The sequence below is a fragment of the Zingiber officinale genome, unplaced genomic scaffold, assembly GCF_018446385.1.
Source record: "Zingiber officinale cultivar Zhangliang unplaced genomic scaffold, Zo_v1.1 ctg134, whole genome shotgun sequence".
Taxonomy (NCBI): domain Eukaryota; kingdom Viridiplantae; phylum Streptophyta; class Magnoliopsida; order Zingiberales; family Zingiberaceae; genus Zingiber; species Zingiber officinale.
Window position 1 is genome coordinate 293,388 of NW_024589830.1, and position 70,808 is coordinate 364,195.

General features: G+C 36.7%; 6 protein-coding genes across 11 annotated transcripts; 3 read left to right on the top strand and 3 right to left on the bottom strand.

Moving 5' to 3' along the window:
• Window positions 1-1,186: 1,186 nt before the first annotated feature.
• Window positions 1,187-5,578, bottom strand: LOC122036171 (beta-1,4-xylosyltransferase IRX9-like). Of its 2 annotated transcripts, XM_042595417.1 has the most exons (4): window positions 4,806-5,578; window positions 3,062-3,153; window positions 2,895-2,955; window positions 1,187-1,642 (listed from the first exon to the last, which is right to left on the bottom strand). In XM_042595417.1, exons 1-4 carry the CDS (start codon window positions 5,516-5,518, stop codon window positions 1,618-1,620), a joined length of 891 nt encoding a protein of 296 aa, XP_042451351.1. In that variant the 5' UTR covers window positions 5,519-5,578; the 3' UTR covers window positions 1,187-1,617. The 2 variants fall into 2 exon arrangements, with proteins under 2 accessions (XP_042451351.1, XP_042451350.1); XM_042595416.1 differs by having other exon boundaries at window positions 2,895-3,153; window positions 4,806-5,575.
• Window positions 5,579-6,241: 663 nt separating this feature from the next.
• LOC122036170 (interactor of constitutive active ROPs 2, chloroplastic) lies at window positions 6,242-11,645 on the bottom strand. Its single transcript, XM_042595415.1, has 4 exons — window positions 11,442-11,645; window positions 10,436-10,495; window positions 9,487-9,676; window positions 6,242-8,066 (listed from the first exon to the last, which is right to left on the bottom strand). The coding sequence occupies exons 2-4, from the start codon at window positions 10,456-10,458 to the stop codon at window positions 6,504-6,506; spliced, it is 1,776 nt and encodes a 591-aa protein (XP_042451349.1). The 5' UTR covers window positions 10,459-10,495; window positions 11,442-11,645; the 3' UTR covers window positions 6,242-6,503.
• Window positions 11,646-25,326: 13,681 nt separating this feature from the next.
• Window positions 25,327-28,441, top strand: LOC122036150 (probable serine/threonine-protein kinase PBL7). 3 transcript variants are annotated; one of them, XM_042595374.1, is made up of 5 exons: window positions 25,327-25,516; window positions 26,235-26,446; window positions 26,679-26,868; window positions 26,956-27,347; window positions 27,856-28,441. In XM_042595374.1, the coding sequence occupies exons 1-5, from the start codon at window positions 25,447-25,449 to the stop codon at window positions 28,174-28,176; spliced, it is 1,185 nt and encodes a 394-aa protein (XP_042451308.1). In that variant the 5' UTR covers window positions 25,327-25,446; the 3' UTR covers window positions 28,177-28,441. The 3 variants fall into 3 exon arrangements, with proteins under 3 accessions (XP_042451308.1, XP_042451307.1, XP_042451310.1); XM_042595376.1 differs by lacking the exon at window positions 25,327-25,516 and adding an exon at window positions 25,554-25,759; XM_042595373.1 differs by having other exon boundaries at window positions 26,679-27,347.
• A 3,890-nt stretch (window positions 28,442-32,331) lies between these two features.
• Window positions 32,332-49,093, top strand: LOC122036149. 3 transcript variants are annotated; one of them, XM_042595370.1, is made up of 18 exons: window positions 32,332-32,880; window positions 33,517-33,596; window positions 35,141-35,191; window positions 35,303-35,833; window positions 35,919-36,191; window positions 36,937-37,002; window positions 39,090-39,266; window positions 41,350-41,401; window positions 41,478-41,765; window positions 43,311-43,421; window positions 43,507-43,698; window positions 44,420-44,695; window positions 46,359-46,979; window positions 47,316-47,827; window positions 47,913-47,973; window positions 48,053-48,121; window positions 48,217-48,430; window positions 48,528-49,093. In XM_042595370.1, the coding sequence occupies exons 1-17, from the start codon at window positions 32,641-32,643 to the stop codon at window positions 48,301-48,303; spliced, it is 3,687 nt and encodes a 1,228-aa protein (XP_042451304.1). In that variant the 5' UTR covers window positions 32,332-32,640; the 3' UTR covers window positions 48,304-48,430; window positions 48,528-49,093. The 3 variants fall into 3 exon arrangements, with proteins under 3 accessions (XP_042451304.1, XP_042451306.1, XP_042451305.1); XM_042595371.1 differs by having other exon boundaries at window positions 32,339-32,880; window positions 35,937-36,191; XM_042595372.1 differs by lacking the exons at window positions 47,913-47,973; window positions 48,053-48,121; window positions 48,217-48,430; window positions 48,528-49,093 and having other exon boundaries at window positions 32,336-32,880; window positions 47,434-47,603.
• Window positions 49,094-49,814: 721 nt separating this feature from the next.
• Window positions 49,815-50,422, top strand: LOC122036184 (probable histone H2A.5). Its single transcript, XM_042595434.1, has one exon. The coding sequence runs from the start codon at window positions 49,848-49,850 to the stop codon at window positions 50,307-50,309; it is 462 nt and encodes a 153-aa protein (XP_042451368.1). The 5' UTR covers window positions 49,815-49,847; the 3' UTR covers window positions 50,310-50,422.
• A 7,916-nt stretch (window positions 50,423-58,338) lies between these two features.
• LOC122036199 (histone H1-like) lies at window positions 58,339-59,342 on the bottom strand. Its single transcript, XM_042595456.1, has 2 exons — window positions 59,223-59,342; window positions 58,339-59,142 (listed from the first exon to the last, which is right to left on the bottom strand). Exons 1-2 carry the CDS (start codon window positions 59,277-59,279, stop codon window positions 58,519-58,521), a joined length of 681 nt encoding a protein of 226 aa, XP_042451390.1. The 5' UTR covers window positions 59,280-59,342; the 3' UTR covers window positions 58,339-58,518.
• Between the last annotated feature and the right edge of the window lie 11,466 nt (window positions 59,343-70,808).

Consider the following 70,808-nt stretch of genomic DNA (forward strand, 5'->3'; position numbering starts at 1 on the left):
CCTCGAATCGTAAATTGCGGATTAAAGGATGATTTATTTTTTTTATATCCTTGATTTGAATAAATGAGATAGGATTCTCTGATCCCCTTGTCCTGATCTACTCCTGGACCAAGACAAGGAAATTTGTGGGAGGCAATGACCCCCATCTGTTAACAGGTGAGGGGTCATTGTCCCCCACCAATATAAAGGCTGGGCCAAGGACTAGTCTAGTCTTTGCAGACCAGAGGATCTCATCCTTGGATAGACCCCATCTATTTAAAGGTGGAGTCTATCCAAATCAAGAGTCATCTGGACCGTAATCCTTAATCTATTCATGGACCAAAGGTTGCTAATAGGTGGGATCTTATGAACCATATCTGTATAACAAGTGGGGTCCATGAGATCCCACCTATGAATAAAATAGTCCATCCTCTGAATCGCACTTTACGATCTAGAGGATCCGACCTCATCATGCAAGATCCTTTGCAGAATAGTGGATGGAGAATAAAAAATTATTAATTAATTTAAATGGATCATATCTGTTTAGTAGATGGGATCTATATAAATCAATTAATTAGTGTAGTGATCCATCCTTTGGATCGTAAAATTCTCATTTTATATAGGTTTCCATGTAGTCGTACTTTTTCCCTGGATTATGATACAGTAAAAGGGTATTAAATTATCATTCAAATATTTATATGCAATCCCTGTATTTATAGAGATTTTTTTTAAAATAGAATACGTAATTATGGGATGTTAAATTTCTTGACCATCCATCACAAACATTTCTCAATTTATCTTGACAACTAACGAAAATTTTCTATGGGACCATATTAATCATCCCAAATTCGAGACTAGAAAGTAGCTTGTGACCGGATGTTACGTATCCATTAACCCACAATTGTAGTCAAATGATTGAGCAGCCCGATTACATAGCTTACACAGTATGAAATCGAGATATTGTTCGAGTTGCTTCATATTGTCAACTTCACATTTTACCACATGCTTCTTCTTAATAGATGATGCATATTCTAACCCTACTTATTTAAATCCCTAAGAATAATCATTTTATTTTAAATTTACTTCCCATTAATCAAGAATGGAAAACAAAGTAATTGCACGCATTGAATGTAAATATGGAAAATAACTTGAATGTAAATAGGGAATGTCTTTCTCCGACCAGATTGAGAACCTTAACAATGAACAATACAGCAAATGCTTGTATAATAAATTTGATTCAGTTATAGATAATCATGTCACTGTCGTGTTTCCTCGACTTACAAAATTAATAGAGAGCAGTCAAACCTGCTCTGTTATTTGGTGAGTAATAGAGACTTGATAATCAATGCTCTTCATTGTAAAGCACCGATAATTTAAAAGAATATCGAGTAATGATCAATAATACTAACGAGGGGAGCTAAATTAGCATTCCCCCAAAAGAAAACAACTAAAATCAAAACTACAAATGACATTTTTCTCTCGTATACACAACCATTATGCCAGGCATTTTATTTTATCTACCTTTGTCTTAATGGTGAAAGGGTAGAGGAATTGCTCTTGACCTGCAGAGATGCCACACCATGATTCTGGAGCAGTCTGCAGGTATGCCCTTTATCTTGCTCTCGTTTTCCAGGATCACTACGTGTAAAAACTTGATTGAATCCTGAAATGAACGACATCATACATAGATATCAGCCAGTAAATTTTGAGTCAGTTAATATCATGTTTCTTGACAATTTGTCCGAGTGTACAGGAATACATTAGGTGAATTTTGGCAAAAAAAATTATTAACATAGCCTTTATTGAGTTGTTTAGTAAAATAAATTGATGATAAATAAAAAAGCATTCTAGTAGAAAGCGGGCTAGATCCTCTAGACCGCTTTTTGCGGTCCAGGGGATGGTCCCTTTGCATGCATTGGTGGGGATGAATGATCCCTACCTATTTTATAAGTGGGGACCATCCATCCTACCAATGCATGCAAAGGGACCATCCCCTGGACCGTAAAAGCAGTCCAGAGGATCTGCTCTTAGTAGAAAGGAGCAGGAAACTTGATTTGGCAAACAAGAGGTTCATAGATAAATTTTCAATTTCATGAATCCAAGTTTCATTTCTGCCCAAATCACACACGCCCATAAGAACGCACTTTTTCTCACCTTCTCTTTTTTCATACCTAGAATGGCTCCATTAATTCAAAAAGCCTTGACGGAACAAATAGTTCTAAATCATAAAATAAGACCCAGATTTGTATTTTTGAGAGTGTGCATAGTTCAAATTTGGTATTAGTATATCAAGGTATTGTGGATCAAAACACTTGAGTATTATAGGTACGAAAAAAGGAAAAAAAAAAAAAAAAGAGAATATGCTTCTTCTGGACATTTGCAAACTGGAGTGAGTGAGATGGAAAACATGGAAATCGGAGGCTTGGTATAGAAAATTTGCCTGCCATCATTTTTAGCAACACTATAGTTGAGAGATTGATTGGACAAGGCACTAAGCTAACGGACAGTGATGTTCCTAGTCATGATCAAACATCTCATATGTCAGACTGCCTTAGTTGGTCAGAGATTGATGATAAGTGATAAATTCATTGCTGAACGATCGATAGAGTAAATGATTGGTGTAGACTTGCTACATCACTCGTGGAAAACCAGCCTACAAACTCATGATTTGAATGCGTTGCTAAAAATTTCTAAAACTCGTGTCATTGTTGATTTTGATTTCCCAAGTTCATAGTTTATTTGTTCATGTAGTGCATACACAACAGACGTGTAATCTCGCCCATAATCCTAAATAAAATAGCAGTTAAACAATTGCTAATGGGAGATAAGCAATTTTTGTGAAGGATTCAGATAATTGTTTCTAATAAGCAAACTTGTGGTTTTTAGATTTTACTCGGATATTGCTCAAAACTAACCTGCGATGTGTCAGGCAATGAGGTAGGGCGCCCCCATCTCTCTGGATCCCATAAAATTGAACTGTTGAAGACAAAACCAGAAATGTTTATCTTTAAAGGTTTAGTGCTCACATCTGCACTAGACAGAGACAATCTTTTGTCATTGCTCAAGTCCTTCAAAATCCAACCTTCAATCCTTGATGAATGACAGATAGGGCCATCAACCACCACTTTCTTTCTGTTTTCTGACACCATTGCTACTGGCCAAGCCCCCCGAACTCTGAAATTGTAATTTAGGAGGTAGTACATGAATTAGGAAAAATTATGGAAAAATAAATAAATTGGAAACTAATTTAACAAATACGAATTATAGAGTAAGATAGAGTGAGTGAACATTTAGAATAAAATACTAAGATAAAGCAGTAAGTGCTGGGCCAGTGTTCACCATCTAGAACCAACTCTCCTATAAAATTGAATAATCAGTATAATTAGATTCCCAAAACCAGTGGCATAGATTCAAGAGTAACATGAAAAGAAAGGTATACAAGGGAAAATAAATTTCTCAATCCAGCATATTTGATTGGATTTAGAATGCCTCCTAACTAGATAACAAAATGATTTCTTGAAACTATAACAAATAGAAGGTTGCTTGGTTTTATATATAAAGCTTGAAAGGAAGTATATGAATTTCTAAAGATAAATGCAAGTAATCTACTATTGCCTCTCCCAGTCAAATGGACAAGAAAACTGGTTTTTTTGTGCAGCCTAAACCTAGTGTACTTATATCTGATTGTAAAGTACCCATATTAATGTAACTCAAATCACGAGTTCATTGATTAATAAGATTCACTCCATAGCTTATCTGTGTTTAGTCATTCCAAGGTATCTTTTTTATGATACAAAACACGAAACAGGGAAAAAAGGATAATGTTGAGCAATCAATTGGTTCTACAGCGTAAGGTTTATGAATATCTATATCTTAGTCTCCCCATGGTGCCAAGTTGACTAGATGGTAACATATATGTTATAATGGGACAAGAAATCAATTTTCGACAGACGCATGCACTCAAGGAAAAAACCCATCCCACCCCTTTGCCACTTGACGATCGGCTAGAAGCTGACCCGTCATTTATCTCCCTACACATAATTTGAAGAGGAGCTGTGAGGGGCGTCTAAAATAAATGTAATCACCTTTTGCTACCATGAATATCTATATCTTAAGCTATTTTCACTGTTTTTCCTCCGACGACAACAAAGAAATTTTTAGGAAGACCGGCTGAATTTCAGATACTGCAATGAAGAACAAGCAAAATCAGATATGGTGTTTAAGCAAATCAAAATATCCCTTTCTTCTAAGTGTAGCCAACTTTAAATTAATCATATTGTGGGCATCTAGTAATTGGGCATCTTTCCTAGGATAAAATGCTGGCACTAACACACTGCAAGAAATAGATAAATGATGACTACAATACTCCTGAAAGGAAGTTTCCTCGAAGACAAAGCAATGAAGCACAGAAGGAATAATTGAGGAAGAACATCGAAATTATATTTAACCCTTAAAACTTCATGCTTGAATTTTTAAGTGATTTCATAAAATTGCAAACCAAGGACAAGAAAAGAACAAATTAGAAGAAAGAATTTAGTTAGAATATCGTGATTGATCGTCACATGTCAATCGAAATGGAAGAATGACTTCAAAAAGAGAGATTTGAACATCTGTGTGAAGTTTGTCCAATTGTTTGCAGTGTAAAATGGTCAAGTGTCGTGGAAAGATGTAGTCTTTATTTCCATAATAAGATGAAAATCGAATAGAAATCTGTACTTATTATTACTTCTAGATCCCTCTGATATTGTCGACTGTAAAATTGATTATAGAAATATAAACGAGAAAAAAAAGACTATGGAAGAAGAAGAAAGGGAAAAGGGTCATACTCGATCTCTCTCATTTGAACGAAGAATTGGAGATCATAAACATTGGATGCATCCGCAAAATGAACTATCCCTGTGAGCCGGTGGTACTCAACGTGGTTTAGCGCGACGTTGCGCTGGTGGTGGACCTCTGCCTCCGGGTATGTGAAATTCTCCTTGAAGGTCAGGTGCCTGTACATGACCCCGGTATCCCGAAGCATCGCACCTGTAGCAGGAGCATCAGCGTAAGCCTGGACCACGATCCACAGCAGCGGCGGCGGGACCAAGCGAAGGGTGTGCGCCAATCGCCGCAGGAACGCGCCTTGAAATCGATCGTTGGACTCTGTCGTCGTCACGACTATAATCAGCCTCCGAGACGGCGCCAAAGAATCTCGCTCTCCCGCCCCCTTCGAAGGCGGAGGCGGATCATCGCCACTGTCGGCGCCGATGGTGTCGGCGGGGATGGATCTCGGGATCTCGGCTATGTTACCATTAGCAGGGGCTTTCGGCTCGACGACACGCTCCACCAGGTAGGAGGGGGCGGCGGGGACGATACTGTTCATACTGATGCCGATGCTCCGACCCCGAGGTCGGTCGGCGGCGCGGCCGGAGAAGATGGCGGTGGTACTGGGCGGCGCGAAGCCAGTGAAGAAGCCCATAACGAAGCAGAGGGAGAAGTGGCCGATCGCCTTCTTCCAGAGCGGATTCCTCTTCCTCGTTCGCTCGATCGAGCCCATTTCCAAGAGCACTGGGCAACGTAGAGTCGACAAACCAAAGGAAATTCATATAATAAATTAAAGAAAAAAAAAAAGGAACATAAATAAGAGAAAATCACAAAACATCTTTTTTTAAAAAAAAATCCCGGGAAATTAACATTTTAAATATTTTAAAATCATAAAGCATGGTTTATATTAAAAATCCCGGGAAATTTCCATGACATACATTAATTTTTAAAACAATTTTGTGGTCATCACAAATTTAGAATTTTTAACATTTCTTTAGTGAGAAGCTCATATTGTGAACTATATTAAAATAAAAAATATACAATTTTATTTTCTGTAAATTATAAATTCTCAAGCGCAAATTGTAAGTTCGTTGGTATCCGATTCAAAAAAAAAAAAAAAATAGAAAACCTTGAAAAGAAAATCCAAAAATTTGAAGGGTCAAGCAACTTCACTAACGCATAAATACCATCCTAATCATCGTTGGTATAGTGTCAAATAAATATAACAGACTGGTGATTAAGATCCATTTAGACACAACTATGATAATGATGATCAATGTTTCCAAAGATGAACTGGCCGAGCAGATGATCTGATTCTACAAAAGCATTGATCATAATGAAGTAGCATTTCAAACAAGAATATCAGGTTCAAGCTGCATCTCTTAGGTTCAGTAAGACTCGAGAATTATCTCAGGCAAATCGATTGAAGCTTTTCAATGAAAAACTAACTACAGGCTAAAGGGAAAAGCATTATCGTTCAATAGCATTGAAGCCGGTAGTGATGGAACCCAGACATGTTCCTAACTGTTCCATGGAAGTAGAAATTTCATGCAGTATTCCCCAAGTACCATAAACAAAACTAGAGTATCGGAAGTAAATAGAGAGTCTATACGAGAAATAGATATATTTTGTCTGGTGAAATTTTGCTCAGCGAGAGCAAAAGTATTTAGTGCCTCAGAAATTAGATAGATGGATTTGTAAGACATCTTGAGCAATGGTCACTTGGGGCTCTTTTTCCAAAAGCCACCAATCTTCCTGAGCACATTACTATTCTTCTTCTTGGGTGATTCTTCTTCCAGCTCGTCGGAGAACGGTGAGCTCATCAATTTCCCAGCGATTGAACCATAGTCTCCCTCCAGTGAGCCAGTCCTTTCCATATGGCTTCCATTGTTTTCAGAAGCAAGAATGCTTGTGGCGGCTTCAGCTGCCTTCCTCCATTGATCGCACTGTATCCTCAGCCTCTTCAACTCAGATTCCATTTCGGAATTCACAGTTTGAGCTGCATTGAGTTGCTCAGCAACTCTTGCAGCTCTCCTACTGTTCTTGTCAGATTCTTCAGTAACACATCCCAGTCTTATGAGTGCATCCTGCTCTGCAGCTTTTGCCAACTCCAGTTCAGCAATAGTTGCTTCGTAGTTATTACGATTCTCCGCCTCTCTGTTCGATAGATCAGACCTCAGTATCTCATTCTCCTCCAGAATATTCTGCAGCTCAGTCTCTTTGTCAATGAGATTGACCTTCAAATCGGCAATTTCATTAGATGATTTCAGAAGTTTCAACTCCAATTCATGTAGCACTTGTGCTTTCTGAGCTTCTCCATTGGCAATATTCATTTCCTTCTGATCTGCTAACTTTTGGTACTCTGCCTCTTTCTCCATCAATTTTGACTTAAGTTCAGTAATCTCTGCTTTCGCTTTTTTCAATGATTGTTCTAGCTCAGCTTCTTTGAGTTCAAACTCACTCCTGCCTCGCTCTATTACCTCATAAACAGTCTGAATCTGTATTGTGCTTTTGATTTGTTCAGCTTGATACTTGATCTCAATTGATTCAAGGGCAGACTTTAGCTGTTCTACTTCTGATTCTAAAGAGGTGTCCTTGTACAAAGTCTTCAGAACATTTTGCATTGAATCTTCAACCCTAGATTCTTCTAAATCTTCAACCTTGGACCTAAAGGATGTCTGGAGCTTCAGTCTTTCACAGCGTAGAGTCTCAATGGTGGTCTTAGCCATCTCTAACTGCCCTCGAGTCTCATCAACCAAAGCCCATGCCTCAGCCTCTAACTTTTTACTATCTTTTAGCTGAATCTTCAAATTTTCAACAATCAAAAGTGTTTCTTCCATATCTTGCTTCAAAGTTTGAAGCTCAGAGCATGCCAATTCAGATTGCTTTAACTGGGAAGCCTCAGATTTAAGAACCATTTCAAGCTGCCCTTTCAATTTCTGTATCTCAATCATGGCTGAGCCCAGAGCGGTTGAATCGATGGAGTGCTGTTTCTGGATTGCTTCTAACTCTGACTGCCATGCCCGGTCGCGCTCCTGTGAAATTTTGCGGAGTTCATGCAGGCGTGCTTCTTCTGCTGCTGAAAACTCAACAAGCTGCCGCTGAGAATTGTCTAGCTTTCCGGTCATTTCCTGAAGTTGTTTCTTGGCCTCTTCCACTTCCTGCTGCGCCTGTTTCTTACATATTTCAGATGAATTGAGTTGCTCCCTTGTCTTCTTAAGATCCAGTTGGATCTGACAAAACTGAGATTCCAACTCAGACAACCTGGTAGGGTGTTTCCTCTGGTACTCGTATAAGAACCATGTGTTAAAATATGGAACGATTAGAAAACATAATTAGAGTACTTACTGTGAATGGACAACTGAATTTTCACATCCTTATCAAAGCATTCCATCATAATACATGTGCTGACGAATTTGCACTTTAGATAAGTCGGAGATAATGAACTATGCAAATGTAGGATTGACGAAGTTGCACTAGAATGGACTGTTTTATCCTCTAGTCGTGAATCAGTTATTGAACACTACAGATACATAAGCAAAAAAGAACAATTTTGACAAGAAGCAAAAAAGAACATCTGTGACACTATTGATTATGTAATGGAGCAAGCCAAAAAAGTCCATACAATGGCACTTCCTGGGAGGACTTTTAAAAAAGTAAAGTTGTTTTAAAGGCAGCCCGGTGCACGAAGCTCCCGCCATGCGGGGTCCTGGGGAAGGATCCATTGTACGCAGTTTTACCCTACTTTTTGCAAGAGGTTGTTTCCAGGATTCGAACCCGTGACCATTTAGTCACATGGCAACAAGTTTACCGTTGTGGCAAGGCTCCCCTTCTTAAATAAGTTGTTTTCATGAAAAAAAAAAAAAAAATCTTCCTTGGCGCTTTCTTTTTACCTCCTCATTTCTTTTGAGTGTGCGTATAAATCCTTATCTATGTTAACATTGTACAATTTAAAACAACAATTACAATCCTGCAATTTCTATTACTAGAATTTCACAAATTATCTGAATAGCATACAGACCAAGATCCTAGCTTGCATAATTTATTTCGCACGTTTGTGTTACTTCACCTAGTGTTTGTGACGTTCTTCTAAACATTACATACAAATTGGCCACTACCCAACAGCTTGAGCATCCAGCCTAACGGTATCTTGTTATAATACGGAATTTTCTCAGTATTCACTCAACTTGTGGAAAACTAGGAAACAGGATAGCCCTCCCAATCTATAAGGTTGTACAGAGGCTAAATGACAAACATTAGATAATACATCTGGAATAATTAGCCTTCAAGCCTTCTAAATGAAATCAAGATTCCAACTCTAGCTTTGCCGTTTCTTCCCCTCTTACACACATATAAGGGAATCATCTTCCACAGATATCTGATCAAGTAAGCATTTGCAATGTCTTATTACTTACATTTTCCTACATCAAATGCCCAAAAATGAAGGCTAAAGAATACCAAGTATCTTAATATTATACTCTACAGGCAGAATGACAATTTAAACTTAAATTAATCTCAAGCCCAGAAGGCCAAATAAGTACACCGAACAGTCATAAGTTGAAACACTTCCTTTTCAATACCTTGCAAGTAATTAAATACTGGATGAATGAATATATAATCTGAAGGGTAGACAAGCATGAGTAAATGATTATGGAAAGATTTAACTAGTGAAATAAATTTGCATTCAGTATATGCTGATACCTCAGATACTGGGCTTCTAGGAGATCTACGCACTAGAACTTTAGGACTCCTATCAGTTGGAGTCCTTGTTGATGTTGCTGAAGTAGCAGTAGAAGAAGTAGAATTGCATTCCCTGTCTCCACTCTTGCTTACACGAGTCCTAGGCGTGATTGGAGACGTTTTATTATGAGGCACTTCTAATGACCCGGGCCTGCATCAGGTAAAGCATCTGATTTAACATTTTTATGCCTAATTCCATAGAGAATGAGGGTGAAAAAACCTCCAATTATCAAGCCTTTATTCATTCATTTACTCATTCTTGTTGCCACCTCCACCTATGACTCAGTTAAGTTTTTAATAATAATGCACATATTAACCATTCTCTACATACAAGATCACCACTCACCATTTAACATAGATTTAGGCATCTATTATCAAAGAGATATCAACCACATATGCATACTTTTGTGGGACGTTTTCATGAGAAAATAACTAAATAAGCATGGAAAAATTCATGCCAAATCCCATTATTACACCCTCAAAACATTGAGCATCATGGATGCACACAGAATTTTAAATCCTTGCAAATTTGGTTATGCTTTTTTTTAATTAAAATAACAACTTATGTTAGTTAACATTTTTTTAGTAAAAAGACCTTCCCCAAGGGCAAAATGGAAGTTACACTCGCAAGAAAGATGCTTCGATTCCCAACCCATCCAGGATTAAACCCAGGGCAAAGAAGAAGCATTAATTGTAGGAGGAGATTGTAGAGATTTATAGCATAAAAGTATTTATTTGACAAGCAAAAGCAACTAAATTTACACATTTATCCCCCCACTATGCCCATATGATACATATACCAGAAGAAGTATCTTGGATTCCATCGCTGAAGTAGTAGCCTGATCTATGCAAGAATAACACGATCACTGTGATCATTTAATGCCAAAAGATTAAATAGAGGAAAATGGACCTGCTTGGTTTGCCTGTCTGCATTTTATGTCCCCTAAACAATCCTTGTCCACAAGCAACCCTGCAGTCGTAAAAGGACCGATCAAACGAATTTATATCTTGTACATTAGCTAGAACATGAACACAATAAACGCAACAAGTAGTCCCCATGATGATGTCCATGACAACTACAGTAACCACTATTACGAACCAGCAATTTGGAATCATTAAAATAAAAGGAGTACAGTGAGTAAATAATTCTTCCCTCCGGTTAAATGAAAAGGAGAGGGGGACAGATGATGGTGCAGTGACCAAAATAACCTTTTTCACATCGGAGAATCATCAGGCATTTGGACCGTTTATAGACATTAACAATGATATTTTACAGAGGAAGAACCAGTGTAGAGTGTGGAAAGGTAAAGAAGTGAGATCCCTCGCTTAGTTAATGGGAAGTCATCCTCATCGTCGCCAAGAAACATGTGAAAACCCCAGCACGCTCAAATAAATGAAAGCTAAAGTAATAAATTTCTGAAGTACACAAAAAATCGTAATTTAAGTAGCTCAATCTTTAATGATTATTACTATCAAATGGAACTAAAAGAAGAAGAAGGGGAACCTACGATCTATTTGAAGTGAGATGATTGGGAGAAGACACGAATAGCATTAGCAGGTACTTTAAGAGGGGAATCAAAATGGGGAAACAAAGTGTGGGCATTCACAAGGGGAAAAAAAATTAGAAGTTCGAATGGCACGACAAAGTGTGGGCATTTACAACATAGACAACTCGTCAAAGAATCATTATTTTCTATCAGAAATATTCGGAAAGCATGCGAAGAAGTGAACAGATAGATTTCTCACGGAAGACGAAAAATCAAAACTTTCCCCAAAAATAAACGAAACGGATGCACATAAAAGATGGAAAGGGCGGAATGAACCTGTTGCTTCCCTCTCTTCGATACAAAAAAACGCAAAGAAAAAAAAAAAGAAACAAACAAACACAGATTCTACCAACTCGTCAAGTTTTCTACCTCCTTCTTCTTCAGCTGTTTGTCGCCCTAACACTCCTTCCTCCGCCGTTCCCCAGGCCTCACCACTCACCGTCCGCTGCGTTTCCCGGAGCAACCCATGGATCGCAAGACATCGCCAGGGGATCGAGCGCTTGGATTTGAGTTGGCTGCGCAAACATGGAGATTGAAGCCCAAAGCGAGCACGAGCAGAGCCGGATAAATACAATCTCGTTGGCTAAATTGCCGAGTGAGATCCTCTCCGCCACCGGCGGTGCGCAGACCCCTTGCCTGCCGTACGATTCGCCTTGTCGGGTTCTGCACTGCTGCAGCGTAGAAGTCTGACAAGTGAATCAGCACACCGCCCCGTGGTCACCTACCCGTTCCAAACCCAATTATTTAAAAAAATTTAAATTTCAAATCAGATTCCTCCAAAATAACAAGTGTTTAAGACGCGGATAAGACATTAATTACTAATAAAAACATAAATTTTAATTATTTTAAAAAATATATATATTTTTTTTCAATGTTAAAGGGTAAATGCCATCCTTCCGTTGCAAAGAAGCAACATCCATGATCCATCCCATTACTCATGCTTCATGCCCTTCCTTCCTTTGATATCAATTAAAGAGATGGCAACTAATTAAAAATAAAGTTAATCCCATGATGATGGGAAACAAACTTTCCACTAAAGCTTTGTTAGTGGAATCTCCACTATCTCGTCTTTTGAAATGCATATAACAATTTTTCAAATCCCATGGAAAAAAATAATATAGAGAGTGCTTTTTTTGTTTTGCTTTGATTTGTTGTGTTTAATTTCTACCTCATTTAGGGTTTGTGAAGTTGATTGAGGAGCGTAGGTTTAGTGTGAAAGGGAAATAGCTTTTGGGGCATGAGGAGATGTATGTGTGTGCTCTTGTAGTTGCCCTTATAATGACTTGAAGGATAAGTTTATTTATGACTTGGAGGCATCATTTCATTTGTTTATTTATTTAGATAAGAAGCTAAACAAAAGTTTAGTTCCCTTGGAGGTAATTGAGAAAATGAGCAAAAAATATTAATAAGCACCTTGTTTTATTGATTCATATTACATTTCATGTAGCTCCGGGATAAGGTTGAGTTGGTTAGTACGAGGTAGAGTTGTTATAATAGGATAAGAGTTCGAATCTCGATAAAATCGAGAAAAAAAAATCCTCTCTGCGCTAACCAACTACATCTTTCCGATTTATCTCTCAACAGATGGTCGTGGGACCGCCAACCATGTAAAAGCATCCACATCAGTTTCTTTATTATTATATCTAAAATTTAGGGTAAATGACCCACTTTATTAAATATAGATAATCACTTTTCACTACACACTACATCAAATGCCCTAAAATTTTTATCATTCTTAATTTTTTTATTATTTTCTTCTCTTTCTTCTATTTTTTATTATTATATTTATGGAATTAGTGGAAGGAGAGAGATTGAATGGAAGGAAAAAGATTAAAAAAAATATTATTTTATTTTTAGGGTAAAGATTTCATTCCCTAAATTTAGAGAATCACTATTCATCAAATCTAAATTTAGGAAATGAACAGGGTAACTGATGCAGAGAGTTTTTAGTTATCCTATCCAAAATTTAGGATAAAATCTTTGGATAGGATAGTTGATGTGGATGCTCTAAGACTGCTGGGATGACGGATTTCATCTTTTACTATAAATATTACATTTCATGCATGTTAGATCTAGATCTTAATGTAAGTTCAATTTAGCTATACCATGGGTATCAAATTATACAATCAAAATTACAATTTGGATATATTATTATGTGATTAACAAACAAGTCCCTTAGGAAATATTATAAATTTTTTGGTTTCATTTTGCAAGATGTTTTATGGAAATGAAAATGATTACTAGTAACAATTTAATTGTCACAGACAGAAGTACTTTGAAAGTCGGATTTGTGTTAGTTGTCCGGGACTGGTAATCAAAATATTAATTACATTATTATATAATATTAATTAATCGAGTTATGTCGGTACTTTATAATTTTAAATATATTTTCTTCTAAGTTACAATGACAGAGATCGACAATTTCTACCTGATTCACGCGAGACAGAGGATGTGGGACGGTACTAGATTTTATAAAAATATGGAACGATTAGCAACAAAATCTATTCCGAATCTAGCTAAGATTTCCTTGTTATTGGACTCGATCTTTGATATGGAGGCATGGGCTGGGACAAAGTGTAGCTGTTCATGTTGAAGCAGCAGAACTTGGCGTTGGCGGAGCATGCTGATCAGACACCTCAACCACTGCTCTGCCTCTGGTTTCGTCGTCACCTTCTTCTCTTCCGACTCTCGCATGTTCTAGTGGAAGATTGGCTAGCTGGCTAGCCTACGAGTAGAATCTAAGAGTACTCCTTGGTAGATATATAGACCGAAGGATTTAAATTGATGATTAATGGAAAATAGACGAATGGCCGGACGCAGTGAAATGATGGTGGAAACAAAATGGAAGAATTAAGAAGAAGATTGTTAAGAGGTAAGATGAAGAATAGGAGGCCCTGCCTGCGCCTTCCTGCCTGCCTGAGGAGAAGCTCCGACAGGGAGATGAGAAGGTAAAAAATGGCTGCTGCGCCGTACGAGAGACAGCGAGCGACAAGTCGGCGTCGGTGGGAGAAGGAAGCGCGATGCAGATTGCTGCTGCTCCTCGTGCTTGATGCGATCCGCCACCGGCGGGACCCGCGCCTTTACAGGAGGTCAGTCGAAGAACCTTTCGTATCCGTTGGATCTGGACAAAATTAAAAGTATTTAATGTCCGCCATTCAATATCCAACCCAAATGAAGAAATGTGTGCAAATCACACAACAATTGTATATATATTTTTTTGTTTTTGCAAAAATCAAAAAGCCCCCTTAGTTTTTTGAAATAGACGTTCCGTTTTAATTATTTTTTAACTAAAAGATCCCTCTTCGTACATTATTATTTCTCACTTATATTTTTCATCTAAATAAAAAAATTTTAATTGAGATATATTTATAGTAATTATAGAATTATAATTACCACAATATAAATATTAAATAAACTTTAAAATACTATAACTTTTAATTTGAATTGAATCATAGGTATACAATATAACGTTTAGAAATTTACATTTATTATCTAAGGTAACCTGTAATAGCCTGATCTTAGTCCCAAAATTTTTCATTTAAAGTATTTTTTTTGAAGCTCTTAAAAATTTTAATCCTCTTTATTAACCCAGGTTCAACGTTACCCAGTCTGATTAATCATTTTTTTTATAATTATAAGTTACCAGCCTCGAGGCTATGGTGCAATGGTAGGGTATCCAGGTTATCACCGGATGCTGGTTTCCTTGGCTGCCCGCTGCTAGCGTTTCCTGATTTACTTTGGTAGTTGGTGGAAAATTTCCGTGGATCAAATCGGTCACCTCAGGCTCAACGTTACTCAACCTGATTAATTATTTTTTTTATAATTATAAATTAATATATCTATTATAACATGTGTAATTGCTATATTTTTCATAGTTATATGGAGCAACAAATATAGTGGCTATGATTTTATAATTACTATAATACTCTCAATTGATTTAAGATTTAAATGAGATATACAGGTAAAATAATAATAGAAATAATAATTATATCATTTTACATGGTGTAAGATACTTTTGATAAAAAAAAATAAAAATGGCATCTTCGACCATTTGGAAAAAAAAAATTAATAAGAAGCTTTTTTAACTTTTGCCTTTTTTTTTACACAAAATACTCCCTCACATGTTGGCTTGGCCTGCTGCCTGAACAATTAATCGGCCATAAATTGAGTAAACCTAGCCCATTAAATGCCCACAAAAAAATCTATCGACAAAGAAGACATGAAAAGTTTAATCACATGAAATCGAACATAGTGGAAGAGATTTTACTGCATCGATAGTAAAATTTTGAAAGGTACATGTTAGTCTCCACCATTTAAATATAAGTTACCATGGAGTAAAAATAGTATATCGAGATTTAAAGTCGATAAATGATAGTCTACCTTCCATTGTTTTTGTTCATTTGGGTGACATCATCATCTTCTTCAAATTTTCTCTCTTAGAACACATAAATTCTTTTGATACTAGTCTCTGCTAATTGCTCCATTGCTAGCGGAGAACATGTGAAAATGTTTACTTATAGATCATTTTCTTTTAAAGGGATTAATTATTGATGAGAAATTTGTTGTAGTTCTGATTTTTGATGAATTTATAAAAAAAAAATTTGATAACTTTAATTCAAAACAAATTGGAAGTATGTTAAAAAAACATTTTCAATTTTGGTTAGTGTAGTTTCAGTTTAAAATTTTTGAAACCGATATATTTTAATTGTTGAATATAAGTGATGTGAATGGAGAAAACGTGGAAGAGAAAATAGGTTTCATTATGAATAAGACTTTAGTCCCATATTGTGAAATTCATGATATGTTGGTTGATTTATATTGATTCACGTGCATTGAGGATATGAATAAATGCATGAGGAGAGACTCTCTCTCATGTGTTGGTGTACAGGGAATGCAAATCTAGGGCTCAAATTACATTAAACCATATTGACTCGTGTGTGGGTACAATTTGCGCGTGTCGAATGTCGGATCGGTCGGGATAAAATTTGTTTAAGCTGACACGACCTTTTTACTGCTTTTGTTGTTTCAAGGAAATTACGTTAATCGCAGGCCTCGGTCCGCTGCTCTCTTTGTACTACTAGTCCTACTCGACGTTAAAGCCCGGCCGACCACTTGTTCAAACGGTCGACTGGCCTCTCACTCGGCCTGTATGTTCACCCAACCGGCCTCTAACTCGGCTTGTCTGTTCGCTCGCCCTATCTGCTCGCCCGGCCAGCCTCTCGCCCAGTAGGATCTCTGTCTGACCGAACTTCTCAGCCTTATTGTCTGGTCGCCCAATCTACTGCTTGTCCGCTCAGCCCTTCAGTCTAGTCTGACTCGGAGCTTAGATTGCACTCTGCAATTAGCAGAAACCAGCTCCTGCTGACAGCATGAGATTATCAGCTCAGATTATCTTGACAAATAAGTGAATTTAGTTCCGTGTAATTTAAATTCAGCTAATGTCCCCTAAATCTCATGCAGTGTATTGTCTTCGCCAATATTAATTTTGGATTTTTTATCAAACCAATAATCAAACTTCGTCTACAGAATGCATCAATGCCCCAAGGTTTATCGATAAGAATAATAATAATAATTTTAGTTGACTCCGAAGTTGGGTTTGGGACTTTGGACTTGAGTTTGAGTCAAGTTCAGAGTGTTCAATCGATTGGGCGATCGATTGAACAGGGTCCAAATCAATCGGTCGATCGATTTGAACTGTGCTGCGATTGTGGGAAGGCCCAATCGATCGGCTGATCGATTGGGATATGAAATCGCGAGCACAGAGACTTTCCCAATCGATCGGGCGATCGATTGGGAGCTGCCAATCGATCGGTCGATCGACTGGGAGCTGCTAATCGATCGGTCGATCGATTGGGCAGCAGAAGCTATCACGCGGACGCGAGAGCACAAAAAGGCGCTGAATCGATCGAGCGATCGATTCAGGCAATCCCAATCGATCGATCGATTGGGAAGTAACCGTTACGCAGGATGCAGGTGATGGACGACTGAGATTGTGCGGAGCTGATGTGATAATCAATTGAGGTTGATTTCAATTGATTAGGAGCACAGGATATAGCCGTTGCGAAGTGTTTTCTCCGCAGATTTTTGCAATCTTCTTCCTGCAATTCTTTGGCGGTCTTCAACGAGCTTCTCCGACTTTCACTGCCAATTTTTGAAGGCTCTTGAGAGTGTTCTCTCAAAGTTCTAGAGGCAACAACAGGCACCAAGTAAGAAGAAGAGAGTGTTTTTACTTGTATTTGTAGTTCTTCTTGTGTGAGTTGTTTGTGTGTGTGAGAATTTGTACAAGGCTTCTCCGCCTTCGGCTGCAACCGAGAAGGAGGTTTTATAGTGGAGGAGTGTGTCGTGTGTGGATCCTTGGATTAGTCACCTCTTTTTGAGGTGGATACCAAGTAAATCTACTTGTTAGCGTTGTGTGAGTCTTGTATTTTATTTCCGCTGCATATCATCATCAAGATGCAATCGACAAACGCACGACGAGACGCTATTCCCCCCCCTCTAGCGGGCACATCAGTCTCAACAATTTGTATCAGAGCAAGGTCGCTCTTTTACAGACTAACCGCCAAGAGAGCAAGAAGCTAGAGGAAGAAGAAGATGGAGATTGAAGGACCGCTCAGATGGGATATTCGAATTCCACCTCCGTACGACAAAGAAGACTTCAATTATTGGAGGGCGCGGTTGGAGACATGATTTTAAATGGATTAGAACCAATGGGTTGCATTGGAAGACCCATTTGAAGCTCCTAAGGATAAAAAGGGGAAGCACCACCGACCTTGACATTGGACCAGGGAACAACGGGAGCAAGCGGAGGCGGATAAAGAGGTAACAAAAATTTTGTTAAATCTATTACCTTCTAATATCATTGTGAGTGTAGGTGAATGCACTAGTGCATGTGATCTTTGGAAAAAGATCATTGCCTATCATGAAGACCCATCACAATTCCAAGGAGTAGAGGAGCCCAAGGAGAAGGGCTCATTGGTCCAAGAAGAGAAGGACCAATCCGATGTTGACATAAGGTCAACATTCAAGGAGAAGAAGAAGAAGAGGAGAAGAAAGAAGATGAGAGATCTTCTATATCTTCACGAGAGGAAGAGGTGGAAGTATCCACATCCTTAAGAGTTGAAGAGGTGGAAGCACCCACACCCTCAAGAGGAGAAGAAGAAGATGATGCAAACTCCACAATGCTAGATAAATCAAATGAAGGATCAAGTGTCACCCCTACAAGCAAAGGTATAGAAATTTCGATTGTAAATAACTTTGAGTGTAGGGAACATGAACACTATAAGAGCAAGTGTCCAAAATTGGCCCAGAAGAAGTGTCAAGTAGTACCCAAGGGCAAGGAGAAGCCCAAGGAGACAATCCCCACAACAAAGAAGAGCAAGGAACACATTGTGTGTTTCTTGCGCAACCAAAATGGACATTATCGAAGCCAATGTCCAAAGGGGAAGAAAACATTCAAAGTCAAAGGAAGAAGCACAAGTCTAGGGGGAGATTCCAAGGTAAAAATCAAGGTATCATTTAATGAATTTATTCCTTTGACACAAGATAAAAATCATGTTAGAAAGAATTCTTACCATCTTAATGCAAATTATCATGAAAGTAGGAAGCATGATAGCATTAAGGGAAAATACATTCCTCCTCATTCTAGAACTGTCACACCTAAGTTTAGGAAGGTAGATAGTAACTTAGGCAATAACTCTAAGGATTATAGATATATTTCAAAATATAGAAATGTTCATAGGGGTTAAGAAAAATCCAAATCTATGGATTTAATGACGGAGAACCAAGTCTTGAAGTCAAGACTTGATAATTTAGAAAGGACTCTAGCAAGAATGGAAAACATGCTTAGGGGTCAAAATGAACATAACCTAGGAAAAGTTAGACAAGAGTCATCCAATGGCTATAGAGGTTTGGGATACAAACCTAAAGCCAAGAAGGATGTGACTTCCTTTCATAGGGTTTCATATAGCTATGGGGCCAACCCTAGGTATAGAAGTCAAGTCTAAGATACTAGGGAAGGAATCTCTAAGAGTACTTTTGACAAGACCAATGTGACTAAGATTTCTAAGAAGTCTAACAAAGTCACAAAGAAGGTCGCAAGGGAGGTCATCCCTAAAGTTGATCTAGTAAAGGTGGCTAAGGCTCTAAAAAGCCTAATAAAGTTACAAAGAAGGTTATAAGGGAAGTTATTCCTATAAGTGACCTAGTAGAAGTGACCAAGGCTTCTAAAAAGCCTAGAAAGGTCCTTAGGAAGGTGACTAGGGAAGCTATCATTAGTGAGTACCTAAATCATCCAAGGAACACCAATAGGTTTTGGGTTCCTAGGAGCATATTCTCTATACCCTTGTCATTAGAACTAGTCCAACGTACTCTTCTAGTTCGGACTTTGATGACTCGTCCCACGTGTTGGATCGAAAAGAATTTAGATATCTCCACAATGACATGAAATTGTCCACTTTGTACCTAAGCCCTCATGGTTTTGCTCTTGGGCTCTACCCAAAAGGTCTCATGTCAATGGAGATATCTTTTCTCTTATAAACACATGATCTTTCCCATGTATTTTCAATGTGGAACTCTGTTTGCAACCTTATAACCCCAACAATCCTCCCCTCAAACAAAGGATCACAGACTTCCCACATCCGATCCTTGACCCACCAAGTCTTCCTGCCCCTTGGTCCACCCGACCTACAATGACTTCCTTGCCTAGCCGCAACTAGGACTTCCTGCCTGGTGTCTGGTCCTCTTGATCTGAACATAGGAGTTCTCACTTTCTTTGTTCGAGGTCAATATTGTACTCACATGACTCAATCATACCATAGCTCTTGTGCACAGTCGGCGGTTAAACCTTCTGGCAGTCCAGGCTCTGATATCAATTGTTGGATCGAAAATAATTTAGATATCTCCACAATGATATGAAATTCTCCACTTTAGGCCTAAGCCCTCATGGTTTTGCTCTTGGGCTCTACTCAAAAGGCCTCATGTCAATGGAGATATCTTTTCTCTTATAAACCCATGATCTTTCCCATGTGTTTTCAATGTGGGACTATGTTTTTGATCTGTGTTGAGTTAGGAGTCTGATTCTTGCTCGATCTTCTTATCTTTGAAAGTTAGGTTTTGAGTTAACTCCTTTTCTTTTGTAAATTTTACATATTGAGACTTGTGTAATTCGAAAGTCGAAAATAATTGTTCTAGGGTACTTATCTCCAAGTTCTTAGAAATGTAGTATGCATCTACTAAGAATGATCATTCTTGTGTTCTCGAAAAGGCATTGAGCGCGTATCAAATTGAGTCCCAATTTGTTACTGATTCTCTAAAGTTGTTGAGTTAGGTAATTAGTTCCTTGATCTTCGCATGGTGTTGAGCCACGTTCTCTTCCTTGTTCATCCAGCGATTTGTTAGTTGATTCCGAAGGATGTCCTGTATCGTTAGGTTGACCTCCGAGGTGCCTTCATGGAGATCTAGAAATTTCGCCCAGAGATCTTTGGCGGAGTTGTAGGCTCATATTCAGTTGACTTCTTGCGGTGGCAGTACGGTTAGCAGAAAGAATTCTGTTTTGCCCTTGGTCACAATGTCGGTCTGTTGATTTTTATTCCATAGGTATTCCTCTTTTTGTTCTCCGTTTTCATCCCTGTGTACTTCAAAATTATTTTTTAATGTTAGAAATATATTGCAATCAGTTTTAAAGTATACCTCCATTTTTTGCTTTTAAAGCACAAATTCTCTTTCAAACTTTGGTGGATAAATGTTTGAATCGACCATCGTCTTATTGCTTCAGTAGATAGTTTGTCATTTTGAAGTGGTTGAACTCTAATACCAATTGTAGATCCGTGTAGACCGACAAGAGGGGGTAAATTGCCTTGAAAAAAAATTAGACAAAATATCTTGCTAGGAACTTGGCAAGGATACAAGATTAATTAAAGCAAGTGATTAACATAAAAAAAACAACTTAATGAAAAAAAAGTAATAAGGCTAAGTTTTTACTTGATTACAATGTAAGTGGTTATTAATTCAAGATAGTTGAAAAAGCTACACTAGAATGACTCTTTCGTTCAAGGCAGAGTAACCTTTTACATTCTATGAAAGTTCAGAAAAAGATTATGAATGAATTATAGAAGTTATTGTTCAAGTTATATTTAATTCCTAGCATTAGGGGATTTTTTATAGCCTCCTGGGATGAACTAGGCATTGTGTTTCATCGCTCGGAGGCACATCCTAGAAGATAAACTTTATCCTCTAGAGACAAAGCTTTATTTTCTTCCAACGATAACTCAAAGGCTCGAGGGTGCCTTCTATAAAGGCTCGAGGGCGCCTCCAACAAGGTTGGAGGCGCCTTCCACAAAAAGGTGTGAGGGGGCACCTCTAACCTTATTGGAGACGCCTTCCACAAGGCAGTTCGCCCAGTTAACATTTAAAAACTGGTTAACTCTTACTCACTTGCTTGGGTGATGTTCCAGGCATCGGAGTTGAGCTCACTCAAATCCAACTCTAACCTCCTCCTCGAGCAAACTTCCTCCTCGGTTTTTTGTCCCTCGTATACGCCACACATGTTCTTCTTGTCCGCCAACGTACTATTCCATAGCTTCTCGTCCCTCGGACGCATTGAGCCCGTTGACTCCCTTTTAGTTTCATCCTTCTTGTCCGTTGCGTCTTCCACTCGACTTCTTGTGCTCTTAAGTTCCTACACACTTAGACACAGTATATCAAATATAACATGACATAACTTGACTTGGTTTGACCACATTAAAACCAACCCCAGGTACTTACATATATGACTCTTAGAATTAAGTAGTGGAAGTTAAATGATGAGAAGCAAAATATATTTAAGGAGGAGATAGAAGTACAAACATTAGGTGAAATATATGGTAATTCTAATATGACATGGGATAAGATGATATCAAAGTTAAAAAAATAGTAACTAAGAGTGTACTTGGTGAGTTAAAGGAACATGCACCACTAAGTAAGAAATCTTGGTGGTAGAATGAGAAAGTACAAGAGCAAATGAAGAAAAAATAAATAGTTATGAGGAATTATATATTTGTAAGAATGAGGAAAACTTTAAAAAATATACAATAGCCAAGAAAAAACTAAGAGCGTAGTGAATGAAATAGAGAAATAATTTTTTGAATAATTATATTAAAAAATGAATACAAAAGAAGAAAAAAAGACATTTATAGAATAGCTAAAGTAAGAGACACGAAGGCAACAAATATTATCCAAATAAAATATATTAAAGATAAATATAGTAGGGTACTAGTAAATAATGGAGGAGTAAAAAAGTGGTGAAGAGGTATTTTCATCAACTTTTTAATAAAGGTTTAGGTGACCAACTTAAATTAGGTAATTTAAGTATGCCAAATGAGCATAGAAATTTTAATTTTTATCGTATAATTCAAACTTCAAAAGTAGAATAAACTTTTAATGGGATGCACAATGAAAAGACTGTTGGACCATGAGAATAAACTATTGGATCGAGTCACACATGAGAGGGGAGGTGAATCACATGGTTTTGAATTTTTTTTTTTCAGTTTTGAAGTCAAAGTGCGTGGTGAAAAACTAAGTTAGAAAGCGAAGTATAAAAATGAGCAAACGAACAAGAACACAAGTGATTTTATTTGGTTCAGAGTCTTCGACAACCCCTACTTCAAGACACAGGTCCCGCGGACCTATCGATGGGTAATCCACTAAAATACCTCTTCCAGAACCGTCGGAAGAGGGGATCGAGTAAAAGAAAGTTGGAAGGTGCGTAACACTCTACACTTCCCATTTGTAGAAATTAAGTATAATAAATGAACTTTGGTTACCAAACAATGTTTGAAGTTGGTCGGCTTGAGCTCAATGTTTGGTAGGCTTCTCGGCGACAGTCGGGCGTAGCAGAGTCATAGTAAGGTAGTAGCAGGAGGCCGGAGTAATCGGAAAGCTATTTGGACACGTAGAAGCTCGTATCAAAGGTATCTCTGAAACTTGCTCAACACCCCCCCCCTCTTTTAGTCCTTTGGAGGGGTCTCCAGAGCTTATCAAATCTAAAAAATTTGGATCAAATGAGGAGAATTCAACCTTATCCTTTATTGTTCGAATCTGGCTGATCCGAGGCGCCTCTATCAAGCTGGTTCAACACACTAATCTTTCAGAGGCCATATTTTTTGACTCCGAGCTCGGAATCAAGCTATATCAGTTATCGCGCGTGCAGAATTCGAAGATCTACATTTGTCTTTATAACAAAGAGTTAGAATATATGCATGAACAGTTTATATATATTTATGAGTTAGATCTTGTCTTATGAAGACCAAGATCTAGTCAGAGTCTTAATTTAGGTTTCCAAAATAGTCATAATACTATCCCTTCGAACGGGGGCACGTCTTTACTTAGTTACTCTCCTCTAGTGACTTACCTCTACTTACCGGGTGTAGAGTTACCTTCCGAAATCGCATATCCGGACTTCGGGAATCAAACATCCCGAATTACCGAAATCTCACATCCAGTTTTCTTTAATCGGAAATCGCACATCCCAACCTGCAGGAATCGCACATCCGAATTTCGCCCATCGGGAATCTGATATTCTGACTGCCAATCGAGAATCGAATATCCCAAAATCTGCACACTTGGTAAATACATTAGATCATGACAACACCTAACTTAACTCATTTGTCATTTATCAAAATCTAAGTTAGACTATTAGTGCAAATTACACCAACATAACACAAGGTATTGAATGAGTTACAAAATTATTTAACATGATATTGAAAATAAAAAAAATATTTGATCAATGGAGAATAAATACTCTAGTTCTCTTATATAAGAATAAGGGAGATGCATAAAATTATGCAAACTATAGAAATATTAAACCAATGAGTCATATCTTGAAACTTTGAAAAATAATAATAGGAAAAAAAATTAAGGAGGAGACCATGATGATCGAAAATAAATTTATATTAATGTCTGAAAGGTCAACAATAGAAGCTATGCATCTTCTTAGATAATTAATTAAAACATATCGAGAGCAAAAACAAGATCTACACATAAAACACAGTGACCAAAAATCAATTTGTATTCATGTCTGGAATACCGACAATAGAAACTATACATCTTCTTAGATAATTAACTAAAAAATATCCGAAGCAAAAATAAGATATACACATAGTATTCATTGACTAAGAAAAATATTACGATAAAGTTCTAAGAGAAATTATATGGGAATCTAGAAAAGAGAAGTGTTAGCGTAATATATATTGAATTAATTAAGGATATGTACGAAAGACTTCAAGCGAAGTAACTGAAACATTTTTAATAAAGATATGATTACATCAAGGAAAACTTTAAGTCCCTATCTTTTTACACTAATTATAGATGAATTTACTGCACATATTTAAGACATAGTACCATGATACATGTTATTTGTAGATGATATTATTTTAATAGATGAAACGCGTGAAGGAGTAAATACTAAACTAGAATATTGACGGAAACACTAGAAAGGAAATATTTTATGCTTAATAGAATAAAGATAGGATATAACAATATTAGATATAATGAGACAATTGTTAAGATAAGAGATGACGAGTTGCTCGAAATCGAGAGCTTTAGATATTTATGATCATTTTTGTAAAATAGAGGGATTAAAAGAGATGTTTTATATAGAATACTAAAACTTAAAGAAAAAATCTACAAAATCGTAGTTAGACTTGCTATGTTATATGAAGTTGAATGTTGGGCTATGACTCGAGCACATGAACAGAAGATGAGAGTTGCAGAGATGAGGATATAAAGGTGGATGTGCGGACATATGAGAATGGACAGAATGCAAAAAAAAAAGAGCATTAGAGAAAAAGTCAGAGTTGCGTCTATTGAGAAAAAACTCCGAGAGCTACATTTAAGATGGTACGAATATGTACTTAGACGATAAATAAATGTTTCAGTTAGATGATGTGAAACTATTACAAATATGTATATCAAATAAGAAAGTGAAAGATCAAATAAATATTTATTAATTATAATAAAATAAGATAAAATTTATTTAAGTGTAAATGATGATATAATAAAAAATATAATTTAATGATATAAAATAATTCATATCGTCCATTCTACCGTGTAGAATGAGACTGGGTTATTATTATAGTATTATATTTTTATAAAATGGAATTAATGAAAAGATTTTGTTTTTTGTTTTTGGTCATGAAAAAGGAATTTGTTTTTGACTACTCTGGAAATGGACTCCATTAAAGGTTGTGCCTATAAATAGACTAGCTCACTCTTCCTCGAGTCCTCGCCCTGTAACACTCGCTTACAAACTTTCCTTTTCCTTCTCTCCTTCCTCCTGCTTAACGGGCGAGGGCAAGGTTCGCCAGGAGAACAGATCAGAGAAGAATTGGGTGGGAGAGCGATGGGCGGTTGCTTTCCTTGCACTAGACCCCCAAAGAGCGACGAGAAGGACCAGATCCCACCTACGTCAGGTAATCTCGCATCGGGATTTCTTGTCGCAAGGTGACCTTTTTTATTTTCCCACCCCTTTTACTTCTCGGTCGCTAGTAGAAGATCGTTATGGTCGATTGTTTCTTTGTGTTTTGCTTTTTGTTTATGGTTTCTTGCGACATCTGGATTTTAGTCGGACGATTTGAGTTTCCAGCGAAAAGGTTTGGATTTTGACTGCCCGATTCGCCGATCTGGGACATTGTGAGCTTGGAAAACGAATCAAGGTTAGATTGTGAGGTGGATTTGGTTGGTGGGTTACTGCTATGGCTTCCATTTGTAAGTAACGTATGAAGAGGTAATGGTTACGAGCGAAGGGAAGGAGAGGTATTTGGGAGCGAACAAGATTCTGATCGAGTAGTTGATGTTCGTAATTCCATTGAAATGCGGGCGTGACCTTTATTTTTTGGTTGCTATTTCAAACAACGGGTGCCCCTTTTTTTTTTTCTTTGATTTGCAACAAGTTTTTTTTTGAAATAGACTGTATCCACATCTGGGCTTTATTCAACACTTGTTCACATAGTATCCGGAATATAACACGGCGTCCTATTTGTTTTCCTCAAAATCTGGAACTCCTTTTGCTCCTACTACCGGTTGGAAACAATAAATTTCTTGTTAATGGGCAAAATATAAGCTATATGATGAGAAAATTTTGCCTTCATCACACGGTTGTCATAACATTTTTGTTTGGATTTGCATCAGAAAAGTTGAAATCAAAATCATCTGTGGATTTGAAAAAACAAAGCTCATTGAACGAAAATCAGATCTCCAGCAGTGCTTCTGGAAGGATTGCTGCCCAGACATTTACGTTTCGTGAATTAGCTGCAGCGACTAGGAACTTTAGAGCTGACTGCCTCTTGGGGGAAGGCGGATTTGGTCGAGTTTATAAAGGAAGGTTGGAAAGTAGCAATCAGGTCATTTATCTCACCACGTGATTTTGTTATTATTTTCTGTTGTCTGTTTATTATCTGCATATTTGATTTTGTTAGCAGTGGTTTCTTTTGATACTCCTTTTCATGAATTGTAACTTGAAATGTTGTCACGTAAATCTAGTATTTTATGTCTTTTATTGAAATCATTTTGCATTTCACGTTTGGTAGTGCTATGTAAAGTTGCTAATGTAATTATTTATTAAACTTCTGTTAGGTTGTTGCTATAAAGCAGCTTGATCGCAATGGCTTACAAGGGAACAGGGAATTTCTAGTAGAAGTTTTGATGTTAAGTCTTCTTCACCACCCTAATCTTGTTAATCTCATTGGGTATTGTGCTGATGGAGATCAAAGGCTTTTGGTTTATGAATATATGGCATTGGGATCCTTGGAAGATCATCTTCATGGTATGTTGCAGCATGATCATATCGTTTCTCTCTTTTTTCTTTTTTTAATTTGGACTCCTAATTTGTCTGCTCATGTGAATGCAACAGAGCCTTCTCCAGATAAGAAACGGCTTGATTGGAGCACTAGAATGAAAATAGCTGCTGGTGCAGCAAAAGGATTAGAGTATTTGCATGATACTGCAAGTCCTCCTGTGATTTATCGTGATTTAAAATGCTCTAACATTCTTCTCGATGAGGATTATAATCCTAAGTTATCAGATTTTGGATTGGCAAAGCTCGGTCCTGTTGGCGATAACACTCATGTATCAACCAGAGTGATGGGCACCTATGGTTATTGTGCCCCGGAATATGCAATGACTGGTCAACTGACACTAAAGTCGGATGTTTATAGCTTTGGAGTGGTTCTTTTGGAGCTCATCACTGGAAGACGGGCTATTGACAATTCCAGAGCTGCGGGAGAGCACAATTTGGTTGCATGGGTAAGCTCATAAGCATGATAATAATCTAATCTCCTATATTTATATCTAGAGTTCTGAAAAATACATTCATCATACTTAGCTAAGACTAAGTGAAAAAAAAACACATAAAGGCTTCTCTTCCAATTTTTGCTGTTCAATTTATTTGTTTTTAGCATAGTTTTCATCTTCATATGTTTCATTGCTTAGAATTTACTCTTTGGCTCATTGCACTATTTTTCAGATCTGGGCACATTTTCTTTATGCATCCTTATTTATTTGGACCTGTTAGGATAGACTAGGACCTTTGATATCGTCCTGAGTTTGTTGGCGAATGGATCCAAATTCCTATTTAGTGAATCTCAGGTGAAGATGTTTGCCATTATGATTATTCCTTACTGTCTATCTGTCATGCCTTAGCTTAAGACCAATATGATTCTGTACAAGTAGTATCATTGTGCTCTACTATAGAGTAATTGTGGCTCGAAACCATTTTGCCATCCTTCAATCTAACTACATTCTATTGTTGCAGGCACGACCATTGTTCAGAGACAGGAGGAAATTTTCTCAGATGGCTGATCCGATGCTTCTGGGACACTACCCGGCCCGGGGCCTGTACCAAGCACTAGCTGTCGCGGCAATGTGTTTGCAAGAACAGCCTAGCATGAGGCCTTTGATAGCTGACGTTGTCACAGCCCTCGCCTACCTAGCTTCTCAATCTTACAAACCCCAAAACCAAACTAACCAGACTGCTTCTCAGTTGGCAGCACCAGGCTCGCCTCAGACAAGAGTGGACCTCGAGAGAAGACCACCTAGTGGATCCGAAAGAGATCGATCAAGAGCATCAAAGTGAAATCACTGAATAGCTGATCTCTTCGTTACCAATCATCTCCAGATTGAGGAAAGTCGTACCATGTCTTCATGGATCAGGTCCCATCATCATTCATTCTTTTGTCTCTCCTTTTGGCGAGCTTGCTACGACATCATGTTTTCGGAGCTGGGTCTTTGTTTAATTTTCTTTTTCTCCTCATTGTTGTACATGTGGTTCTTAGTCCTTGTATCTAGCTAATTCCACGTGTTGGACATCATATATATTATATTGAGATTATTTTTCCTTCCGTGGTCATGTAGCTCAAGCCGATCGAAGCATTGTTTCATCTTGCTGAAACAGTGTCTACTAGCTATCAACTAATGCTAATGCTTCTCATTTGTGCACAAATGGCAAAATGCTTACTTGAATCCTCATTGTTCATATTGGAATTTATTATTTTATTGGATAGAATAACATGTAGGGCTGGCCTTGGCTTGGCTTGGCTTGGTCAAGAGAAAGGACGGCATCAAGAGGAGGATGCAATGCATCAGCTGAGCCAGCAAATTGACAACTAGCCGTGTCTTATTATTTCTGCCAGCCTGCCTAGCAATTGCTGCATTAAATGATGGAGGGTGACTGTGTTGTGCCACTAAACCGTACGTACAGCCCTTTTTTTCCCTGATCGAAGCATGCATGCTGAATAGAAGAGAAACCCACACAAGTTGCATGAGAGAGGATGATGTTATTATTATCACACGGAGGTAATGAGTCAGCTCTTTGGTCCCAGCTTCTTTACACCTTGGTTTCTCTTATTTTCTGTAAACATGTAGCAGTTGCCTTTCAGCACTTGAGCCATGGATTCCATTCTACTAAATCTAGATGTTGTACAGAGCTACGACTGTTAAAAGAGCTGGCAACATTCAGCCAGAGTCGCTCAGTCCAGCTGCCTTCGACTGGATGGACGTACTCCCTCATTCTGAACAGGATGACGGCATTACTCAATGATTTGATATTTTGAACAGCTCCACCATCTCGGTCAGTCATCATTTTCCTGTTTCATTTTACAAAGATTTTTCAATAAATAAGCTTGTTAGCTTTATCATCGATGGAATGTGCTAAGGTAAAATCGACATGGTGTTAATTTATATGGATTTTAACAATAATTTTTAAAGTCTACCAATTTGCTAACTTGGCATCTTCGATCATGTTGTTTGCATGCCAATATTAAACACATCATTTGGATTGTAGTTCAATTAGTCGTAGCACTATTCTATCGAGATAGAAACTATGGCCCACGGGTTTTGAGCCTTGTCATTTGTCAATAAAGAAAGACATTTTTTAACTAGAAAAAAAAAAGAAAGAAACAAGGAGTCAAGATCTTATCCCTACAAGGGGATTCTCCAGTTCTTTTGTCTTCATTCTATATTTATCATCAGATTGGACAAGATTCCTATTTTTAACTCTACTATTTTAATCCAAAAACACTATTTACAGTATGCATTAGAGTAAAAGAAAATAAAAATAAAGATATTGTGTGAAATCCAACACTGATCTGAAAATTGGAAGCCAATCTATTTGTCGGCAGATGTAGATCCTTAATTGGTAGGTGGCTCTCCTTCCTTCCTTCCTTGTTGAGCTTTGCAATGCAACCACCAGTCCACCATGGTCTGTTGGTTGGAGGACATCTCCTCTCTTAGCTCAGGGTGGAAACCACCCTACCACCCTGCTAGTACTCTGTCAGAGAACACTACAAGGGACCAAAATGTGAATCTTGTTTATAATGAACCTGACAATGTCTCAAAAATTGGATGCCAAGATCGATCAGACCTGTAAATTATTAGCTGAATGAGGCTTCTTAGTTCAATCAGTTAAACTAGGAACTAGATGCATTCGATTTCGACCTTTTGTCAATCTCAATATCATAACACTGATGTTGGACTTAACACATCACTGATCATTATTAAACAAAGAACATTGTTGGACTCTATAATTTCTAGATGCATTTATATGTCTGTCTTCTACATTACTCGTTCTGCTCTCCTTGCTAGCTCTTCATTCTACCAAGCTGTGCATGGCTGTCGGTGAAACCTTGTGGACCATGCATCCATCTTCTCTGACAACGTGACTCCAAGAGATGGAAAACTCATTGTCCTTTTCGACACAAACACCTGCAATAATTGCGTGCTGCTGCAGTGCATGGATCATGCATCATCATGCTGCTCAAACGTTTAATTTCCGGACATTTGTTTTTTTGGGATCTGACAAAAGGCATTGACGTAAGGTTCCCAATATCTTTCTCACAGAATGGGTTTTAGTTCCACAATGCTGGATAGTTTATCCCGTGACTCAACGTTTGGGGCTGTGTCATTTGTCTGGTTGCTGCAATTTCAGCGTTCTTATCTCTGTGGTCTGTAGGTGAAGCATCGGATGAGCTGCTTTTTTCCTTGTCAATGATGAGCTTCATGAGGCATCACTTGATCAGTCATACGATGATGAAAACAGTCATTGAAGCAGATATAGCTAACTATAATGCAAAGCAAAGTAAAACAAAGCATCCTCTGTCTCAGTCAAAATGTAAAAATAATTGACAAGAGACAGACACAACTGACGAGTGTTGTACATGAAGAGAAGGAATAGATCCTACAAAACAACAAAAGCTAGATTCGTCTTCCTTTGTTTTTTTGACTTCTTGTCAGCGTCATTTGATTTGTTAGATTCGCTGAATTGAATTCTACGATCTCGGTCAATTTAAAATGAAGTTTTCTCACAGGTTTGAATGTGAAAAAGTTTTATTATATTTGATGCGGTGATGATGAAGGATTCATCTTATTATCACAGTGGAGGTTAGGAGATCAAAGCTTAGGAGGTCAATGTTTATAGGGCATTGGTCGGTCAAGCGAAGTATGTCCTAGAGAAACATTCAAACACGACGCTCAATAGACGATGTGTAGAAGTCGAGCCGAGCGGTTATTCCGCTCGGCCAGACAGTAAGATCGAGCATCGACAGAGTTCAATTTCAACCGAGCTACTTCCCTGCTCGGCCTAGTAGTAGGTCCGGCATCAGCCGAGCACGTGGACAGTGAATTTCTCATCGAACGGCTATCCCGCTTGGCTCAGCAATAGAGTATGCTGACAGTGGACTTCCGGGCGAGCGGTCATCCCGTTCAGCCCAATAATAGATCACGAGGATAGGGGACTTCCGGCTGAGCGACTATCTCTCTCGGCGCGACAGCAGACAGCACATGAATAGCAGAATTTCGGACGAGCGGCTACCTCACTCGGCCAAGCAACAGACACAGCAGAATATCTTTTAACATCTTTTTGGAAGCTCGTACCGTTGACAGATGACATAGTCAGACAGAGGATCGTATGACGGAAGCTTCCGCTGTCACTTCAGAGATATGCTCGGTCCGTTAAGATACTGTGTTATGAACACTTTATTGACACGTTTTTTCAAAAAATTTTTTTTGAGATGTTTGCTCACCTTGAGAAACATGTACGCATGCTTCCAGAGTTCTATATAAAAAGGATCAAAGTATCGATGGAGATATGTGTTACATGCGATATTTACTGTTGCATTATAGTTCTCGCTGCTGCTTTTTCTTACTTCGTTGGAGATTAACTTGAACATCAAGGATTCTCAATAGGATCCTCTTCTTGACTCAAAATTGACATTACTTAGGGGGTGTTTGGTTGATGAGTTTGGAAATGAGGGAATGGAATGATAGTAAAAGATAGTGTTTGGATTGTGGGTTTGGGAATGACATTTTGGGAATGATTACTAGATTTATGGGAATCAACCAAACCCATATAACTTGATGGATTTCATTTCCATTCCTATTCCCATTCTACCCTACTATCAAACTCAAACCCATAGTCATTCCCATCATTTAACCAAACGCCCCCTTATATTACATGTTCAGAGCAAAGTTCACCGAAAATCAATAGAAATATCACGTCTTTATCTTTAACCTGTTAATTGATTTATTTGTACAAACGCGTGCCAAATTGTATACTACGGTACATGATTGGAGTAGGAGTGGGCCCAAATTCATGGACATAAAAGTGGGTAGCAGTCCGATTAGATCGCCGGAAGTAAGAAGAATGTGATTCATCTACAACAACAGGCCATTAGTGGGTCCCTTTGACAGCTATAATCCTCTATCCAGCGTCGCAGAGAAAAGAAAATCAGCGATTCTTACACGCACCCAAAGCACGTCACCCAAGCCATCGACGGTCGGGGTCGTCGTCTTGGTTTCGTTAGCTCTTACGCCCATTGGAACTTGGATTCGAAAAGCCTCGGTGCCTTCTGGAACTCTCTCCCAACCCAAATCCCTCGAATCCTCTCGTCCTGATCTCCGCCCTCCTCGCCCTTCCGATCTCGCGGAGGCACCCAATGTGGAGAAAGAGGCGGAAATATTGAGCAGAGATGGTGGCATAACGAAGGCGGGGCGAATAGGGAGTGATATCTTCACGAGCTGAAGCCTTTGCGAGAGCGGGAAGAAGATGCCAGCGGAGGAGGCGCTGCCGGGGTCGTCCAAGTGGATGCTGAGCTACAGCCCTTCTCGGACCCCCGCCATGACGAGGCTCTACGGGGTGACCTCACAAAGGTCGCAGAGATCGCAATTGTCGGCCAAGAAGCTGCCTGAGCCGCTGCGTAGGGCCGTCGCGGATTGCCTCTCGCCCGTCGCTACCCAGCAAGGGAACTCCTCGGCGCAGACTTCCGAGGCCGCGAGGATCCTCCGGGTCAGTCGCCCACCCCCATTTCGAGATCTCTTTGGCATTTTAGGGCAAATTTGTTTTTTTTTTCTCTCTCGTAAATTCATGTTTTTCTCTCCTATTTTTTTTTTAAACTCGATTATAATTAGGAACTCTTTTACTTTCGACTTGACACTTTCTTATTTGTTTTCCAACGGTATTAATACTCCGCTCCGTTGAGGATGGTTTGGACTTTTTCTTCCAAAGAAAGAAAGTGAGGTATTTTGAGTCTAAAAATATCGCCTTTAGTTGTAGTTTAACATAGCTTGACGTTTTATTCCGTAGTCAAATCAGCAATAGAAATTATATCCAGGAAATTTCGCGCATAACAATATGTTAGCAATTGCCTAACACAACTGCTAACTCATAGCATCTGTTATTTAGTTTTTCTTCTTCGAATACATTATGTTGATGTGCAAGCCCTTGACCTTGTACCAAAAACCAGGGCCGTTGCTAGAATCTATTACGTCAATAGCATAGTATTATTCCTCTTGAGCGAATGTATGATTCTATCGATCAGTATCTCATTACTAATTTTATTTTTTGTTTCCAACTGTTTAGATATCTGTAGCTTTGTTTTCGTTTTGTCTTGTTTTTGACATTTAGGTTATTGCTTGCTGACAGGACTTCATGGGCAACTCATCGACCACTGACATGGCTTATATCATGCTTCTAGAACATGCACTAGCAGAAAGAGATCGGAGGTAATGCTAGTGTAGATTCTGATATTAGTTTTTTTTTTATAATTCATATATCCTAAAACCAATTGTTTTTTGTTTAAATTCTACTTGACAAATTTATTTATTAGCTGGAAAGCTCAATTGGAAAAGAAAAGGCCATGAATTTTGTTGCAATGTAAAAAATATTCTACCACTAGTTGATTGTCGGATAGTAGAAGCATGGTTTTGTGGTACATATGAGTTAATTTGTTGTTTTACTTTATGTACATTTACTTTTTTTACCTGTTTATTCTCCATGAAATGGCCATGATTTTGGAAACTTAACTCTTGCAATAGAAGAATATTGCCTTATGTTGGTCTATTTTAAAGCTGATTGGTCTATTTTAAACTCTGTTAAGAACTTGATTTTGTGAAGTGACTGAAAAAGAAGATGCCGTGCCAGGCAGATTTTTATTGGCTACTGATTTACTTTGAATTTAGTGTTTTTTTTTCATATTATAAAATTATCTGCATTGAGAAATATTTTTGCGATTATTTTAGCTACAAAGGTTGCATTTTTATAAACTGACTTATTGTATCATAGAAATTGATCCAATTAACGAAAATAAAGCAGCTGAAATTTGTTTAACTTTCATTGATACAATATAGTGCTACTTCTTTAGAATAATTATTACATACCTTCACTGAGAAAGTGGTCAAGCATAAATGAAGAGACAAACCATTGATTGTATGGAACTTTGTAGTGGTATAAGATTTAGAGGATTTAGTTTTAAATATTGTATGCAAGTGATATACAGTTGAGCATTGCATAGCACATATGGTGCATGCAGACATGTATAGGTGTAAATGCAGCCTTTAAAAAACTTCATCAGTTATATTGACTACCATGTGCAACATCAAGTGCCAAAAAATTCAGAAAGTTTGCATCAAATATATAATAGATACATAAATAAAGTTAATCAACCTAAGCAATCAATTTAAGAAAAAGTTTCATCTATTGCTTACTAATCTACAATCTCATTTGTATACAAGGAAACACAAAAGCATACCATCTAACAATACTTGTGAATTGACCTCCATAATCTATATAAGAAATTATTTACCTAGTGAGCTAAGAAATACCTATAATTTACTTCTTAATGTCAACTTGAACTTGGCTTGAATTTTAATAAGCTAGGGATTGATTTTGCTGCATAATCCTTTTCTGGAAATAAGCAGATTTCATGTGTTCCTTCAATCCATGTTTTTGTGGTTGTGAAACCTGCTTAGGCATTTTAAAACACTGGGTGGACCAATACCAATCTTGTGAAAGCTGTGTTTAAAACCAGCACTTCAGTTGAATTTCCCTTTTTAGACTTTAAGATTGTTCAGCATGAGTTGTTGCTGTAGCCTACATGCAATTTAGGTGATGCTCTGACACTTTACTGCCTATTGAATGTTATTGTGCCTCTTTGAGAACGATTCAATTCTATATGCATTATTTTTATCTTTAATTATGAATCTCTATATATGAATCATACTTTTAAGTTTAACAAGTATCTTATTTTTTTTTCTCTTTTTTGGACCAGTCCAGCAGTTCTACCAAGGTGTGTTACTTACCTGAAATTTTATCTACTCAGGTTAGTTTTTTTATGTTGCTATTCTGCTAATTGTCATCATTGTTACTGTTACAGCAGAGGAAAACTTTTAGTAAATGCTTTTCATCCTTGACTGTTGTCTCTCTCCTGCAGATATGTACCAAAACTTTCAATTCTGCGGCAGATTGATCTTTTTTGTGTGAATTCAATTGCTGAATGTGAATCCATAAATAGTCGAAGAGAGCAAGAATTGTCCAAGTCACTGATACACCATGCTAAAACATCCTCCAAGGTCTCAAACGTTTATGTTCCTTCACTAGCGCCTTCCAACTTCACTTCTACTTCACTTATCAAGTCCTTGAACTACGTCCGTTCCCTTGTGGCACGGCATACACCAAAATTGTCTTTCCAACCAATTGCACAATCTATGGTCTCACCTGCTTCGAAACAATCACTTCCCAGTTTGTCATCTTTGTTGAGCAGATCTTTTAATTCTCATTTAAGTCCTGATGCTGTTAGCAGTAAGGATTCAATTGAGGTTAAAGAAACTACTGCTTCATCCCCTGGATTTTCAAATCTTCAAGAAGTTAATAGAGAAGGAAATAAGTATTATTTTTCTGATATATTTAAATGGAGATGGCTTGGGGAGAGAGAATATCAAATGCCATATTTAACGAAAGAAAGGTACTTTATGCATCTCTTCACCTTACATCCTCTATACAAGATTTACAACTGATGGAATATTCATAATATATGCAAATCTAACTAGGTATTCTTTACAATCCAGCAATGGTTTTATGAAGCCTCAAGACATTCATACGCATGGTTTCATAGAAGTTGGTGCTGCAGGTCTTTTAATTGGGGAAATGGAGACCCGAGTGAAGGATCATACTTGGAAGTATTATGTTAATCACAACTTTACAGATGCTGACATGCCACAGCCTTCGACATCTACAATGGCTATCAACTTTATTTCATCAAATAGCCATTTGAAAGCAGTAACAGCCTTCAAACGCATGAAAGCAGGCCCTAATCAAGTTTGGTATGTCTTTTTGTCAGTTGCCGTTTCTTAGTATCTTCTTTATTTTCTCAATTGTTTTTCATATTTTTAGAATTGCATCCTTAAATTTACTTTATATCCCATTTCAACAACTTTATTGCTCTATGTATTTAGAGATATGTTTCCATTCTTGAATTTTTTTTGGCTCTTTAATTTTGACAAAGCTTCATCATTTGATTGTTGATATTGTATATTCTAAATTTTCCTGTTAGAAATTAAGCTTGTGTTTCATACAGAAAATATTCAAAAAAAAAATTCTAAGGAAGAAAAATCCATAAAACAAAAAGACAAAGTGAAACATGTGCATCACAATTTTTCCTAAGAAACTGATTCAACCACTCTTTAGTAACAAGAAAACTTTTCACCTTCTTTCCTATTTGTCATATTGAGTCATTGGAAAATCCATATCAAATTGTTCATTGTAAGCAGTACTCTTTGTCTTGACAGAATTTGGAAAATGCATGAACACTATCAAACATGGACAAAATGTTTTATTATATTCTTTTAGATTCTGATTGGTTGTCGTATCTGTTGGTGTAAACAACAAGTTAGACTCATTGTTTGGAAAATAATTTCTCAACATGGTCATTGATAGCCAGTTTTTTGTGGAGTTAGTCTTTTCTCTTTTATCTACAATATCTAAATTTTTTTATTTGCTAGGTCGGTGGTAGGCTAAATGTTTGGTCATATTAGAGTTGTGTGTATGCTTAATTATTTTCTTTTTCAGGGATAATGTCCCAATCAGCACATTTCATCCCCGAGTTCGGCCACTATTTCAGTATAGACATTACAGGTTCAATTAAAGCTCTTTTCATCTTCTAAATTGTCTATTCATTTGTCTGGAAATAATGTTAATGTGTTTAATGTTACCATGCAACTGTTTTTAGGTATGATTTATGCTCTTGCTCGTTCAATTTGATTTACTGTTCTGCTAAAACTTAATGTGTATGTGGAGGTTGATGCGTACATTTTGAAAATGTGGAAATCATTGGTTGATTGAAAATGTTACAAAACCATAAATGAAAAGGAAAGAAATAAAATGACAGAAATGAGATTCAATATCAGGAAAGAAAATAACATGGTAATATAGGTATTGAATCCCCGAAAATCCTTTTGGGATAAGGCGATGTGTAAGGACTAGAATGCCTAGATATTCTGTGATGTCGAGGAGGCGTCTTACAAAGTTCACCTGTTTCTGATGCCACCCATAACCACATCATTGCTGGAAGATGAATGCAATGCTATTGGTTACTGGCTCATCTCCTAGCATGGATGGGATTGAGATAAAATGTTAAACAACAAAACATTTTATGATCAAATGTCGTCTGGAGGTATCCTAAGCATTTGAAGTAGCCTATTGTTCTTCTTGTGGTATCAGTCTTTCTTGGGAGTTTATATGAAGAAAACACTTAACTTGATGGTGTTTAATATTCCCTTGTTTTATGAAACCGTCATATACTCTTAGATTCATTTAGAGTCTGAACAGGGAGGGAGTTGTATGTGAAATTACCATTAGATGTTATGTGCAAGGCGATTGAGTCCGTGTCACAAACATGAAGATGAACTTAAGATCCTTGACAAGTTCTTTGTACAGCTGTAGTTGGCCTGGATGTAAGTGGGGTATACAATCCAAACTTCAGGTGAGGAGGGCTGAGGGCTGTTTGGCTATGTGTGGCTAATTTCTACAAATCTGGATAAACATGGAAATTGTATCACATGATGCCACAGGCGAGAACCGGAAACAAGTATCCTTCCTGATTAATAACATCAAGCTAATCAAAAGCTACAATCTTGACATAGTGAGTCTCTTCCAGGATTCTGATGAGTTATACTGCTGCAATGACGCCTTCAGTAATAGCTAGATCTTACTTATGATTACCAGTGTTCTTTAAAAAGGCCAACTCTAACCATTGACATCCAATATTTGCTATCAGTTCTCACTAAGCTATGATTGTCGTAAGTCATAACCAAGTCTAATCAAATTGTTTCAGGGATTGATGACAGTAGGATCAAGAGATAACTGTGAATCAATATAGACAGTTTTTGAACTATTAATTTTCCTGTCCAGTTCCTATAAAGGAGAATTTAAATGTGCCTCAATCTGAAGTGAAATGTATCTTGTTTTTCTTGTACCATAGTTTAAGGACTGACTTAAGGATTATGAATAGTATGAGATTTTGAGATATTGTGTATACACATGAATCAACTCCTTGAGTTTAATTGTACTGGGCTATGTTGTGGACCTTCTACATTGAATATTTCAAATTATTGGTAATAGAAACTTCTTTGATGTTTTGGTCAGTTAAATCTTAAGATTTTCACTATGAACCATTTGCAAGTGTAAATGCTAATTTTCACTTGCATGAGTTTTATTTTGGGCAATGATGAAATGTTCTTGATTAACAAGTTTTGTTGTTTTATTGTTTGCTGGTTGGTTAAAAGTAACTTTTAATTCACTTGGTCTGGCAATATTTTGCATTTATTGATCTGAGCACAAACAATATCTATGTAGATAGATAACAAGATGTCAAGACAGTTCATCTTACAATTTTATTTAGGTTGGTTGCCGTATAGCTTTGTCAAATGTTTAGGTGTAGTTGTGCATGAGTTTCTTCATACATGTAATGTAAAGAACATACCAACATAGGTAGCTTTATTTGGATATGATGGCAGTGAATTTACAATAAAAATACCATACATTAACAACAGTATGAAGATTGGTATCAGGTAACAGATATTTGCAAATAATATCTGAATGCAAGCTTTAGTTTTTTGGAAGTATTGAAGAACTTTGACTCTTTTTCTAATGCTTTTGTTCATTCTCATGTGTGTGAATCTTGCATCCATTATTTGTCTAATTATCATCTTAACATGTGCTAGTGAACAGCAACCTTTAAGGTTAAGTTTTGCCGAGATTCATGAAGTTATAGCTGAAGTCTGCACAGAGTTAACTGCCCCTACCTCAAGTACAAATAATGCAACATCACGATCTAACCATGCTGGACAACCTGCTACTAATGTTGCAATCAGTGTTCTCATCAAGCTTGTCATTGACATGTATGTTTCAGTTTCTCTTGCTGATTTGTATTGGACTGGACAGCTACCTTGATTTGTTTATATTTATGACTCTGGCTCATCATTATGCTATCGTGACTGAAATTTCCAGCTACTTCCTATTCTCCTAAGTAGTATCCTGAGCGATACTCATGGTAGGTGGTGTAGCAGGCTGGTGTTAATATGAATGTCTTGTGAAGCTGGATGAGAAAATGAATAGAATTGCATTTATTTGGTGTACAAGAACAACAACAACCAAGCCTTATCCCACTAGGTGGGGTCGGCTAGCATTTATTTGGTGTAGATTATGCATATTATGCACTGGTTCACCTTTGTGTTTCAATAACTATGCCTTTTTAAGTGACTAGTAAGGATTTTATTTGAACACATGGTTGGGTCAGGTTGTCAGTATACCGAGAAGCTTATGAGCTGTATTATCCAGTATCATTTGAAAAGGTTGACAAAAATAGATATTGGCAAATGATGACTGATGCTAATGATCACAATCCCCTGTTCCATTGGTAAATACAAATTGGTGTTTACTTGTTTGACCAGAACTATTATCCTTTTTTGATCGTTAATTAATTCTAGATTACTTCATATAAGTCCCTAAGAGATTATTTACATCTTTCGGCACTACATTCTTTTTGCCCTGAAGTATTAGTGATCCAAGATATTGTTTTTCATTCTCAACATAAATTTGATTATTTGATGTTGAAAGTTATTATAAATTTAATTAAATTGTAAATTGTTTCTTCAAAGAAGACATTTGATGTCAATTATTTTTATGTTTTCCTCTTAACCTTCTGCTGTGATTTTATGTTTCTCCCTCCTTTCAAGTCAATTTTGGATCACATTGTATGATTGTGTTCTCTTTTAAATTGCATTTTACTTGAATGCATATGCATGAAATTTCAATGGTGAAAGGATTTAATTTGTTACGGCAAGCAGTTAAATACTTGTCTAGCTTGTTATTCTGGCCTAAAGCCTTTCTCCAATGAGGCATGTTTGTTACTTATAAATAAACACCTCATAAATGACTGATGTAGCATAGGTTTGTGCAAAGAGATTAATTCCATCTATGACAATATTGGGGTCTTGCGACCTGAAATCGCTAGTTTGTTTGAGTAATATCCGAGTTAATATTGATATGATTGAATCATAACAAGTTATAAATATTGATTTTTTCTTATCCTGTCAGCTGCTGCATATGCACCTTCATATGCATCTATGTACTACATGGCTTGATTGTATATGCCTTTAAAACTTTGACTAAACAGATCAATTTACATCTCATAGACAATTAAGTCATGCGGATGATTTGTGAATTAACCATTAATTTCATAGTGGCTTGACTAAAATACCACATAGCAGGAAGCCAATCATATTCATGGAAGAGTCCGGATGATAAGAACTAAATCTAGATATCCTGGTCTCCTGAACCAAGCAGATATTCTTGATATCCATTCTCACAATAGAAATTTGTTGATGTGCCTATTTGCTTGAGAAGACGAGTTATTTCAATTTATTAATATAAATTTTATTATATGTTTATGTTTTCAATGGTTTTTTTTTTGTGTTTGAAAATTGAATTTTTTTTACTATTTTACTACAAAATAAATATGGATAATGATTAAAAGAACAATTCACTTATAAGTAACCCTTTTTTTGAATGGCAGTCTCCTAAAAACATACTTCCATGTCAAAAAATGCATTCATGAAAATATTTGGAAGAAAAAAGGATATTTAGCAGCAGTAAAGGTTTTATAGTCACCAGTCAAAATTATATATGCTGGAAAACTATGGAAAGGGAAACCTGTTTCGTTTATTTGGCAGTTCCTCTTTTGATTGAAATATTTGAATATTTTATTCTTTTAACTTTTTAAAGTCAAATGTTGTTAGAATCAGGATTCTCAGGATCCTCATCTCTGAATCATTTCTGTTTTTGGTATTAATTTTGTTATTTCTACTACTTGCTTCAAGTCATTAAACTAATTCAATAATCCAAATTTTGAGCCGAAGTTGATTCAATGTTAAGAAATTCACATTCTGTTCTTCTGGTGTCATGTATGATCAAATTTTGTAGGTTCATGGCAGATCCTGGAACTGCTACTCCACTCGCTCTTTATATGCTGGAGGTGCTGCACTTGCTCAGTAATCTAATAGACTAGGAAGTGTTTGTCACCATTTTTCTTTTGTTTATGATGATTTTAGGGCATGCTTAGCTCTCCGAGAGTGGCGTCCAGGGCTCGTGCATTTGATTTTATTTTAAACCTTGGTGTTCATGCACAATTACTGGAGCCTATGCTACTTGAAGATCCTACCTCACCTGAAGCAGTTAAACCTTTGCAAGAACCTTATTCAAATGACGAAGAACAGCCTACAACTCCAGAAAAGATGAATAATGAGTCTGATATGCAGCAGAGAATTTTTACAGCTATTGATAACTTCGAGTCCTGGCTTTTAGTTATACTATTCGAAGTTCTTCGTCTTCTTGTACAGGTAATTAAATATAGCAGTTGCAACTGTCAGTTTGCAATCATTTTAAAATTTACGGGATTGTGCCTTTTCGTCTACATCTTACTGACTGGGATAAAAATTGCAACCTTTGATAGTTTATTGAGGAGAGATACAAACATCATACATATATACAAACATCATACATATCGATTAGCTCTGATACAGATGACTTATTGGATAGTGCTGGTTTAATATGTTCACCCCATTCCATGTATTGTTACCCATAACCAAGTCTTTCTAGTTTTTCTTCTTCACTTGTGGATGCTATGAGAATCAATAATTACAACTTACACGGTCCTCCTTTGTGCTCTTCTGTCACCTCCCTACAGCCTTGCCTCCCTACAGCCTAGCTCAGTTCTCACTTGTCATCCACACTGTTACTATGCTCTTCTCTTGCCTCCCTACAACCTTTCTCAATTGTCAATTGTCATTCCTATCTCACCCTGATTATGTGAAAAAGACACCACCTTCACTTTATGCTTCGCCACAATTGTGATGCTTGTTGTAGCTACTATTTTGTAAAGCATTTGCATGTGCAGCTCATACGGTCACTTAAGCTTATGCAGGGTTCACATTGCATCTACTACTGTAAATCCACCCCCAAATTGATATGTCATCTTTGCCATTCCACCTTCAATTTCGCTACAATCAGCTTGTGGGCTTGTCGCTCTACTTCGATTTTGACATCTCCCTCACCAACCCCTGATGATATCCTAAATTATTAAGCACCCACTACGACAATGCTGGTGCTGTTGGGAGTATGATGGTTTCAGCCTTGTTGAGAGCCTGAGACTAAGCTCCCTTTCAACAAAAAGAGGAGAAGCTCCAATATATTTTGGGCCTACATGGAGATGGTCAAGCCCAAGTTCTTGTGCTTCAAACCAAATTGATGTTTATCACTATGTTTTCTGAGTCTGCTTAATTTTGGGCAGGAATCCTTTCTAGTTTGGTAAATTTAACCCAGTATTTACTTGGAAATGTTTGATAGGTCATCAACATCTATGCTTGTATTGTGCATTAATGTTGGGCTATGACACGAGGACATGAGCAGAAAATGAGAGTTGCAGAGATGAGGATGTTAAGATGGATGTGTTGACATACAAGGATGGACATGATAAGAAATAAAAATATTAGAGAGAAAGATGGGTTGCACCTATTGAGGGAAATTTTAGGAGACATGTTTAAGATGGTACGGATATGTACTTAGAATATCAATAAATGTTCCAATTAGGCAATGTGAAACTATGACAAATGTCCATATCAAACGAGGAAGAGGACGATAAAAAAAGACTTGATTAGCAATAATAAAATAAAATAAAATTTAATTAAATATAAATGATGATATAGTAGGGGATAGAACCCAATGACATAGAAGGATACATATAGATGACCCCACCTAGTGGGATAAGGTTTTGCTGTTGTTGTTGTTGTATCTATCTTGTTGGTTGTTGCTTGGATTATGTTACAGTTTTATTTTTTCTTCTGTTGCTGTTTTCCTGTGTATTATATGACCTCTCTCTGTTTCAGATGGAAGAAAGTGAAGAAATTGTATGGGCATCTGCCCTTAGTTGTTTATTCTATTTTGTGTGTGATAATGGAAAAATATTAAGGAACAGACTTGCTGGTCTTGACATAAGGGTGAGAACACTTGAACATCAGGTTTTCTTGATTACAGACATCTCCTTAAAGTTATATCATTATCATCTTTGGTTTCTCGCTGCAGGTTATTAAGACCCTTCTGGAGATCAGCAATGAATATTCATGGGCAGAGGTAGTTCATTGCAAACTTATCTGCATTCTAAGTAACATGTTCTATCAAACTTCAAATGATCCTCCAATGGATGCTCTGCATATTCCCAAGTTTCTTGTTGAACAAGTAGATCTTCTTGGGGGAATTGACTTTATTTGTTTAAAGGTGCGCTTTCAATCCATCATTATTAAGTTAAATTTTGTCAGTACTATATGTTTACAGATTATTTGAGAATTTTCTTAAAGTTCAATTCAACTGTGAATTGGTGGTATGATTCCACAAACATTACCTGCCAATGTAAGATGTAGATCTGTTAAAGTTTACTATATAACCCCTTCTTATTCTTAGTATCTCTGCAATAATTTATCTGAAAACTCAAAGTGGAATTGAGTATTAATAAAATTTTGTTTTGTCATCTGATCACCTGTAGGAGTTTTATGTTTTTTTTTTCTTTTTCCTTTTTGATTGTAACTACTTTGATTATTTTGTGATAACTAGTAGTTTGCATACTTTAAGCAAAAGATCATCTTTTTGATGTCAATATATGGGTAGCTATATTTTGATATGTGCCAGTTCACAATAGGCCGTCTCAACTTGCAGCTACAGATTGTGTGATGCTACAAAGTTGTCAATGCCTTGCCACAAATGGCAATGCTTTTGTTTTGATTGTTTTGCCTTCTTCTAAAGGCATACAAATATAACATTGCTCGTGGGATGTTTTTTTTCACTCTAGTATCTTGTTGATCTGATCTATCTTCTATCACCATTATTTGTTTAGCAGTACATCCAAATTCCTTATGTAACTCAACAAGCTGCCATAACTTTGTTTTATTGCTATACTTGAATGAGTTAGAGTACATTTGACTAATCAATCTTCTCTATGCAGTATTCAAAGGCAAACTCAAAGGAAGAAAAGGATAATCTATTTCTTGTCCTATTTGATTATGTTGTACATCAGATAAATGAAGTTTGCTTGACTAATGGAGCATCTTCATATATGTATGACGACATCCAACCTCTTGTCTCAATGCTTATGCTAGCTAACGCCCCTGAAGCTTTCCATATCGCAGTTAAGCACGGTGTAGATGGTATCGGGGAGATCTTGAAAAGATCCATCTCCGCAGCCTTGTTGAGATCATCAAACTACGAGCGACAAAATATGGTAGCTTCCAATCTTGGTATTTTTTTGTTGTAGAAAATTAGATAGATTACTAACCTATATATTGTAATAAATGGTATTTTTCCTTTTTTTTTTCCTTTTTCTCTTTCTTCCTTTCATCTCTAATTTGCCACTGCATCATATGTCACAATGGCAACATGGTACCAAACAATATACTGAAACTCTAGGATAAGTTGGAATTTTAAGCCTTGAATACTATTTTAAGTGCTAATAACAAATACTGTTTATGCGCTAATAAGATGAATATATGAAGATAACTTTTAACTTCCTACCACAATTATTTTGGCAAGATCATTGCATCATCGGCAACATCCACAAACCCAACACATACCCAACTGCCCTAGGACTAAATCAATCCACAAATAAACCATAATAAATCTGACAAATAATTGAACATTAATCTACATTCAATGTTGATTTGAAAATCTGGTCTGAAGACAAAAGGTCCAAGGAATCCTTCATCACAAGAAACATAACACATGCAAGTTGAACAAGATAGCCAACTGTAAAACTCAACTGCAATCATAGACCTTGCAGAAGTCATATGCAACAAAAGGGAGATGAAAATCCTTCAACATAACAAACTAATCCCAACAACATATTAACAACAAATCTCCCACTTTGATTCAGATCATTGAGCCCACTGATTATAGTTCAAAATCATTGATCTTAAGCTTCTCTAACAAAGAGGCCATTTTCCCCTGGGCTATGGTGTCGTGGTAGGACATCTAGATTGTCACCTAGGCATCTGCTGAGGAATTTTTCCTCTAAATGGAGAGCACAATCAAAGGAGGCTGGGCTTCTGGGTTGGCCGCCGCGCGCACTTCCCGATTTATCTTGGTGGCCGGTGGGAGAATTTCTTGAGGCCCGGCCGATCACCCAGGGATAGTCACTGAGGCTAACTAGGTTTATCATTTTTTTTTTTAACAAAGAGGCCATTTGAGCCAAATTGATGGCACAACTTTGAGATCAAGAGGGGTTATAAATTCAACATTCAATCACAATACTCCCATTATGGAGTTTCGCAATACCTTATGCCACTCTACAGATGGGTGTGGGGCCAGCCGTGTGGGAGCGCCGTAGGTCAGCGTATGACCTTTTGTAGAAATTAGTCGAACACCTCAACTCAATCGTATTCAACAATATATTACTTATGACACAATCAAATCATTGATCAATTGTACAGAAAAGGAAAATCTTACCTCAGCCGACAAACATTATTGTTGATCGTGTTGTCACTGCCACCACAATCTGATCACTGCAAATGGCCTTTAAAAATTAGATCCGCTTGTCCTTACACTATGCAATTAAAGACAATGAGGGAAGAGGTGGAATCACAATCACGATCCCCTTCTCACCCAATAAAGCCATAATTGGACAGATGAATAAATTAAATACTAACTGATCCAAGTTAGGTCAGGATTTAGTTTCAGAAAAATTTCAGTATCTTATTATAATCACTCAAGTGAAATTTTAGAAATTTGGTAGTTTCTCCATTTCTGTGTTATTATCACTATATTGGCCGCCCTTTTTTGCATCTTAATTTTTCTTTTGGCTTCTGGTTGTGGCTTGATGATTCAAAACAGTTTTAGAACAAACCGGTTGCATGTTTATCATTCTGATCAGGATGTTTTTTATCTTGTAGCTTTTGGACAAGATAATAAGAAAACTCGATACAACCTTGAGTACCTTCACAAGGTTAGACAGTGAATTTTCATATATGATCCGTCTTACAAAAACTTGCAAGTCTTTTATGAGCATAAAAGATGTCCTTTCCAAAACTGATATTGGTGAGAAAGCTAAAGTTTCATGGGCTACATTGCATTCCCTTCTTCACTCAGAGAGGTCTGCTTATCGTCATCATGGGTACATTTGGCTTGTTGAATTGCTGCTTATGGAAATCAGTGAGAGTAGAAATGGAAGTATATTGTCAAATGTTAAAAACCTTCAGCAGCAAATTGCTGATGCTTTTAGTCAAGATTCAGCTTATTCAGAAATTCCATTGGCTATTAGTATCTTCTGTGGGCTTTTGAAGTCAAAGCACAATTTTGTTAGATGGGGCTTTCTTTTTGTTCTGGAGAAACTTCTTACACGTTGCAAATTATTACTCAATGAAACTGAGCTCCAAGATACAAGTGCTGAAAGCAGTGTAGGTGATCATACTGAAAATTGTCTAACCAAAGCAAATGCAGTCATAGACATAATGAAAAGTGCCTTGTCACTGGTGGTTCAGATAAATGAGACTGATCACATCAGCATTTTGAAGGTAGATATAAATGTTTTAATAGTTTGTTCATTTGTTCTGTCTATGAGATTGATTTGATATTTTAGTAATTTTTCAGTTTTGCTCTATTGAATCTTATAGAGACTTGTAAGTATAGACATCTATAATCGAGCTATCTTCACCATTGCAGGAGAAAATTTTTCTTTGAAATTATTTATGGTAAAATTTCAGCTAGATCAAGCAAGAATGCTTCAATCTTCACACGTGGTCTTTGTGTCCAATTTTTTCCTTTTTCTAAAGCATTTTCAGCTTCTATCTCTATTTTTTCATGCATGTGTTGACCTAAAACATATTATGACTTAATTGTTATATCTGCAGATGTGTGATATATTATTTGCTCAATTATGCCTGAGGCTTCACTCTACCACACGCGTTCCTTTTGTTGATTTCAATGATTTGAATCATCTGTTTGATTGCACAACTCATGTTCGTGAAGGTGACTCAGAAACTCATGTGTCACTAGAAGGACCGAGGTCTAAACAATCAAGAGATAAGCTTCCACAGACAGCTGACTCTCTGAATGATACCGATCGAGATAACTTAATCTGTGAGACTGCTTCTATGGCAGCATTGCTTCTTCGAGGGCATGCAATTGCACCTATGCAGCTACTAGCCCGTGTTCCTGCAACCTTGTTCTTTTGGCCACTGATACAGCTTGCTGGGGCTGCAACAGATGATATTGCATTAGGCGTTGCTGTCGGCAGTAAGGGAGGAGGGAATATACCAGGTGCTACATCGGACATACGAGCCACTCTCCTCTTACTTTTAATTGGTAAATGTACTGCTGATCAGGGAGCACTTTTGGAGATTGAAGGAAAAGAATTTTTTAGGTACCCATCACTTGCAGTTCATTATGGCATGGGTGCTACATGGTTGTGTTGTTTTTTCTGTTTGATGATACTGGTTCTTTTACAGAGGTCTCATGGATGACATGGATTCAAGAGTAGCATATTATTCTGCTGCTTTTCTTTTGAAGGTATGGCATAAATTTATCATTTATGACTTCACCACTGATCCGATTTCATGATATTAACAAGTTCACAATCGAATCACAGAGAATGATGACAGAAGAACCAGAAACCTATCAGCGCATGCTTCAAAGTCTTATTTTTAAAGCACAACAGGTACACCAGGCTTGACATGAATCATCACCGTAGACACTAATAGTTTGAGTATATGAACATGTGGACTAATCAATTATTGTGCTTGTACTTGATAGAGCAACAATGAAAAACTTCTGGAGAACCCATACCTGCAAATGCACGGTATATTGCAGCTGTCAAATGACCTTGGAAGTCTCTTGTAACATCTACTGGTAAAACATCAACTTTAAAATATGATCAAATGGGAATCCGTACCCAGTTCATTCTTAGTGTTGCTAGAAGGTGCAACAAGCAGACAGTCTGGATCGGATTTTCTTCTGCCAAGTAAAGGTGATTGCATGTCTTAATTTCATTGCTTCATGCTTGCTAAATTTTGTCAGCCCATGGTGTTTACTGCCTTATTTTTAATGATTTGTTTACCTGGCAGGTCTTTGGTCACTAGTTGTATATTAGCACTTCCAGATAAATGGCGATGTGTATAGAAACCTAGTTCATTCCCTAATTGATCTGCCAATTATTTATGTTAACAAATGGATAGCAAAAGACAATCTTCTCAAATTCAGGTGGTCGACTCCATTTGAATCTCAGAGTTCATTCTATGCGAATTTTCAGAGAGCATCTCATAATTGGCACGATTGTAGATAATCTCATCTTTTCCTGAAGATGGATTTTCGTCGATGTGAATTAGTTTCTCTTGTACGCATCTGATTTTGAAATTTTGAGACACCGAGTTATATGCAGTTTTTTCTAGAGGCATTCTCGGCTAATAATTAATTAATGTTGTTTTTTTTTTCTCTTTTCTCCTTTGAAGTTGTCTAAGAACTACGTGGTTCTTTTCTTGTATCGTCTCAAAACTAAAAAACTGAAGATCATATCAGTATCCAAACTGCAGTAGTAAACTTCCATCCTGTAATGCAATATTGTTTACTACGTCGATCTTGCTGTCATCAATCAGATTTTATTCTGCTCTAAATGTATTTATGTTACTACGTTGATCTTGGTGGCAAAAGATGAATACTTCTATCCCAGTGTTTTTGTTAATCCGTCTCAAGATTAACATAGAGGAGGTAAATCATGAGTGGTTATTAGTTTTTGGAATAATGATTAACATGTAAGAGAGGTATTTATCTTGGTTTTGTTAAAATTCGAACTCCAGATCTTATGATGATAACATTTTATGTGTTAACCACTAGACTCATCTGAGAGGATATGTTACTACGTTGATCTTACAACTTTCGTTGCTAAAGTTGCTGGTCTTGAAGAAACAAAATTTTAAGAAAAAGAATGGAGGTTCTTCAAAATTTTAAGAAAAATAATGGAGGATAGACTTTCATAATTTTATTTGCCGTAAAACAAATCTTTGTGAAATGAGTTTTATAATTATAAATTTATATTTAAATAGATGCAGATTAATTATGTTACAAAGCGTGAAAAATATTATAATTAATTTCATATGTTAAATGAGTCAATTGAGATTAATTACTTATAATTTAGGTCGTCAGACCCTTCGTTTTCAATTATCAAAATAACTAAAATTAAAAAAGCAGTTGTAATTGGTTGAAGCGCGAGTCCCACGGATCGTCACTAAATCATCTTTGTATCGTCGATTTGAGAACGATCCAACGGCTGATAGAAAGCGACTCGAGGACTGCGGGGCCCAGCCAAACTGACGTTGGCTATAAATAGTAGTTTCTTAATTCCACGCTTTTCAAAAATCGCGCCTGGTTTCTACTTCTGATTCGCTGAAATGGAAACAAGCGGAGCGGGAGGCGGCAAGGTCAAGAAGGGCGCCGCCGGGCGGCGGACCGGCGGGCCGAAGAAAAAGGCCGTGTCACGATCGGTGAAGGCCGGCCTCCAGTTCCCCGTCGGCCGCATCGGTCGCTTCCTGAAGAAGGGCCGCTACTCCCAGCGCGTCGGCAGTGGCGCGCCGGTCTACCTGGCGGCCGTTCTGGAATACCTGGCGGCGGAGGTGCTGGAGCTTGCTGGCAACGCAGCGCGCGACAACAAGAAGAACCGCATCATCCCCCGCCACGTCCTGCTTGCTATCCGCAACGATGAGGAACTGGGGAAGCTTCTCGCCGGCGTCACCATCGCTCACGGTGGTGTCCTCCCCAACATCAACCCGGTGCTGCTTCCGAAGAAGTCGGCGGCCGCTAAGGAACCAAAGTCGCCGTCGAAGGCCACCAAATCGCCGAAGAAAACAGCTTAAAAATCAAATTTTGCTAATATTTTTCTATTAGCATAGTAGTGCTTGCTTGAATTTATCTTTTGTTTTGCTTAATGTTAACTGCTGGTTAACCAATTTATCATCTTTAAATTTAAGGAGTGCTTTTCCATGCTCCACTGGAATTTTAGCATCTTAACAATGTTTATATTCTTCTAAACTTTCTCGATAGTAGCTTTCAAATTTTTTAGGTCTAATGTTTTTTAGAAATTAAAAGAGAGAAGAAAAGAAGGCTGGCTTTATTATTATGTACATTAATTATTAAAAGTTGCACAATAAATATTTATATAGTTAATATAAATAGCTAAAAATAAAAAAAAGGAATTAATCTATCTTTAATAGGTAATAAATAGAAAAGTTTAATAATATTAATATAATCTAATATTTCCTTTTGAACTGATAACATTATAATTATAATTAAAAGTATTGAGAATTTATTATATAAGAAATGAAAATGTGAAATTGAATATATTTAAGTAAATATATAAGTAATTTGTGAATTAGAAGGAAAAAATGATAATGGAATGGTAATAATATGAAAATAATGATGAGTAATGTGACAATCAATTTTAATATGTTTTATTTACATATGTAAAAAATTTAATTATTTGCAATTTGAATAATACTATGATTATTAAAATATAGCAGAATAAATTGATAAAAAAGATATTTTAAACAACCAATTCAACTAAATTATTTCACAACTAGTTGAGGTTATGACATAATACTCAGATTATGTGAAGATTTAGAAATAAAATTTTATTTCTTATTTTTCCAAAAATGAGGGAATCATAAATAAAAATACAGAAATCAACGATACATTTGCGATCTGTTGGATCACCAGGCTAATCAGCATTACAGTATACAAGTAGCTCTATAGTTGAAACATAAAAAAATAAAAGACTTTAAAATTTAGTATCTTAAAAATACTTGAGAATATGATTATGAATAACAACAGTCTAGTGAACTGTAATTAGTGTCGTGTCACACTGAATAACCACATGAACAATATGCGTAATATTTGGACGAGTGACGCTGAGATAAAACAAACTCCAAACAATAATTAGGTTTAAATTAAGATCTAGTAAGGGTGAACCATTAAATGAAGACTATTAAACATTGATTTTAATAGGAGTATCAACACTCTATTATTAATGAGACGTGCATGCTCAAACAGATCAAATATATACTTTGACGGAATAAAAGATAATCTTTTAGTGAATAAGTGACCTCAATGCTCAGAAAGTTGGGATGACAATGGGTGAATTTAAACCAAACCCCATTTGGGACGGGTTTAAAGCCGGTCAAACGAATTATGGGGCGAGTTTAAACTTGTTGACCGGGTTTAGAAGAGGGTTCGGAGCGGGATACAAGTTTCAATGAACCCTCCTCGTGGATATATATATAATAATAATAATAATAATAATAATAATAATAATAATAATAAATTATGGTTGAATTGCATTTTCTTTAAGTTTAGTGGGTTGGCGTGTCCAACTCACTATGGACCCGTCGTGTTTTGAGCAGGGTTGGGGCATGGTGAGTTGAAAAATTAGGTCGCGCGGGTTCGAGTTTGGGTCCATTTTTTTCGGGTGGGACGACTTTAGGCTTGGCCAAACCCGACCCGAACCTGTCCCGTTGCCATCCCCATCAAAAAGTAGCGTTGTCATAACTCGTTGTTTTAACTCTTTCATAGCAAAACAACGAGTTAACTCAGATTTTAAGGAAGCAATTCATAGAATCATCACCGGTAATAATCATGTTATCAACATATAATGATAAAAAAATACGATATGCACTCTTACATCTGACAAACAATGCTGAACTATGATTATTAGGATAAAAATCAGGTGAAATGATCATTGTAGATAACTTTTCAAACCACGCATGAGGTGCTTATTTGAGACCATAAAATACTTTACAAAGCCTATAAACTTTAATAGGTTGGTGTGAAATACTAGGAGGAGGTGTTATATAAACTTCTTAATGAAAATCACCATTTGAAAAATCATTCTTGACATCTATCTAAAATATTCTCAATTGACAAACATAAGCAACATTAATTAGAATACAAACAGTCGTCATATTTACAATATGGGCAAATGTTTCCTTGTAATCCATGTTATACTTTTGAGAATAACCTTTAGCAACAAGACGAGCTTTGTATTGTTTGATAAATCTATTAAATATAGTTTTATTCTTATATAGCTAACAAGAACCAATGGTGTGTTTTCTTAGTGGCAACTATACGAAATTTCATGTATGAGTTTGATGCAGAACAGTTAATTCCTTAGCTATGGTCTTACGAATAACTTTTCTATAGGATATAGGTTCAGAAAGACAATGAACAAATACAACAATTGAAGTAAAAGAATAAGAATAAAAAGAGTAAGTAAATTTTATAGTTTAGTAGACTTATAAACATGAGTGGACCGATGATGGTGGAGAGAAGATTATCCATAATCGCAGGAGATAATTAACTAGTGACAGAAGAAGAAGCTCGTGGAGTGGGTGTCTCGAGAACTAAAGTAACATATTCGGTTGACCTACCAGTATGGGTTGTGGGTGAAGATTCCTCAATTTTGGTATTGAAAGGATCAATAGAAAACAGATATGACTTTGTCATATTATGCGACCTAGCTAAAATAAAAAAAAAAATTGAACATACTCAAGAAACACAACATGACGAGAGATATATAATTTTTAATTAACTGAATCAAAGTAACGATATCCTTTTTGACCAACAACATAACCAAAAAAGACATATAGAATAAACTTAGGGGTTAACTTATTACGCTCGACGAGTGGACGAAGGACGAAGGACGAAGTAAGTGTTGGAAGCAATCTTGAGGGTCTGGTGTGTCCATGAGTTTTGATATTTGGGCAAAGAGTTTAAGTTAGGTTTATCCGTGTAGAGTTGTGCAGGTTTGTATGATACACATATGAATTTTCTTGATAACTCAGATCCGATGAATGATGGAGCATCCGAGGGACAATGGACAAGGCAGCAAGGCCAAGCTAAGGAAAGTACACTTCGAGACATACACGAAGGATGCCATTTGGATAAGCCGCGGGTTTGAATGCATCTGAGGGATGAAAGCCAAAGGAAGGAGGCTTGAAGGCAAAAGGTAAATGCTGCAAGGAAGAATCAAGTGAGTCATAAGGATCCGAGTACGATAGAAATGTACTTGGAAAGGGAAACCCTAGGTTTAGGGTTTTATCAATCAACTGACAACTAGATAAGTCGACTCGGGCAGGGCATAGAATATTTCTGTGCCTGACGGCTGAGGCACCAGTCAACTAGTGATGTTACCAGTACACTGGTAAAGAGCTATTGGCAGAATCGTGGATTTTATAGAGTGTCGTTAGCTAGCACCTATCAATTGGTACAAGGGTCAATTGACTAGTAACAGTAATACCAGCTTGCTGATTTTCTCCAGCTTTATATAATGGAGCTTGGGGTGGTTGGCCTTGGTAACGAAATTAGAAGTACTTAACCCCTAATTAGAGTCTCCAAGCCTTTATAGTAATCCTTGTGTTCTTGATCAAGTTGTGGTGAAATTTCTCCACTAACAAAGAGGATTGTACTAGCCGAAGTTTTTAAAAACTAATCCATTGACGTATAGGGGTTGTCCAACTTTGGGCAGATGTGGAGCAAAAGATTTATCTCCAAACCACGTAAATCGACTTATCATTGTGATTTGCATTTCTTGTCTTTGGTATTTTAATTTAGCTTTTGTATTTATATTTGGTTAGTATTCCACTGCACTAACAAATCTATAGGAAGCGAACATTTAAAGGTGATCTCGACTATTCAACCCCCCTTTTAGCCAATGTTTGGGTATGTTTGATATGGTGTGTGCTTAACACGTTTAGGAAAACATGCAGCAGCAGTAAAAATATGATAATAAAATTATTTTATTAGAATACATACACCACACACATGCAGGATACAATCACACAGACATATCGTAAAGCAAAAACTTAAGAATGACAATTATTCTAGGCGTAACTTACAGATGATGCGTAGGGAAAAGGGCATTAATTTTAGCAACGTCCATGAGCCTCGCATTTATTCGTATTCACGTCTAGTTCTTCAAGACAACTCTGGTGCGCAATAAGGTTTGCCTCTGATTGGTACTAGTCAAGCATGGAGGCGATGCTATCCTTGGTGGGCGGCGGTAGAGTGAGGAGAGGGGGGGGAGAGAGAGGGAGGCTAGGTTTTCCCAAAAAAACCTAAACTAATGAATAATAAAATTCTGTATCCTTCTCTTCACAAACAAACCAACTTGGTTTAAACCAAATCAATTTAGTTAATTACTAAACCAAATAGGGTCTAACTCTTTCATAAGAGATGTTGTCTATCTATGCTTTCATCTTGACAAAATATCTTCAATATTTGCCCTTCATCTAATCCAACCAAATCTCTTCTCTTTTAATCTGAAAATCAAAATTTTAAACTTATTTTATGTTTTATAGATACTCGTAGTGTGTGTGATCTAATAGGTTCTCGATTTATCTTGACCATCCATTATTAATTATTTAATTATGAATCGATCATGAGTGATACCTAGTAATACATCATGATCCCTCCAATTAACCAGAAAATTATAGTTGATTTTAGAACTAGTTCTGTCGTTTCTTATGCCTTTTACTCGTCTAATATCAACTTGGTTCCGGATATGGTCTATGTGTTTGTTCCCACTAGACTGATTACGTCACACCTAGTTCAAGTAATATTTTTTCGTCCTATGAATTCAAATTACTTCTACATGTGTCGAAAATTCTCATACTCTTAACTTGTGATGTTTTGCAAAGACTTTGAGTAATCATCCTTACAAGTGGTCAAAGGGTATACGTTTTCTCGTAAGGAGCAGTGAATCCTCTGTGAACTATCCAAACACCTTTGGATATTTCGACTTATACTCAATCATCTCGGGTTCACATTTCTAAGGAGATGCTTTGCTTAAAATGTCAAAGTCTAAGCCTCTATGACCAAGGTGACTTGAATACCTCAAGTCGAAGAAAACTTACACTCGAACTGTAGTAAGTACTTCACAGACATATCCGTATATGTATAAAACCATATGAAGTCTTACAACAGATAACTCCAATTAACTATTTACCATATCCAACATCCATATTTAACTCTCGGCATCTCATTGTCTCCAGCTACTGAGTAATCGCTGCTTAATTGAACCAAAGAGTATAACTATTGCTAGTCTCACAAAATTGATAATATCCGAATATATCAATTCATTGACTATGGAATGTTTTAATACTTTCATAATCACACATGTAGAGACTCGCACTAGTTATGATCCAATCATAAGTTCTTTCATGTTATGAATCGTATTACGGATATTTAGTAAATGAGTTTAAGACCATTTAAACACATAAGTAAAGTGCACTCAAATAGTGAATCTATATTTATCGAAATAAATTGTATAAACCATAAGACGATTGACTTAGAACACCGCTCAAACTTACCAGTATGTATAACTAAAAACATGTAAAGAAGAATTGGCAAGAACAAGCCCATATAATTTTTCAAAATGTGACAAGCCTGAATTATGTGAGGTTGTAATTCTATTAATCACGTGAGCAGTGATAAGGATTGCTTTCACCCTAAAAGGGACTAGGAACACCGACAAACTAAAAATGAACGAGTTGTTTCAACCAGATACCTATATTTCCATTCAGCCACATCATTCTATTTAGGAGTATCTCTACACAATGATTGATGAATAACACCATCAGAAGTTAGAAAATATGATAAATCATCCCAAGTGTATTCACCCTCAAATCACAATAAAAGTACTTTATTATACTCGAATGTTGAATTTAGTGTTCTAAAGTTATTAAAAATGGTAAGATAAAACGACCTAAATTTTATAAGACAGATCAAGAGTAACGAGTGTAATTATTAATAAATAAAATATATTATCTTAACCTCCCTTTTATAGGAATATGAGAGGGTCTCCACATATCATAATGTAGAGATCAAATGGAGAATGGTAAGGTAAAAAATTTGGTCAGTTTAGAATTAGTACAATCAGAAATATCATAATTTTTTAATGGTCCTAAGACTTTTGTAGAAGTTAAAAATTATAAACAAAATGCTAAAATATAACCTAAACGAGAATGCACAAATAAAAATTAGAAGATGAATAACTCAAACAAAAAAAATGATAAATTCACACTGAAAGCAACAACATCTGGTACATTGAGTTAATCCAAAATATAGAGTCCACCTTACCTCTGTCCCAATCAACTTGTGAGATCGTAGGTCATGAACATAACAATTGATTATAAAAAAAAGGACTAAGTATCCAAACCCACATAATTGACTAATAAAAATAAAATTTAAAGTAACACTTAGAATATGATAATTGAATGGTCTCGTGTAGATTGACCAGAAGGGGTTGAATTGTCCGTTAATTTAAATTAACACTTTCTTTTGCTTCTAAGCTTAGCAAAGATAAATATACGTTAGATTAACAAATAAAAACATAAACTAAAAAAAAAAAAAGGCAAAGAACTTTTCTTAGATACAAGCGGAAAGGTTATTAATATAAGATAAACAATAGCTCGCTAAGATTCTCCTTCGATGTAGATGGAGTAACCTTTTACACGAATTAAGAAAGTAATTTTGAATACAGTGTGTTGTGTTTAAACTATGAGGATCAAGGCACTATTTATATCCCATGGATCGAAATAGTCGTGTTTAAACTATGAGGATCAAGGCACTATTTATATCCCATGGATCGAAATAGTCGTTTACTAACGTGGCAATTCTCGGGTGTCTGAACGTGGTCGCCTCTATCCACTAATCAACGGCTCTTTGAAAACAAAGTTATCAGTGTCCGAGCGCAAGGTGTCTTGCTGGCATAGACTTCGAAGTTGATCCTCATTGAAATGATTCGAATAGGTGCCTGACTTGGCTCGAGCTGATTCGAGCACATGGACCTGGTCCATGTGGCTAGACAAAGTCAATTTCACATTGACTTGTCAGGTTATTTATTTGTTTGCTTGGGTAATTATCCGACCATTCAATGTTGAACTTATCCAAATCTAATTCCTTTCTTTTCCTTGGGCAATCTACCTTTTGATTTTTTTTTTTTGTTCCTCGGATGCACTGTGCACCACATTCTCATCTATTTATGTAATCTTTCGTTGTTCCTTATTCCTTAGATGCACTAAATCAATCGATTCTATTTTCCCATCCTCATTAGCAGTCTCTTCTGCTGAAGATATAAAAATAATTAAATTAATACTTTTTAATAATTGATAAAAATAAATGAATAATACGTTTTAATTAAAATAAACGAATAATACTTATGAATACCTAAATAGAAAAATAATCAAGTTATATGAAAAGAAAAGAAATTCAATCAAAAAGCTTAGAACAAAATAACTCTGTGGACGTGAAAATAAAACAAAGAGAGATTAGATCCGTGGAAAAAAGAAATAAGAGAGATCATACCCTCTGTTTTAAAATTCTCCCCTCACTAATTAAACGAATTAGATCATATCTCCTTACTAATTAAACGAATCAGATCATATCCTCGCTAATTAAACGAATCACAAGAATATCATCACCATCTGATCTTATCACCAAAGAGATATAAAGACACGAAAATCTTTGAATAGAGGATGTGATTTTATAAAAAAAAAAAATTGTAAAGAAAGCTATGGATAGAATTAAACAAATTCAATTAAACTATTAAAACTAACCGAATGAAGACTTTAATCCCATATAGACACGTATTTACATGCACACCAATTTATTTAAAGTTATCCAATAAAATATTTATATATTTAAGTTAAATATCAAAAAAAAAAACGTAACAGCTAAAAAATAAAAAAGTCTAATAATAAAAATCATCATATAATTTTACTATTCTTAATAATTTAGCAAAGTATGTTAAAGAATATGTGCTACACTATTGCCTAGATTAAGAGTTTGAACAAATACTGTTTCAGTAGTGCGAAATTTGTGCCATGATACAAATAATCAAACGTCAACTCCATTAATACACACACAATGGATTTCATAACACGACTGCAAAATATAACCTATCATACAAAGCATATGTCAGTAAACTTAGTGCAATTACAAATCAACACGACGATTTGATCTAAACGATGCACTACAATTTTAAAAAATCTTAATACTTGTCGAGTTAATCATCTACTTCTTCGCTTTCTTTGGAGTCGCTTTTTTGGCAGCCGGTTTGGCCGACTTAGGTTTCTTCACCGGAGCAGCAGCCTTCTTCGTCGGCGTATCCTTCTTCCCGATCTTAGCAGCCTTTGCTGGTCGAGCAGCCGGCTTTTGGGTCGACGCTGGTTTCCTTTTTTTCGCCGGGGCGTCCTTCTTTGCAGCTTTGGCCGGGATCTTTGTCGCGGTCTTGGGCTTCGGCTTCGGCGCCGCCTTGGGCTTTGGCTTCGACGCCGCCTTGGGCTTCACCGGAGTGGCCTTGGATTTCGGCTTAGCGGCCGAAGCAGACGGGTTCGTCTTTGCCTTCGGTTTGGGGGCGGACACAGCGGATTTAGGTTTAGATTTACTTGCGGTGGAAGCAGGCTTCGCCTTTGGCTTAGGCTTCGTCGGAGCGGAACCCGGGGCGGCGGAGATCTTGAAGGAGCTCTTAATTTTGGTCAGCTTCCCCTCCGCAGCGAGCTTCTTGAGTTGTGCGAGGAGGAACTTCCGGAAATTGGGAGGTAAATGCGCCTTATGCTTGTCCTCGATAAATTTCCCGATCGCGTACGGGCTCGAACCGCCCCTTTCCTTCAGCGTCACGATCGCCTCCTTGATCATCTGAAGCCGTTCCAACATCAAAACCAACCACAATCACAAAAGCAAAAGCAAAATTAAACCCTAACGAATCGAATCCTAACCTCGGCGTAGGGAGGATGCGCCGCTGGCTTCTTCACCGTCGAACCCTTGGAGGCCATGGCTAGGGTTTCGCGAGCTTGGAGGAACCGCAAGCGAGAAAGCGAGAGCGTGGGATGTGAACATCACAGGAGAGAGGGTGGAGTTTAAATACAGATAGGAAACAGGGTAGGCGAGCAGTGATTGGTCCGCGGAGGCAACACACGGATCGACTGTCCTCCGCCTTTCAAATTTGGACCTTTGGATTTGTCCGGTTTGGACGGTAGAGATTGGGCGAAATGTTGAGGTCGGGATGAGTCTGAACGACTTGAGGAGGTTATGCAAATTTAGTGTAGTAAGCTGTTGGTGTGCTTCTCTTCTCACTTTGGCCGTGAATAAATGGAATTACAATGGTTGGTTTTTAGTAGGTTTTAAAGGGGGTTGTAACTGTGAATCGTAGCTCTTCAACGAGTGTAATCTTGATTTAGTTGATTAAGGATTCATGGAGAAATTCAATTTTAAAGATTTAGTAGTTTGATACAAGTTTTGAAGAAGATTTCAGACTTTCTCAGGGAATCTATGAAAGATCATCGATTGAGAGTGATATTAGCCTAGTATTGTGAAAGCGAAAGATAAAACAATTTGTACAATCTCCAAAGCAATGAAATGATACAATTTGTTTGTTATAGGATAACAATAACCGCAACTTAAGCAAGGTTTCATATAAGAAAGATTTTCTGAGATTGATTATCATGAACTTTTCATGTTACGTCACACTTTCTTAATTTTTATGTATGTTGGCTCAAATATTTTACTTCTAGATAAGTTAAAATACTTTTCATAGTCATTTAAATCCTAAACCACTAAATACGTAGGTGATTGTTGTCTATGTGCATCTAAATGATATACATTTAAAGGTTTACTTAGTCCCGGGGTATAACTGAGTTAATATGGATGGTATATTAGCGTAAGAGAGTAGAAATCGAATCTTCGAAAAAATGATTTTCTTGGAAAAAAAATCCCTTCTACCTAAAAAGATGCTAAGAGAATAGTCATTATGATTTACCTCCTTTCCAAATACCTTGGAATGAACGTGAAGGAAGGTGAGCACATCATCTTTTGTCAAAAAAGATTTACATTTTTTTAGTTTGCATTAGATATTCAACTTAGGCCGACTAGTTCTAAGGTGGTCTAATTGGCCCCACTGAAGTTTTTCAATCGACTGAACCTTTAGATGACAGAAGGTCTAAGTCGATGGATCGGTTCAGTCGACAGAATAATTCCAATCAGACGGATAGAAGGTCTAAGTTGATGCATCTAATTTTTTGAGTTGAGGTACCGTCAACGGATAGAAGGTCCAGTCGATGGATCGGTTTAGTCGACAGAATAATTTTTCAGTCGACGGAACGAAAGCTATAAAAGAAGTCCTCGAGCTCTGAGCCAAATATAATTGTTGCCTTCCAAATTTCTACTATGATTCTGTTGTACTAGTGCAAGCTACGACTACTACGATGTTGTTGAAACCATCGACAACCTATATTTATTCTTATACTCTTTTATTGTCAATACATTTTATTACTTACAATTTGTATACTCATTTGTAATATTATTTGAATATTTAGTGGATTGCTCAATGAAAGTGATCGACGATCACGGGTCTTGGAATAAGAGTCATCACAGGCTTTGAACCAAGTGAAAAAGTGCTTTTCTCTTGTCTTCTTAATCATTTTTATTTCCGCTTCAAACTCATGTTTTAACAAAAGAAAAAAAAGTTTTAAATGGACAAGATTCACCCCCCTCACTCTCAACGATCTTTCAATTGGTATCAAAATAAGGGCTCTTAATTTTGATGCAACCATCAATCAAGAATCTTTTTTCTTTGCTTTTATTTACCAGGGTGTTATTTTTATTTCTATTGCATTACTTACACCAAGACAAAAGTTTTGGAATTTCTGTTAAGTTTTCTTTGCAAATAAAATAGCTCGGTTCGACGGATATTCAATCGTATGTCCTCCACTCTTTAATGAAAATGACTTTCCCTACTAGAAAAAGGAGGATGAAAGTTTTTCTCAAAATAGACATTGAACAATGGTTCTACATTTGCCAAGGCTACAAAATTCTAGTCAAATATGGAGAAGTCCTCCCACTGAAAAAATGGAATGACAAAATAAAGAGGAAAATCCAAGTTGACTCAAAGACAACACACTCCAATGTAGACTAACAAATGAAGAGCTTAACCGAGTTGATCCATACGACAACGCCAAAGATCTTTAGGGCTGAATAGTTGAGCTACATGAGGGCACTAATGAAACCAAGGTAACTAAACAAAATCTCCTATTGAATCAATTACTCAATATCAAAATGAAGGAAGGCGAGATCGCAAATCAACTCCATACAAGAATCAAGTACATCCTTATCGGACACCAAATTGACACCCGTGAGCTAATAAGGTATGTATTAAACACATTCCCTCGAAACCCTTTATGGGCATCCATAATGGATGCTTATAAAGTATTAAGAGATCGTTCCAAAATTCATTTAGATGAATTTGTTGGTGTAATTTTCACTAACGGTCTAACTCAGATTTTGATGAATGACAAAGGAGTTAAATTAGGTATTTCTGTAATCTGATTACTTTACCAAGTGTGTAAGAATTGATGGCCTGAAAGATCGGACACCAGGCAGAAATCCAGCTAGGTCTGCGGGACCGAACAGTTGGTGAGAAGTCCAGATAGATCAACGGACTGACCGGATATATGACAGGAAGACTGGTTGGGTCTGCGGGACTGGACAACCGGCAGAAGTCCAGTATGTATTAAACTCATTCCCTTGAAATCCTTTATGGGCATCCATGGTGGATGCTAATAAAGTATTAAGAGATCTTTCCAAAATTCATTTAGATAAATTTGTTGATGTAATTTAAACTAACAGTCTAACTCAGGTTTTGATGAATGACAAAGGAGTTAATTTAGGTGTTTTTATGATCTGATTATTTTTCCAATTGTGCAAGAATTGATGGTCTGAAGGACTGGACACCAGACAGAAATCTAGCTAGGTCCGCGGGATCGGATAGTTGGTGCGAAGTCCAGATAGGTCAACGGGGCCAACCGGATATCTGATAGGAAGATCGGTTGGGTCCGCGGGATCGGACAACCTGCAGAAGTCCAGTTGGGTCTCCAGATCGGACAACTGGCATGAAGACCTGATGGGTCAAAATGCTAGTCAACCAATAACAAATTGGTAAGTAAAGGTAAGTCACCGTAGCAGAGTAACTAAGTGAGGACGCATCCCGATTGAGGGATAGTAGGTGTTGGTCCAGGTTAGGTCCATTTTGGATTCCTAATTCGAGACCTTAACTAGTTCCTGGTCTTGGGAGGATAGGAGCTAATTACTACTTCCTTTTTTTCACTATGCTAACTATGTTTTGCAGGTTAGATATTTTAGTTTTGGACTACCACAACTTGCATAGCAAAAGGAGCAAAAAGTCTTCGGATGAAGAGTACCCGAAGGCACCTTCATGCATTAGAAGGCGTACGAAGGCACCTTCAATGGCTTGAAGGTGCCTTCCAAGGGATAAATTTTGGACCCCGTCGCAGATAAGGCGCAACAAAGTTGGGATCAGATTTGACCCATTGAAGGCGTCTTCAACACCTATGGAAAGCGCCTTCCATTCCCTATATAAGGCAGTCTCAACCAAGTTTCATTCAAGAACTACTATACGAGCTACTACGTGTCAATTCGAGGTTCTGACTGCTCTGACTACCTGCTATGACTCTGTTGCGAAGCTGCTGCGCCTGACGACTGTTGGACCCCGTGGTAGTTTTGATGTGATCAACCAAGTTAGTTAGGTCCTGCTGTGTTTGATCCCTGTGTCTGAGTGTGCAGGAGCTTAGGAACACAGGAAGTCGAGCGGAAGACGCAGCTAGCGAGAAGGATGGCACGGGAAGGGAGCCGACGGGCTCGGTGCGTCCGAAGGACGAGAAAGCTGCGGAAGAGTACTCCGGTGGGCGTGAAGAGCGTGCGCGACGTTCGAGGGACGTTAAGCCGGGACGGAAGGCTGCTCGAGGAAGGTCGGAAATTGGGTTCGGGTGAGCCCTATTTCGGTTGGCCACAATCACCCAAAAGATCGGAGCATCGGAAGTCGCTACAAGCTGGAAACGAACTCAAAAGAGCTGAGCTGCCAGCTTGGAGGCGCCTCCAGCTTGAAGGCGCCTTCAACCAGGTTGAAGGCGCCTTCAGCCAGGCTGGAGGCGCCTTCAGCCTGATTGGAGGCGCCTTCAACAGGTCAAAATGACCGTTTTCGTTCGGATAGAGTTCTATCCGCTGACCGAGCCTTGGAGGCGCCTTGAACCTTATTGGAGGCGCCTTGGACCCTCGGGATAGAATTTCCAGAGGCTATTTAAAGGCCCCTGGAGCTAGGAATTAGATAACAACTCAAGCAATCAATCTGTTAGCAATTCCTAAGCAACTAGTGAGCTTCAAAAGTGTAAAAGGCTTCTCCGCCTTCAGAGAAGGAGATTTTTCTTACTACGCTTTTCTACTGTCCTGGATTAACAACCTCCTTGGTTATAACCAGGTTAAATCTCTAAGTCTTTTCCATTCGTGTTTCTTTTTCTGTTTCATTAATTTAGTTGCTGATTTAAATTCTGAGTTGAAATCCGAGGAGGGTATAGTTTGTTTTTGTTTTCAGCAATTCACCCCCCTTTTGCCGGTCTCCGCTGCACTAACAACGACTGCTCCAAGGACTTTTGATCGAGATCGGCAAACCAACACCGACACAAGAGCGCTCTCACATCGATCCCTACGTGTTGGTAACAAAGTTATTTTGTACTTAATTACTGAAAAAGGGAAGTGCAGTGTGTTACACTTCACCTAAATTCTTTGTACTTGATTCCCTCTTCCGAAGGTACCGGAAGAGGTATTTTAGTGGATTACCCATTGATAGGTCTGCGGGACTTGAGTCTTGGAGTAGGAGTCGCCGAAGACTCCTAATCAAATAAAACCGATCGTGTTTTCTTATGTTCTCTTTCTTCTTTGTTTTCTATTACGTATTTATCTTTTAAATTTCAAAAAGAACAAGTTTTTAAAATCACGTGATTCACCTCTCCCCTCTCATGTGCAATCGATCCAACATAATTTTTTTGTTAACTTGAACTACACAAGCAGTTTAACTCAAATCAAATTGAGAAAGGTATTGCTTTTATCACAGGACCAAGCAAGGAACCAAAATCAAAAGTCCAATTCGAGTATTAGTTCGAAGACAAATCTATCTCCGACTCAACCAAAGAAGAAATAGTAAATATGGTAAGAAAAATGTTTACTAACTAGAAGAAAAGATTTTCAAAGAACAATCTCAAAAAGGTAATACAATCCACACTAACTAAGTCACTGTCTGAGGTGGCATGTTATAGATGCCAAAAAAAAGGCACTACAAGTCTAATTGCCCAAATAACAAAGAAGGAACTCTAAATCAAGAAGAAGGAAGGCACTAACAGCAACCTGGGATGAACCATCATCAAAGAAATTGGACACAGACAAACAAGACAAAAGAATTTCTTGGCTCTAACGGCAAGAAAGTAACTCAACAAATTCTAGTCAGAATACGAGGTAGAATCAAGTCAAGAAGATGAGCCCGATGAAGAATCAAGCCATAGATCCATATCTTTTTCCGAAGGTTCCCAAAAGGTGACATCTAATTTGGAAATCAAATTTTTTAAAATTATCACATGCTTAAATAGGAAACTGTCTAAATATGACAAACAAGGAAGTTTACAGTCTTTTGGTGAAAATTAACCCTAAACTCTCAACTAACTAGGTTCAAAATGGAAACCCAAATCAAGTTGCAAGACTTGAGGAAAATTCCATATTATAAGGCGAAGATGAGAGACTCAAGGGAATGTTTGAATGGTTCACTTTTAGATCCAAGAATCTTGACATGATACTCGAATCTCAAAGGGTCGTGTATAATAAGTCTGATCTTAGATATCAATCTAAAACAACAAACAAATCATTTTTATCATTATTAATTAAAATAAAAATTATGTTAAAGCATGAGTTTCGAAAGCTTATCTAACAAAGTACGTATGACCAAATTAATACTATGTGTCTAAAAATGGCATTCATTACTTAAACATAAACTATAAAATCTATGCTAGGGGGAGGCAGTAAACTAGTTGTCACCTCAATAACTTAATCAATCCGTTTGGGTATTTAGGAATAGTGATATTAGAAAATTTTTTAACTTAGTTCCAAAAAAGACTGGGATGATAGTGTTCCAACAAAGCTAAGTCGAAAGCCTGTCTAGGAGAATCATATGTGTTCAACTTGGTACAATACTATTCTGAAAAGTATTTAAAAAGTGGTCCACTGTGATACTCAAGAAAGTTATATGTCTCGCTACTAACTAAAAACTTATTTTTAAGAAGCTTGTTTGATGAACCAAAAGTTAAGCCTGAAGCCAACATCGATTAAAATTAATTATCCCTTGAAAATTAATTAAATTAATTAAAACTAAATTAAAATCTTAAATTAATTTCAAAACTTAAATTCAATTAAGTTAAAATTAAACCTAAATTTAAATTAATCAAATTTAACCTTAATTTGATTAATCTTAATTAGCTAAACTTAATCTAAACTTAAACAATCTATAATTCTAATAAATCTTAAATTACCTAATTAAATTAATTAATCATTAATTAAAAATATTAATTAAATAAACATGATTGATCCTTAATGAATTTTAACTTGATAATTTAAAATTTAAAATCTTAACTTTAATTAATTAATAAATTACTTTAATTAATCTTAATTTAATTTTAAACAAATTAATTAAATAATCTGAAAGTTAATATTTAACATTAATCCTTAATCGATCCAAAAAATTAATTACGTTAATCCTAAATAAATTTAATTCAAAATAATAATTAATCAATTGAAACTAACCTTAATTTATCCTAAATTAAGCCTAACTTAAATAATTAAATAATCAAACCATTTAACTTAAATTAATCTATCAAACACTAATAATAATAAATTTTAAACTTAATACTTAATTAATTTCAACCTAATTAATTTAATTTTTAATAAATTTGAATTTAATCTCAAATTAATCTTAACTTCATGCAAAATTTATTGAATTTAATTTGAAATTAACTTAATTAATATGAAATTAAATTAATTATTTTATTATTTCAAAATTAACAATTAATCAATCTCAGTTAATACTAAATTAAAGAAATAATAACTCGTAATTAATAATCATCAACTTAATCAAAATTAAACAGCAGTAAATCTTAAATTAACTAATTAAATTAGTTGATTAATAACTTAATCCATTTAATTAATCCTTAAATAATAATTAACTTAATCTCCATAATTAAATCAAAAGATTTAACTTATTTAAAAGTTTAATTATTAAATTAAAAACTAATCTAAAATTTTTAATTAAATAAATTATTTCACATAAATGTAGGATTACCATGTTTGAAAATCTAGGATTGGTGAGATACTAGGAAAAGTAAATTGAAAATATTTTATTAATAAGCATCTAAGCATTTAGATCCTTAAGCATGAACTCCTAATTCCTTATACATATATGTATATCTTTCTTATGAACAACAAGGATATTATAAGGAGTATTAGGTTAAAAGTGAGATCCTCTTGAAAAACATATTTTGAAAAAGTGGTTGAAAATAAAATATTTTTGAAACATATCTTTAAAAAGAATTTGAAAAATGTTATCTTCAAATATTCTCTTTGAAAACATAGTTTCAACATAACTTCTTTTATTCTTGAAATTCTTTTGAAAGTATTCTTCAAAATAATACTTTAGAAAATATTTTTAAAAATCATGTTTTAAATATTTTTGAAATACCTTCAAATATTTATATATTTTTAAATTGCCCTTTAAAAATTACTATGCAAAATTCCTTGAAAGTCAATTTTTAAAACATTTTGAAAATACATATTTTTAACAAAGAAAAATATCTAGAAAGTATTTTTCTATTTTAGAAAATATATTTCAAAAATTACTTTTCAAAATATTTTTAAAAATTATTTTGTAAAATCCGTTAACTTAAAATAATTTTGAAATTATACTTGAAATGTAGATCTTGAAAATTAAAATTTTGAAATTATAAATTATCTTTCAAGAGAATAATGGAGATATTATTATTAGTGTAAAATCTAAAGAGTACCTTAGCAATCAAAACATTTATGTAAGTTTTTTTTATGTATCATAAAAGAAGTAGAAGAAGGGTATAAGTTAGAAACCTAATTCCTTTGACTTGATAAGTTGTGTTAAGTAATTAGAATAACTTAAGCATATTTGTCAAATATCAAAAATAGAAAAATTATTAGTGCAATCGACCTCCAGAATTTTAATGTTCAAAAATATGTTTAATGGATCTTGGTAAAGATTTACCTAGTTAAGTGAGAAGTCTAATCAGGTTAAGGTTGACTAGATGACTAACAAGGGGTGAGTGATCTACCGAGCAATTAGCAAGTCCAAGCCGGTCAAGGTGACCTGATGCTTAGCAAAAGAAAAATAGTCTTGAAGGAGTGAACTCTAAGTAAAAGCCCTACCAATGAAGTTAGGTGGTGAAAGTCCTAGTGAGTGAAGCTAGAAAATGAAAAATCTTAGGGGAGATAACCCTAGGTAATGAGAAGCCTTGGAGGAGTGAACTCCAAGCATGTGTAATCGAATGGTTTCTGGTTGACCGTGCACGGTCAACCGGACTAGTGGATTTTGGTAAACCTAAGTATAGTTTTACCAACATTATTTTACATTACTATTATTGTTGTTGTGATAATTTAGTATTGTAGGAAAAATCTTAATGGATCAGGTGATCAGACATTGAGTAGAGAAATAGTTCTGGTTTTCTGAAGGACCAGATGTTTGGTAGGTAAGTTGAGGTAAGCTACTGGAGGTAGTGAAGTGAGATTGTGCCCCATTTGGGACAAACCTTAGGTACTGATCAAACTGAAAAAATCAATGGAGATTTCTAAGTTGAGATCAAGATAGTCCTTACTGTCTTAATATTATATACTATATTTGTTCTAACTCTATTTTGCAGGAAAAATATTATGCTATTGTCTAACACTGTTTTGCAGAATTTGTTGTTTTATCGATAGAACACAAGTGTTCAATCGAAGGATCGAAGAAAGATCATAACAATGAGATTTAATTAGAATACAAAAGGGAACATTTAGATTCAGTTTCATTGACATATCAAGGGGATTAGTCAATGAATTAGTTTTTTTCATATTTAATGGAGATTCGAGTCAAAACAGAGAAGGTAAAAAGTTATTCAGTCGATGGAACATAGTTGATCAATCGATGGAACAATAAGATTTCTAGGATCAAACATGTAGAGTCTCAGCAAACAAGGAAGGAGTTGTGGTACTGTTGACGCATAGAAGGTTCAGTCAACAGATCAGTTCAGTCGATGGAATAAATTTTCAATCAACGGAACTAAAGTTATAAAAGAAGCTTTTGAGCTCTGAGCCAAGTATAACTGTCGCTTTCCGAATTTCTACTACGATTCAATTGTACTAGTGCAAGCTGCGACTACTACAACGTTGTTGAAGCCATCGACAACCTACACTTATTCTTATACTCTTTCGTTGTTGGTACATTTTATTACTTGCAATTTGTATACTCATTTGTAATATCATTTGAACATTTAGTGGATTGGCCAACGAAATAGTCGACGATCACGGATCTTGAAGTAAGAGTTGTCACATACTCCGACTCGTGTTTTTATAAAATAAAAGAAAGTTTTAAAACGACGAGCTTGGCCCCCCCCCCCCCCCCTCGTCCTCAACGATCCTTCAATTTTGATGTGTTATAAAATAATAAAAAATCAGGGCTCGTTATGTCTCTACCTAAGTATGTTCATGGGCTGATGGAGTATGGTGAAGAGTGGAATGGGACACTCGAGGGACCAAAAAGGACGAGGAGAATCGGGCATGACAAGCCTTGGTAGAAGATACAACGAGTGAGAAGGATAACATGGAAAGACAGCTAACAAACTCGGTGCATTTGAGAGATGAAGCGCTACAGAAGAATACTTCTAAGCAAGAATGATAACACGAGGAGTGAGCATCAGAGGAGCTAGAGGAAGTTGTGCGAGGAGTTGGATCCAATCTGTAGGTCCCGAGTGATCAGTTAGAGGGGGGTGAATAACCCTATAAATGAAATTAAGCACTTCTATTGCTTTTCAGCTTAGTAATGAACATATGCTAGTTAGTTAGAAATAAAACACATAAAAAGAAAGTAAGAGATACAAAAGAATTTACTTTGTTTGCAACCAGGGAGGTTGCTAATCCAAGACAGTGGAAGCTCACTAAGATTCTCTTTCGATGTAGGTGGAGAAGTCTTTTACAAGCGTTGAAAGTACAAATAACTAAAAATACTATAGGACCCTTGGCGGCTAGCTAGAGGAAGATGAATATCCTTGCAAAGAAAAACAAAGCGAGCCTTCCTCGATCTCTATAGCTTTATCAAAATTAACACTTGTAATAAAATAATTAAAGACAAAAATTAAAAAGAAGGGCGCAAAGAAATTACTTGGTTACAACTGGAGAAATTGTTAATCCAAGGAAGTTGAAGGTCACTGTCAAATTCTCCTTTAGGCGGGGAAGCCTCTTACAACGTTGATGTCTCACAATAACAAGGTTGAAATCAAGTAGAATCAATTACAAGTGTTCTCAAATGTTCTATCCAACCATTTAGACCAAGGTTGTATTTATAGCCTTGGTCGGGGCGCCTGGAAGAGTTCAGATGCCTCTAGGAGAATAAAACTTTATCCCCGTCGTAACGAATCGCGATTATCATGATCTAGATAAACTTCATGGTCTGAGCGCCTGGACCGTCCAAGCACCCGGACCAAGTTAACCTTGTGTTAACTTGTTTGTCCGGACTTGGTTCGGGCGCTCGGACCATCTAGGTGCCCCGAACAAGTTAACCTTGTGTGTAACTTGTTTGATCCGAGTTCTTGCTCCAGCTCCGCTTGCTTGGGTCCGGGTCTTCCGCTCCAGCTCCGATTCCACTTGCTTGGGTGATTTATGCCATCCGGAATAGAGCTCACTTGGGTGATTCCGACCTTCTCGAGAAAACTTCCGCTCTGGCTTCTCGTCCCTCTGAATCGCCGCGTGCTTCCTTCTCGTCCGTTGGCGTACTCTTCTGCAACTCCTCATCCCTCGGATACACTGAGCCCGTCGACTCTCTCCCGTGTCATCCTTCTCGCTAGCTGCATCTTTTGCTCGTCTCCTCGAGTAATCTTCCACTCCGACTTCTCGTCCCTCGGAAACACCGCACCCTCCATTTTCATCTGTCCGCATACTCTTTCGAAGCATCTCGTCCCTCGGACGCACTGAGCCCGTTGGCTCTCTCCCGTGCTATCCTTTTCACTAGCTGCGTTTTTTGCTCAACTTTCTGTGCTCCTAAGTTCCTGCACACTTAGACACAAGGTTAAAAACCAATAGGACCTAACATGACTTGGTTGATCACATCAAAACTATCTTGGGTACTAACAAACATGATTAAGAAAATGAAGTACAAGTGTGTTTTTCAAAAAGGAGAACAAGCTCTCCTTTTATAACCCTCTAGT

Bases quoted from the DNA above. Each gene is read 5' to 3' on its own strand.
- LOC122036171 (XM_042595416.1), bottom strand. From the start codon at position 5,518: ATGGGCTCGATCGAGCGAACGAGGAAGAGGAATCCGCTCTGGAAGAAG. The intron at 3,154-4,805 runs GTATGACCCTTT...TTACAATTTCAG, and splicing joins GTTCAAATGAGAGAGATCGA to AGTTCGGGGGGCTTGGCCAG. The intron at 1,643-2,894 runs GTTAGTTTTGAG...CGTTCATTTCAG, and splicing joins CATTGCCTGACACATCGCAG to GATTCAATCAAGTTTTTACA.
- LOC122036170 (XM_042595415.1), bottom strand. From the start codon at position 10,458: ATGCAGACAGGCAAACCAAGCAG. The intron at 9,677-10,435 runs GTCCATTTTCCT...TACCTGATGCAG, and splicing joins CAGACAGGCAAACCAAGCAG to GCCCGGGTCATTAGAAGTGC. The intron at 8,067-9,486 runs GTATCAGCATAT...TACGAGTACCAG, and splicing joins CTAGAAGCCCAGTATCTGAG to AGGAAACACCCTACCAGGTT.
- LOC122036150 (XM_042595373.1), top strand. From the start codon at position 25,447: ATGGGCGGTTGCTTTCCTTGCACTAGACCCCCAAAGAGCGACGAGAAG. The intron at 25,517-26,234 runs GTAATCTCGCAT...GATTTGCATCAG, and splicing joins CCAGATCCCACCTACGTCAG to AAAAGTTGAAATCAAAATCA. The intron at 26,447-26,678 runs GTCATTTATCTC...AACTTCTGTTAG, and splicing joins GGTTGGAAAGTAGCAATCAG to GTTGTTGCTATAAAGCAGCT.
- LOC122036149 (XM_042595370.1), top strand. From the start codon at position 32,641: ATGCCAGCGGAGGAGGCGCTGCCGGGGTCGTCCAAGTGGATGCTGAGC. The intron at 33,597-35,140 runs GTAATGCTAGTG...TTTTTGGACCAG, and splicing joins CTAGCAGAAAGAGATCGGAG to TCCAGCAGTTCTACCAAGGT. The intron at 41,402-41,477 runs GTGCTGCACTTG...TGATGATTTTAG, and splicing joins TCGCTCTTTATATGCTGGAG to GGCATGCTTAGCTCTCCGAG.
- LOC122036184 (XM_042595434.1), top strand. From the start codon at position 49,848: ATGGAAACAAGCGGAGCGGGAGGCGGCAAGGTCAAGAAGGGCGCCGCC.
- LOC122036199 (XM_042595456.1), bottom strand. From the start codon at position 59,279: ATGGCCTCCAAGGGTTCGACGGTGAAGAAGCCAGCGGCGCATCCTCCC. The intron at 59,143-59,222 runs GTTAGGATTCGA...GAACGGCTTCAG, and splicing joins CGCATCCTCCCTACGCCGAG to ATGATCAAGGAGGCGATCGT.